This window comes from Oncorhynchus mykiss, chromosome 32 (assembly GCF_013265735.2).
Source record: "Oncorhynchus mykiss isolate Arlee chromosome 32, USDA_OmykA_1.1, whole genome shotgun sequence".
Classification (NCBI taxonomy): domain Eukaryota; kingdom Metazoa; phylum Chordata; class Actinopteri; order Salmoniformes; family Salmonidae; genus Oncorhynchus; species Oncorhynchus mykiss.
The window spans coordinates 22,176,438-22,237,533 of NC_050572.1; the positions used below are offsets into that span (position 1 = coordinate 22,176,438).

General features: G+C 43.1%; 5 protein-coding genes across 10 annotated transcripts in view; 3 read left to right on the forward strand and 2 right to left on the reverse strand.

The window, feature by feature from the left end:
* Window positions 1–1,519: 1,519 nt before the first annotated feature.
* Window positions 1,520–3,775, reverse strand: LOC118946544 (major histocompatibility complex class I-related gene protein-like). Its single transcript, XM_036971852.1, has 4 exons — window positions 3,635–3,775; window positions 2,767–3,009; window positions 2,270–2,645; window positions 1,520–2,036 (listed from the first exon to the last, which is right to left on the reverse strand). Exons 1-4 carry the CDS (start codon window positions 3,773–3,775, stop codon window positions 1,810–1,812), a joined length of 987 nt encoding a protein of 328 aa, XP_036827747.1. The 3' UTR covers window positions 1,520–1,809.
* An 11,483-nt stretch (window positions 3,776–15,258) lies between these two features.
* On the forward strand, window positions 15,259–45,665 carry LOC110488101. Of its 2 annotated transcripts, XM_036971813.1 has the most exons (6): window positions 15,259–15,335; window positions 15,849–15,868; window positions 15,999–16,113; window positions 16,301–16,471; window positions 17,038–17,657; window positions 45,018–45,665. In XM_036971813.1, exons 1-6 carry the CDS (start codon window positions 15,333–15,335, stop codon window positions 45,031–45,033), a joined length of 945 nt encoding a protein of 314 aa, XP_036827708.1. In that variant the 5' UTR covers window positions 15,259–15,332; the 3' UTR covers window positions 45,034–45,665. The 2 variants fall into 2 exon arrangements, with proteins under 2 accessions (XP_036827708.1, XP_021415794.2); XM_021560119.2 differs by lacking the exon at window positions 45,018–45,665 and having other exon boundaries at window positions 15,260–15,335; window positions 17,038–18,040.
* On the forward strand, window positions 30,487–34,032 carry LOC110488103. The gene is made up of 6 exons (XM_021560123.2): window positions 30,487–30,648; window positions 31,001–31,047; window positions 31,229–31,284; window positions 31,637–32,022; window positions 32,243–32,384; window positions 32,560–34,032. The coding sequence occupies exons 2-6, from the start codon at window positions 31,043–31,045 to the stop codon at window positions 32,631–32,633; spliced, it is 663 nt and encodes a 220-aa protein (XP_021415798.2). The 5' UTR covers window positions 30,487–30,648; window positions 31,001–31,042; the 3' UTR covers window positions 32,634–34,032.
* LOC110488102 lies at window positions 38,117–45,665 on the forward strand. Of its 5 annotated transcripts, none has more exons than XM_036971812.1 (5): window positions 38,117–38,210; window positions 39,070–39,089; window positions 39,170–39,272; window positions 42,238–42,405; window positions 44,257–45,665. In XM_036971812.1, the coding sequence occupies exons 3-5, from the start codon at window positions 39,234–39,236 to the stop codon at window positions 44,947–44,949; spliced, it is 900 nt and encodes a 299-aa protein (XP_036827707.1). In that variant the 5' UTR covers window positions 38,117–38,210; window positions 39,070–39,089; window positions 39,170–39,233; the 3' UTR covers window positions 44,950–45,665. The 5 variants fall into 5 exon arrangements, with proteins under 5 accessions (XP_036827707.1, XP_021415796.2, XP_021415795.2 ...); XM_021560121.2 differs by lacking the exon at window positions 38,117–38,210 and adding an exon at window positions 38,465–38,528 and having other exon boundaries at window positions 39,170–39,300; XM_021560120.2 differs by lacking the exon at window positions 38,117–38,210 and adding an exon at window positions 38,465–38,528.
* A 5,373-nt stretch (window positions 45,666–51,038) lies between these two features.
* The window catches only part of LOC110488100 (growth factor receptor-bound protein 10), a 14,983-nt gene continuing 4,925 nt past the window's right edge, over window positions 51,039–61,096 (reverse strand). Inside the window, exons 4-14 of the mRNA XM_021560118.2 lie at window positions 57,279–57,394; window positions 56,592–56,666; window positions 56,130–56,267; window positions 55,883–55,993; window positions 55,355–55,453; window positions 55,043–55,120; window positions 54,785–54,901; window positions 54,597–54,663; window positions 54,012–54,099; window positions 53,779–53,872; window positions 51,039–53,594 (exon numbers count right to left, since the gene is read on the reverse strand). Coding sequence (XP_021415793.1) covers window positions 53,448–53,594; window positions 53,779–53,872; window positions 54,012–54,099; window positions 54,597–54,663; window positions 54,785–54,901; window positions 55,043–55,120; window positions 55,355–55,453; window positions 55,883–55,993; window positions 56,130–56,267; window positions 56,592–56,666; window positions 57,279–57,394 — 1,130 coding nt within the window. The 3' untranslated portion in view covers window positions 51,039–53,447. The remainder of the gene's footprint in view (window positions 53,595–53,778; window positions 53,873–54,011; window positions 54,100–54,596; window positions 54,664–54,784; window positions 54,902–55,042; window positions 55,121–55,354; window positions 55,454–55,882; window positions 55,994–56,129; window positions 56,268–56,591; window positions 56,667–57,278; window positions 57,395–61,096) is intronic.

The following is a 61,096-nucleotide window of genomic DNA, read 5'->3' on the forward strand; positions in this document are numbered from 1 at the left end:
GGCTATGCAATTTGAAGTCAACCGTGCAGACATTAATTGCAAGTGATGTAATTATGATCTGTGGTATTCCAACTAGTTTTGGATTAAAACTCAACTGTGCCGTTGATGAGTAAAAAATGGTCCCCAAAATTGGACTTCATTGGCCAGGAAAGAGGACACCTTTCCACACAGTAAATGCTTTATCATTGAGGTAATTTGTTTTTATTTTGAACGTTTGGTATGCTAAGTTTGGGAATTTGTGGTTTATGAGGTAAAAATAAATTAATAGCCTATGACTATATGCATAGAGTTAAATGTTTTACCAATATTCAAAGGCAAAAATTATCAATTAACATGACAGAGGTTATTTTTGTAGACTGTAGCCTCTCTACAAGTATGCAGTAACATTCACAATTTCTCTGTATGATCATAATTGCTAACTCCAGTTGGTCTTGACCACCTGAGTGTTCCAGTCTGATGGTGACTTCATCCTCAGGGTATAACAACACAGGGCAAGACCCAGATGGTGACTTCATCCTCAGGGTATAACGACACAGGGCAAGACCCAGATGGTGACTTCATCCTCAGGGTATAACGACACAGGGCAAGACCCAGATGCAGACATAGGAGGCAGATGGTTCGAATCTCTGATATTTATTGAACAACCAAGGGGCAGGCTAGAGGCAAGTCGAGGACAGGCAAAAGTTCATACACCAGGTCAGAGTCCAAACGGTACAGGGTGGCAGGCAGGCTGAATGGTCAGGCAGGCTCAGTGTCAGGGCAGGCTGAATGGTCAGGCAGGCTCAGTGTCAGGGCAGGCTGAATGGTCAGGCAGGCTCAGTGTCAGGGCAGGCTGAATGGTCAGGCAGGCTCAGTGTCAGGGCAGGCTGAATGGTCAGGCAGGCTCAGTGTCAGGGCAGGCTGAATGGTCAGGCAGGCTCAGTGTCAGGGCAGGCTGAATGGTCAGGCAGGCTCAGTGTCAGGGCAGGCTGAATGGTCAGGCAGGCTCAGTGTCAGGGCAGGCTGAATGGTCAGGCAGGCTCAGTGTCAGGGCAGGCTGAATGGTCAGGCAGGCAGGCTCAGTGTCAGGGCAGGCTGAATGGTCAGGCAGGCAGGCTCAGTGTCAGGGCAGGCTGAATGGTCAGGCAGGCTCAGTGTCAGGGCAGGCTGAATGGTCAGGCAGGCTCGAGGTCAGGGCAGGCTGAATGGTCAGGCAGGCAGGCTCAGTGTCAGGGCAGGCTGAATGGTCAGGCAGGCAGGCTCGAGGTCAGGGCAGGCTGAATGGTTAGGCAGGCAGGCTCAGTGTCAGGGCAGGCTGAATGGTCAGGTAGGCAGGCTCGAGGTCAGGGCAGGCTGAATGGTTAGGCAGGCAGGCTCAGTGTCAGGGCAGGCTGAATGGTCAGGCAGGCTCGAGGTCAGGGCAGGCTGAATGGTCAGGCAGGCTCGAGGTCAGGGCAGGCTGAATGGTCAGGCAGGCAGGCTCAGTGTCAGGGCAGGCTGAATGGTCAGGCAGGCAGGCTCAGTGTCAGGGCAGGCTGAATGGTCAGGCAGGCAGGCTCGAGGTCAGGGCAGGCTGAATGGTCAGGCAGGCAGGCTCAGTGTCAGGGCAGGCAAGAGGTCAAATCAGAGTTTAGTAGAAAACAGGAACTCAGAAAATACGCTGGTAAGCTTGACAAGACGAATTGGCAACAGATAAACAGAGAACACAAGTATAAATACACTGGGGGTAATGGGGAAGACGGGCAACACCTGGATTGGGGTGGAGATGAGCACAAAGACTGGTGGAACAGATCAGGGTGTAATACAGGGTTCTTGTTGGATCACACAGCTTTAGGTGTTGTTGTTGTCCCACTCCTTAGGGTCCACCGTCAGTGGAGACCTCATCTGGAAGATCCCGTCGTGGTTGGGGAGGGTCTCTCCATACTTCACATCCTCATGGATATCCTTTTCTCCTCTCATCCGCATCACCATCACTCCTCTGGGGTAGAAACCTGTAGCATGACATGTCACAACTGGAGAGGAGGGGGTCTTCTGGAGGATAGACACTGGGCGAGAGAAATGGGTGTGGAAAGAAAGGATGGAAGAGAGAGAAGGGTGGGGTAAAGAGACAGAGATGGGAGAGAAAGAATGACAGGGAAAAGATGTAGAGCAGAATAAGGAAGTTGCTATTAACAATGCACAGTGTTAACAGTATTGTGACTTATGTACAATTCAATGCACACATTTAAAAACTCAACAGTATTAAATAAGAATTGTGTATGTAGAAGAAATTGTCCCAGTGTTTCTGTACCTATCCTCTGCAGAGTACTCTTCCCATTCTGCAGATACTTCTTGAGACATGTTATACACCTCTGGGTGAGGTAATGCTTATACCCCTCATTGACAGCTATGTTACTGTCATACTTGTGTTTGGTGATGACAGCCTGTGGCTTTGGAGTGACCCATGTCATTGTCTTTAGGTCAAATGAGATGAAATCCTCTCTATCATGACCATTCTGAAACAACACATCAGTGATACCAGTCTCTTCATCCCACTCACAACCATACATTACCTGGTATATGTGCACACCAGAGAGAGAGAGAGGCAACGAGAGAGACCGAGTGAGGTTCAGAGTTGTCGAGATATCATCACAGTGCACTGCTTTCTCTGTTCGTTGCTTTCTCTCTTATCAGAGACTCACACAGGGAGGAGGCTCTGCTGTTGGTTACAGAGGAGGGTAATACACACACACATGCTTAGTTAAGTTGATATTTAATACCGATGTTAATAAGGGTGGTTTATCATCACTCACCTGCAGTCTGATTGAAGAGCTGCTGGGAAACAACCAGGTTGGTTTTGGTGAGCAGCTCATTACCAATGTACAGCTGAATGTTTCTCTCCCAGTAGTCAGGCCCCTCTGACTTGGCTATCCACTCCTGTTTATGAGTCATTCTGCTGATGTTACTGTCATAGTAGGAGAAGGGATTTCCATTCACCAGCACCAAAGTCACGAACTCTGGCAAGTCTGGTATTCCTGATGTCCCAGAGTACTAACAAACCGCAGGGAATGCACAGCTGGAAAGTAGAAATATTCTACAATTACCACATATACAGTAACTCTATGTACTAACTCAACAATAGTATGTAATAAATGACACAGAAGATAGACATACTGACAGATACTGTAGGTTAGTACCTATTGAGAGATGGTGTGGCTGTTCAGTTAAACAGCTTTTTAGGTACACCCATTTAGTACCGTATTGGACACCCTTTTTCCTCCAGAAGAGCCTGAATTCTTTGGAGCATAGAAAAGTTACTCAATTGGTATCATGGGACCTAATGTGTGCAAGGAAAACATTACCCACACCATTATACCACCACCACCAGCCTGTTCCGTTGACACTGAGAGCCACTTCTTCTTGTTTTTTGCTGATAGGCGTGAAACCCGGTGGGGCCGTCTGCTGCAATAGTCCATCCGTGACACGGACCGACGAGATGTGTGTTACGAGATGCCATTCTGCGAACAACTGTTGTACTGTACTTTTATTTGCCTGTTCGGGGCCGCCTGTTATCTTGCATGATTCTTGCCATTCACCTTCGACCTCTCACCGTCCTTTTGGTAGGCCGTTTTTGCCCACAGGACTGCCTCTGACTGGATGTTTTTTTTTGTCACACCCTTCTCTGGAGGCATTCCTTCTCAACCCTAGACACAGTCTTGCGTGAAAAGTCCAGGAGGCCGACCGTTTCTAAAATTCTGGAACCGGCGCACCTGGCACTGACGATCACATCACTCTCAAAGTCGCTTAGGTCACACATTTTGCCCATTTTAACATTCAACTGAACACTAACCCAATGCCTGTGTGCCTGCATTATATAACAAGCCATGGCCACATGAATAATTGGTGGTGTACCTAATAAACTGGCCACTCACTGAGCGTACTTTTGAATGTTATTCTCTGAATGATGAGATGGGGATAATGTGCACTATTTCTGAAAACCAACTTTGAAATTCTAGTAAAGTGGAATATTAATAAATTCCCCATTAAAGTAGTTTGCCAGTTCTCCTGGCAGCACACACATTAACTTCAGCATGTTGTTATTTTTTTACTGTATGATTTTATGTTTTACTATGTCCCGGTCAGTAAACTTGTCAAGAAATAATGAAAAATAGTCATTTTTACCAATCCAACAAAAGGCCTGAGGAATGCCACATTCAAAACAACTGGGAACTCAAAAATATAATCAGTAATCTTCTGGTGGGAAAGTCAGAGCTCTAGAAAGCAGTGACCATGTTGTGCTGCTGCCATGTCATGTGTTGCTAACATGCTGTGTTGGTGTCTTAGGTCTCTCTCTGTGGTGTGGTGTGGTGTGGTGGTGTCTCCCTTGTTGTGATGTGCATTTTTGTCCTATATTTGATTTTTTTAATCCAAGCCCCTGTCCCCGCAGGGGGCCTTTTGCCTTTTGGTAGGCCGTCATTGCAAATAAGAATTTGTTCTTAACTGACTAGTTAAATAAAGGTGAAATCAAATAAAAGGCTCCCGAGCGGGAATTCCCGATTTGGATGAGATTTCAACAAAAAAAATCCCAGTCTGTGCTCGTTCTTTTCCCCGGAGTTCCCAGATGTTTTGAATGCACTGAAGTCGAATGTTGGAGATTTTCCAGGTTCCCAGTTCTGAGTTCCTAGTTGCTTTGAATGCGGCATAAGCCAGGGGTAGACAGCCCTGGGCCTCTACGCATCAGTGCTGATCTAGGATCAGGTCCCCTATGTCAATGTCGATTCATTATGATCTAAAAGGCCAAGCTGATCCTTAATCAGCACTCTGACTCTGAGTAGTTTGATACAGGCTTTCGAATGCTGGTGCCTGTACATGTGTCAGTGCCTATCAATGATTTATGTACAGAAGAGAATAGACATTTTACAATGATGGCATTATACCGCCTGCTACGGCAACTGCTCCGCCCACAACCGTAAGGCTCTCCAGAGGGTAGTGAGGTCTGCACAACGCATCACCGGGGGCAAACTACCTGCCCTCCAGGACACCTACACCACCCGATGTCACAGGAAGGCCATAAAGATCATCAAGGACAACAACCACCCGAGCCACTGCCTGTTCACCCCGCTATCATCCAGAAGGCGAGGTCAGTACAGGTGCATCAAAGCTGGGACCGAGAGACTGAAAAACAGCTTCTATCTCAAGGCCATCAAACTGTTAAACAGCCACCACTAACATTGAGTGGCTGCTGCCAACACACTGACTCAACTCCAGCCACTTTAATAATGGGAATTGATGGAAATTTATGTAAAATATATCACTAGCCACTTTAAACAATGCTACTTAATATGTTTACATACCCTACATTATTCATCTCATATGTATATACATCTCATATGTATATACTGTACTCGATACCATCTACTGCATCTTGCCTATGCCGTTCTGTACCATCACTCATTCATATATCTTTATGTACATATTCTTTATCCCTTTACACTTGTGTGTATAAGGTAGTAGTTGTGGAATTGTTAGGTTAGATTACTCGCTGGTTATTACTGCATTGTCGGAACTAGAAGCACAAGCATTTCGCTACACTCGCATTAACATCTGCTAACCATGTGTATGTGATAAATACATTTGATTTGATTTGATAAGAGTGAGGCAGGGCAAAGTTGACAAACGAAACAACCTTATTTCAAACAGATTAAAAAACGCCATTATTTGTTATTATTTGCTGATGCAGCGTGAACGCAGAGGAGCAAAGTAATAAGACACTAACTTGGTTGGTTCGGTTGTTAAAACACTTTGAAAGAACATTCCCATCAATTATAGATGCTCGCTCACATATCTATGGATCAAAAACAGACTCCATCTAAGCGGAGTAAATTAAAGTATTAAGGGTCTGTAACGATCGTCGTCCTCCTCGGATGAGGAATAGGAAGGATCAGACCAAAACGCAGCGTGGTAAGTGTCCATGTTCATTTTAATAAATAAACTGAACACTGCAATAACCAAAAAAACAACAACGAGAGAGCGAGAGAGTAAACGAAACAGTTCTGTAAGGTGCAGACACACAAAACAGAAAACAACTACCCACAAACACAGGTGGGAAAAGGCTACCTAAGTATGGTTCTCAATCAGAGACAACGATTGACAGCTGCCTCTGATTGGGAACCATACCCGGCCAAACACATAGAAATACACCACTAGGAACAAAACATAAAATGAACAACATAGAATGCCCACCCCAACTCACGCCAAGACCAAACCAAAATAGAGACATAAAAAAGGAACTAAGGTCAGGACGTGACAGGGTCGGCCATGCATGAAAATTATTTTGCGAAGCAGGAATTTGAGCCAATTTAAAATTTGTTACAATCGGCCACAACACAGAAAAACTAGGCAGGGTAAAGCTCCTATGTTTACAAAGTGAATGTATCAGCTTGTATTGCTCACAAACATAACTTTTAGTTTATCTGACAGTTTGTGCATTCATCAACAAAAACATAGTAAAAATAAATTATGCAATAGTACAACGACCGGTAAAGTTGTCTGTTGATTGCCAAAGTTGTCTTTTTGGTTTAGGGACCGAGGAGAAAACGCAATAACTTGTGGAAAGATTGGTCCTGTGCAAAATGTCAAAATGTCATCAGATGGACAGGTTTATAAGTAAATGAAAAGCTGAGAAAATGATGAAACACGTTCCTGATAAGATAACAAGTTACACAGGCATTAAAATTCTCAACATATGCTGAAAGAAATAAAACATTTTTCTATTCCTGTTCCCAGACAAAATTAACATTTGTTGTATAGTTTTACTGCAAGAATGCGTCATTTTGCATGAGTTAATAAAAGTGGTGTAAAAATTCATTTAAAATACTTTAAAAACCTCTCTGGGATATATGGGACTCTAGCATCCCAACTGGCCAACATCCAGTGAAAATGCAGAGCGCCAAATTCAAATAAATTCCTATAAAAATTCAACTTTCATGAAATCACACATTCAATATACCAAATTAAAGCTACACTTTAATCCAGCCAACGTGTCAGATTTCAAAAATGCTTTACGGCGAAAGCAAACGATGCTATTATCTAAGGATAGCACCCAAGCAAACAAACCCAGACCATCATATTTCAACCCGCCAGGCGCGACACAAAACGCAGAAATAAATATATAATTCATGCCTTACCTTTGACGAGTTTCTTCTGTTGGCACTCCAATATGTCCCATAAACATCACAAATTATCCTTTTGTTCTATTAATTCCGTCGATATATATCCAAAATGTCCATTTATTTGGCGCGTTTGATCCAGAAAAACACCGGTTCCAACTTGCGCAAAGTGACTAAAAAATATCGCAAAAGTTATCTGTAAGCTTTGTTCAAACATTTCAAAGTACTTTTGTATTACAACTTTAGGTATTTTTAATGTAAATAATTGATAAAATTGAAGACGGGATGATCTGTGTTCAATACAGGAGGAAAACAAAGTCTAGCTAGCCTCTGTGTAACGCGCCTCTAACAAAGAGTACACTTCCCTCCAGCCTCATTCTGAACAGTGTTACTTCTTAGTGTCACGAATCCCGTTTCCTGAGTCAGTTTTTGCCTATGTTCTGTCCTGGAGTGTTTTTTCCGGCGTCCTGGAACGCACCCTGTCTGGTTGCCGGGCAATGTAGCCAGTTGGGAGTTCTGATTACCCGCACCTGTATCACATCAGCTATCTGCACACCTGGTCCTGATCATCATCTCTCCTCTTCATAAGCCCGGACCTGACATCCATTCCCTGCCGGATCGTTAGCCATGAACAGTATGTTGTGCCAGAGTATCAGCCTCAAGTTGAATAATGTTTTTTTACGTATTGCTTGCCTTAAACTTACCTCCGTTTGTTTTGTCTTCAGTTACTCACCCGGATCATTTACCCCATTCCCGCCTGGTCGTCGGAGGATTCCGCTTCCCCATTGGATCCACCTATTTACTCCTATCAACTCACCACCGCTGCCCGCTACGCCACCTGGATATATCTAACCATTCACTTTCACTTGTAAATAAATACTCACCTTCTTCCTACTCTCCTTGTCCTGGTCTGCTTCTGGGTTCGATTTTGAAGAAACGTGACACTTAGTTTCTCAAAGGAAAATCCTCAACCAATTTCTAAAGACTGTTGACATACAGTGGAAAAAATAGGAACTGCAAGAAGGTCCCTTAGAAATCTGGATTCCCAATGAAAACCTGTTGAAAAGAGTGACCTAAAAAAAAAAAAAACTGAATGGTTTGTCCTCAGGGTTTCGCCTGCCAAATAAGTTATGTTATTGTCACAGACATGATTCAAACAGTTCTAGATACTTCGGAGTGTTTTCTATCCAAATCTACTAATAATATGCATATCTTAGCATCTGGGCATGAGTAGCAGGCAGTTTAATTTGGGCACGCTTTTCATCCAAAATTCTGAATGCTGCCCCCTATCCTAGAGAAGTTCAGTATTTCTCTGTTGTCTGTACTTTACTTTACTATTTACATTTTTGACTAATTTTTGTTTTACTTCTACATTCCTACAGAAAATAATGTACTTTTTACGTTTTCTGTGACACTCAAAAGTAGCGGGACAACTTCCGGTGAAACTGAAGGGCGCGCAATTCAAATAAATAATCATAGAAATTATGGATATTAAACATTTAGGAACATACAAGTGTCTTATATCGGTTAAAAGCTTAAATTCTTATTACTCTAACTGCACTGTCTGATTTACAATAGGCTTTACAGTGAAAGCATGCCATGCGATTATTTGAGGACGGTGCTCCACATCAAAATATTGTTCCACCAGCACAGGTTTCATAAATTCACAAATAGCAATAAAATATTCACTTACTTTTTGAAAATCTTCCTCTGATTTGTCATCCAAAGGGTCCCAGCTACAACATGTAGTGTTGTTTTGTTAGATAAAATCCTTCTTTATATCCCAAAAAGTCTGTTTAGTTGGTGCCATCGATTTGAGTAATCCACTCAATCAACATACAGAGCAAGGAATCCAAAAGCTACCGCTAAACTTTGTTAAAACAAGTCAAAATACGTTTCTATTTAATCCTCAGGTACCCTAAATTGTAAATAAACTATAATATTTCATACAGAAAGAAGTATGTTCAATAGGAAAATTATATTAGCAGGTGTGCGTCCTCTTCATCGTGCGCGCATAGACTGATTTCTAAGTCTGTATCCCAGTACTAAAACTCACAATTCTTCCTCGTTTGGGAAGAAACAAGCCTGAAACCTTGAACAAGGACTACTGACATCCAGTGGAAGCCATAGGAATTGCATACTGGGAGCTGGATTTAATTTTTTCCCTATACGTTCTAATGGAGGAACATGGGCTCTCAAAACAAAAAATATGTCCGGTTTGGTTTTTCTTTGAATTTTCTCCTACCATATCTATTGTGTTATAGTCTCTTACATTATTTGAACATTTCTACAAACTTCAGAGTTTTCTTTCCAATGGTATCAATTATATGCATATCTGGATTTCGTTTAGTTTAGTTTACTTTGGGCACGTCAGTCAGGCGGAAATGGAGAAAAATAGACCCTAGCCTGTAGAAGTTTTGAATGCTTAGCCGGACAGCACAAGGGTCCAATTCACACACTTGACCAGGGAGAACATCCCTGGTCATCCCTGCTGCTTATGATCTAGCAGACTCACTAAACACAAATGCTTTAGTGAGTGTGCCCCTGGCTATCCGTACATTTTAAAAACAAGAAAATGCTGCTGTCTGCTTAATATAAGGAATTTGAAATTGTTTGTACTTTTACTTATGATGTTTAATATAGGGAATTTGAATTATTTGTACTTTTACTTATGATGTTTAACTGTTCATTAATCACGTTACTCCATTTTGTTTATTTTGTTTATTTTGTTTATTTTGCCTTTCTAATCAACCTGACCCGGGTATTCTGGAAGGATATTGACCTCATCCCTTCAGTAGAGGATGCCTGGTTGTTCTTTAAAAGTAATTTCCTCATCTTAAATAAGCATGCCCCTTTCAAAAAATGTAGAACTAAGAACAGATATAACCCTTGGTTCACTCCAGACCTGATTGCCCTCGATCAGCACAAAAACATCCTGTGGCGTACTGCGCTAGCATCGAATAGTCCCTGCGATATGCAACTTTTCAGGGAAGTCAGGAACCAATACACACAGTCAGTTAGGAAAGCAAAGGCTAGCTTTTTCAAACATAAATTTGCATTCTGTAGCTTTAACTCCAAAAAGTATTGGGACACTGTAAAGTCCATGGAGAATAAGAGCACCTATTTTTAGCTGCCTACTGCACTGAGGCTAGGAAACACTGTCACCACCAATAAATCCACGATAATCAAGTATTTCAATAAGCATTTCTCTATGGCTGGCCATGCTTTCCTCCTGGATACCTCAACCCTGGCCAACAGCTCCACACCCCCCACAGCTACTTGCCCAAGCCTCCCAGCTTCTCCTTTACCCAAATCCAGATAGCAGATGTTCTGAAAGAGCTACAAAACCTGGACCCGTACAAATCAGCTGGGCTAGACAATCTGGACCCTCTCTTTCTAAAATTATCCGCCGCCATTGTTGCAACCCCTATTACTAGTCTGTTCAACCTCTTTCATATTGTCCGAGATTCCTAAAGATTGGAAAGCTGCCGCAGTCATCCCACTCTTCAAAGGGGGTGACACTCTAGACCCAAACTGTTATAGACCTATATCCATCCTGCCCTGTCTTTCTAAAGTCTTCGAAAGCCAAGTTAACAAACAGATCACTGACCATTTCGAATCCCAATGTACCTTCTCCGCTGTGCAATCCGGTTTTCGAGCTGGTCACGGGTGCACGTCAGCCACGCTTAAGGTACTAAACGATATCATAACCCCCATCGATAAAAGACAGTACTGTGCAGCCATCTTCATTGACCTGGCCAAGGCTTTCGACTCTGTCCATCACCGTATTCTTATTGGCAGACTCAACAGCCTTGGTTTCTCCAATGACTGCCTTGTCTGTTTCACCAACTACTTCTCAGACAGAGTTCAGTGTCAGTCAAATTGGAGGGCCTGTTGTTCAGACTTCTGGCAGTCTCTATGGGGGTACCACAGGGTTAAATTCTCGGGCTGGCTCTTTTCTCTCTATATATCAATGATGTTGCTCTTGCTGTTGGTGATTCCTTGATCCACCTCTACGCAGATGACACCATTCTGTATACATCTGGCCCTTCTTTGGACACTGTGTCAACAAACCTCCAGACGAGCTTCAATGCCATACAACTCTCCTTCCATGGCCTCCAACTGCTCTTAAACGTTAGTAAAACTAAATGCATGCTCTTCAACCAATTGCTGCCCGTACCCGCCCGCCCGACTAGCATCACTACTCTGGACGGTTCTGACTTAGAATATGTGGACAACTACAAATACCTAGGTGTCTGGCTAGACTGTAAACTCTCCTTCCAGACTCATATTAAACATTTCCAATCCAAAATGAAATCTAGAATCAGCTTCCTATTTCGCAACAAAGCCTCCTTCACTCACGCCGCCAAACATACCCTCGTAAAACTGACTAGCCTACCGATCCTCGACTTTGGCGATGTCATTTACAAAATAGCCTCCAACACTCAGCAAATTGGATGTAGTCTATCACAGTGCCATCCGTTTTGTCACCAAAGCCCCATATACCACCCACCACTGTGACCTGTATGCTCTCGTCAGCTGGCCCTCGCTACATATTCGTCTCCAGACCCAATGACTCCAGGTTATCAAAAAGTATTTTCTAGATAAAGCTCCACCTTATCTCAGCTCACTGGTCACCATAACAACACCCACCCATAGCACGCGCTCCACAAAGTATATCTCACTGGTCATCCCCAATGCCAACACCTCCTTTGGCCGCCATTCCTTCCAGTTCTCTGCTGCCAATGACTGGAACGAATTGCAAAAATCGCTGAAGTTCGAGACTGATATCTCCCCCACTAACTTTAAGCATCAGCTATCTGCGCAGTTTACCGATTGCTGCAGCTGTACACAGCCCATCTGTAAATAGCCCATCCAACTACCTACCTCATCCCCATATTGTTTTTATTTACTTTTTTTGTTGCTATTTTGCACACCAGTATTTCTACTTGCACATCATCATCTGCACATCTATCACTCCAGTGTTCATTTGCTAAATTGTAATTATTTTGCTACAATGGCCTATGTATTGCCTTACCTCCTTACTCCATTTACACATATTGTATATAGATTTTTCTATTGTGTTATTGACTGTACTTTTGTTTATCCCATGTGTAACTCTGTGTTGTTTATTGTCGCACAGCTTTGCTTTATCTTGGCCAGGTCGCAATTGTAAATGAGAACTTGTTCTCAACTGGCCTACCTGGTTAAATAAAGGTAAAATGAATACAAATAAAAAGTATATTTTAGCAATTCAATTGACTCATGATACTTAAGTATATGTAAAACCCAATCGTTTTAGACTTTTACTCAAGTATTTTACTGGGTGACTTTCATTTTTACTTGAGTCATGTTCTATTAAGGTATCTTTAATTTTACTCAAGTATGATAATTGGGTACTTTTCCCACCACTGGTTATTATTATATTAAGCTTCATGTGAGAGGTTATAGGCCTACATTCGTGTCCATATTTCAGTTACTATTCCATTTAACCCGTATGAATTTAAATGAGGAATATTTAGTTCATTCATGTATACAGGGATACTCGTGAGCGGTATATCAAAGGTGCATGTTAAAAGCTTATCCCGAAAATGGTGCCGAAGAGGATGGCTGACGTTTTACATGCCTATAATCAATTGTACTTTTTTGTTCATTTTTTGCGTTGTTTTTGTAACTTATTTTGTAACTTATTTTGTACATAATGTTGCTGCGTCCGTCTCTTATGACCGAAAATAATTTATGGACATCAGAACTGGGATTACTCACCACGGACTGGAAGAAGCTTTTTCCTTTAATCAGTCTGAAACAACTCTGGTGGGAAAATGTGCATATTGTTTTTATGCAGATTTCAGAATATTTGCATGACAATCTGTCATCAATTGGATGAAAACCTAGATACTGAAAGTATGAAACAGTCCGCAAAGCATGAAGAAATTACTATGCAAAGCAGGATTTTGAGCCAATGAAAATTTGCTACAGTTCCTCACATTACTAAAAACTAGGCAGGACAAAGACATGGCTGTGAAGTGAAAGTAGCTTTCCTTGCTAACTCACACACACAACTACTGAAATCTGACACGTTGGGAGTCTATTTATTTTAGAGTATTTTAATTGCACACTTGAATCCATTCAATAACAAAAGAGAATAAAAATACATTATATGCAAAAAGAAAAACCCACACATGGTTTATTCCCTTTCTCATTGTATTGATAACACATTTTAAAGAATTGACACAAGTACATGTTTTGCATTATCAAATGCATGTCAGAATGTGATTCCATCAAAATAATTTATAGTAGGACTAACATAATTATGTTAGTAACCAAATATCAACAGTCTGATAAAGCTCCTTTGACATGATGCTCTACAATACGTCTTCTTGTTTGTCTCCCTACCATCAGACTCTGTTTCCCCCCTCTCAGCCTCTCTGACGTTCTGTCTCCACCTTCCACCAGCATGTGCCAAATACTCAGACTGTTCACAGCCAGAAACGTATGTTACACAACAGGGGACAAGCACCAATGGCAAGCAAACACAGAAAAGATTGGTGCTGAGAGGTCATTTTGTGTTGTTGTTTTTTTAATGCATATTTACAAGTAGATTTAAACTAAAATGTTATCCAATATAGTTAGGGGTTCAACAGCAAAGCTGGGAAAGGTGATGAGGAGAGAAAGCATGAAGCTACTGTAGACTATTGAGGTGCACCCTAGCAGCTCTGTGAGAATCAGCCTGAATTAACTAGAATAATTAATTGTTGTTCTCCTGTTTGAAGTCTTCACTGTTGCATTAAAATCATCCGCTGCATTTCACACAACTGTATATATTTATTAATTCATGTATTTAGCTACTTTATTACCTGTACATAAGCAGGGAGAGTCTATTTTAGACCCTGCCTATGGGGAGCAGACAGCAGAAAATATGTTAACATAGACACTGAGTGTACAAAACATAATGTACACCTGCTCTTTCCATGACATAGACTGACCAGATTAATCAAATCAAATCAAATTGCATTTGTCACATGCGCCAAATACACCAGGTGTAGACCTTACAGTGAAAGGTCTGGGTAGCCATTTGATTAGATGTTCAGTAGTCTTATGGCTTAGGGGTAGAAGCTGTTTAGAAGCTTGGACCTAGACTTGGTGCTCCGGTACCGCTTGCCGTGCGGTAGCAGAGAGAACAGTCTATGACTAGGGTGGCTGGAGTCTTTGACCATTTTTAGGGTCTTCTTCTGACACCGCCTGGTGCAGAGGTCCTGGATGGCAGGAAGCTTGGCCCCAGTGATGTACTGGGCCGTACGCACTACCCTCTGTAGTGCCTTGCGGTCGGAGGCTGAGCAGTTGCCATACCAGGCAGTGATGCAACCAGTCATGCTCTCGATGGTGCAGATGAAGAACCTTTTGAGGATCTGAGGACCCATGCCAAATCTTTTCAGTCTCCTAAGGGGGAATAGGTTTTGTCGTGCCCTCTTCACGACTGTCTTGGTGTGCTTGGACCATGTTAGTTTGTTGGTGATGTGGATACCAAGGAACTTGAAGCTCTCAACCTGCTCCACTACAGCCCCGTCGATGAGAATGGGCGCATGCTCGGTCCTCCTTTTCCTGTAGTCCAGGTGAAAGCTATGATCCCTTAAATGATGTCACTTGTTAAATCCACTTCAATCAGTGTAGATGAAGGAGAGGAGACAAATGAAACAATTATTTTCAAGCCTTGAGAGGATTGTGTATGTGTGCCATTCAGAGTGTGAATGGGCGAGATATAATGTTTCAATGCTGTTGAACGGCGTATTTTAGTAGGTGCCAGGTGCACCAGTTTGTGTCAAGAACTATAACACTGCTGTTTTTTTTTATGCTCAAAATGTATCTTGTGTCTCAAGAATGGTGCACCACCCAAATGAGATCCAGACAATTTGACTCATGGTTAATTAAGGTGTCCTTAATTTTTTGTACACTCAGTGTTGTTATTCAATAAAGCTGTATCTCAAACAACATTAACTTACTTATAAGAATTTGTTGTAAGAACTGAACAATCAATTCTAGATTAGGCTATAGGACGAAAGGAGTAACCATCAATCAAAAATGAAAAATTGGAATTTATAGTCGGCACACATCTAATCCTTGAATTCTTACTGTAAATCACGTGATGGTGACTAAACGACTGTTTGGCTGTTGACTTTCATTTTCATCTTTGCAACTTCCTCAAAAATGGTGAGTAGCTTTTTTTGCACCGTCTGTTGAGAAGAAATTAAAATAGGCCTACACGGCAAAAATGAACAATTGAACACACTATCTTGTATACATCTATCGATTTTGCCAAAACACCTCGAAATTCATTCAAGAGTTTTGACGCGCAGGAACGCGCGCACGTAAAAGGCTATAAGGATGACCTGCAAAACCATATTTCATTTCAGAATTGGTTCAAATGATGTTAGGATCAGGGTTTAGATAAGGTAAGGGTCAGTATTATGTTTTGTTAAGTCGTTTTGCAGGTCAGAAGTGTCCTAATAGCCTCTCCCCGTGCGCAGACACGTCTATGCAAATATTAGGTGTAGTCTACTATATTTGCTCAGTCCTCTTAAAAACGTAGCTATTTCAGTAAATAATTTGGCTAATTTGAAATTAATATGAACCTTCTAATGAGTTTTCATATCAGCAGTATCAGTTTATTGTATAGGCCAAGTGATCTATTTAATGGTTATGACGTCATCTTTCTCATGACAGGACGCCAAAAAGCAGAAGAAGTAAGCCTTAACCTATTCACCATTAACATGAACTCTTCTTTTGATATTTCAATATATTAAATAATTGCACACTTATTTATTTAATAAAAATCTTGTTCTGTCATAACTGACAAAAATATCTATATTTTAGGGCAGAAGAACTTCTATTGGCTGAAGAAAGTTTTAGGACAAATGCCTTCAGAATCATCAATATAATGATTGAACTATGCAAAGACAAGCCTGGCTGTAGGGTGCATGTGGATGAGGTATGTATGCATTTGAAGGTGTCATTGGATAGTTTATCTTCTTTTCCTGCATAAAACGACCTCAAAAAATATGAATGAATGGATGGATGGATGGATGGATAGAGTCATCCAGAAATTAGGGTTATGCATCCAAAGAGACAATCATTTAATTTGTACATCTCATAGCAAACCTGTGTTTGTCTCTAAGATTCTCCACAGCATCTTCTTCTTAGGTTTCATTCATAGACCCCAACAATGCACCCCCAACGATATCCTTGGTGAACTTAGGCCTAAAGTGGAGGAGATTTTCCCGAGACCATTTGTGAATTACACAAGTAAACTGCCAAAACGGACTCCGTTCTCCTCTGTGCTGGATATGGTAAGTGTTGTGTTGATGAATGCTTTTTATTATTATACCGTATTAATTCAACTGAGAAGGGACAAACCTTCAATGACTTCAATGCTATATGCAGCAACAATGTCATACTCGTTTGGACCAGACAGCATCAGATAGATGGCATACCAGTAGAGAGACAGAGGGGTGCTGTTTTACTCGCTTGGATGCTTTCTCCTGTGCGATACTGTACATTCAGCGTCTTTCAAATTGACGGAAAATTCTGAAACACAGAGAGAAGTCTGGCTTCCTTTGGTATCCATGAATACACGCCACGGCCCACAAGGGGCATTCCTATCCTACGATGTCTACCGTTTGTAGAAAAAAGGTGGACGGTATATTGCGGAGAAACTTTTGTAAAGTATTCACAAAAACATGTGTGTGACCTGCTCTAACATAATATATTGATCTGCTCCTATCTGTATATATTTGTGTAAATCATGCTGTGAATAGTTCAATAACGTTTCTCTGCATTATACAGGCCACCATTTTTTTCTTTTTTGGGATTTTACCTGACCTGTCTTTTGACGTCTGCTGTCATCTACTCCCAGGTGGTCTCCTTGCTTGGACCAGACAGAGAGATCAATATACTGGAGAGACTGAAGGAAATCGCCAATGTCATGTCAGAATCCAAGAGTACATACCAGTTTACCTCCTCAACCATCTGTGTCTCTCGAAGGAATGATGTTGAAAGAAGTTACTATGGAGTGTCCATGTCCTGCAAAGGGAAGCAAGAAGGACAGATCATGGTTGCTGTGTCCTGTCTGAGTACCTGGCACAGCGGTGTATCCAATGCCGTGATGACATACGACCCAATCAGCAAGATGAAGAGAGTGAACTTCGACCACACCTTCAATCTACCAAAGAATTTCAGGTGCCAGGCTTTCAATGTGAAGTCTGGGGCCAAGATGTATCCTTGCAAATCATGTCATAATCTGTTTGGCCTTGAGACAAGAGAAACAGAAACGCAGATATGGCCCTACGGGAACTGCGCCGAGGCAGAGAGCTTGAGCAAACTGTTCGATGGAGAGGGATTTGATGCTAGTAGAGTAGTAGATCACAAGGTGCGAAGGCAGGTGGAAGAGTTGGTAAACGCTGACCTGCAAACAAAACTCGAGTCTATTGGATATGAATGGGATGGTGACTATTACATTCCACTGTACATTGAAACATTGCCAAAGCAGTGAACCACTCTGTGCATGTAGTATACAGTATAACTGCTAGGCTATAGCTATCGGCTCTTATCAATGACATCTGTGAGGTAGATTGTTCTTTTAGAAGGGGACCGTTGTTTAGAGTACCTCATGGAGATACCTGAAATTGAATTTAATATTCTAGTCTAGACAAAGCATTTAACATATATATATTTTTAAAGATGATTTTAATTGGGATTTTAAACTTTATTTCTGTATACTCTAGTTATTAATGCACATTTTTACTCATCTGTAACAAATTACTAATACTGTAAACGTTGGTGTGAATTCATGTCTGGGTTGATTTCTAGCTATGTGAGGAATTCATCTAATAAAGGAACTTACATTGTAACCATTGTAATGTAGCCTATGTTGTCATTTGTGTGTGTGACAGAGAGATTTTCAGTGCTTACTGTTCTTAGTTTGCAAACGGAAGGGTGAAGAGAGTTGAAATAGCAGAACAAAAAAACAGGATGCTGAAAAGTGAAGTGCAAGTATTCATGGTATTGTGTATTGGTATATTGAAGTGAATATACTGTATGTGTGTGGGAAGAGAAATGTCCTAGGATTAATAAAAACATAAGGTTAACAACCTGCACAAATAAATTGCAGTTACTTATATGACACATGGATATGGAAAGACCAAGGGCTTTATTTTCGGCTGCCGCTGAGGTGCAAGTGTCAAACGCACTTTAGTTTGCTATTTTATCAAGTAAAAACTGGCGCACTGGCATTTTCCACCCTTTTCGCCAGGTTTGGCAATTTTCCTCCCTCAGTCTCCCCCTATTCTGCTCCTCCATCTCTGTACCTCTCCCTCTTTTCTTCTTCCCTCTCTACCCTCATACTCCCTCCCTCTCTCCCTCTTCCTCCATCTCTCCACCTCTCACTTTCTCCCTCCGTAACTCCTCCCCCTTGTCGAAGAACAGTCAGGAATAATTCTAGTTTGTATAAAGAACTGAAGTTGAGGGTCTGTTAGACTCTTTTTACTTTCTCTATTTGTGTGTTCTCCTTTCCCTCTCTCTTGATTTTGAGGTAGAGATCACATGATGGAACTCCAGCTGATTGGAGAGCCTTAGTCACACGCACACACACACACACGCATACACACGGTGCTCAAACTCAGTTTCTATTAAAAAAAAAGGATTGAGCCCATACCATGCCTCAGTGGTGGCAAACACAAAGCTCAATGTGTCTGTGTCTGCCTCTCTGTTGTGGCATCCTAGGAAAGGGAATTTCCCGTTGAAGTAGAGGGAGAGTGCTGATTGACTGAGCTATCTGGGGGCTCACCAATGGAGTTATGCCATTGGCCATTTGCTAGATTGGCCTGATACTGACACCCCGCCTCAGCACCCTTCCCCCTCTCTGTCACGTTCTGACCTTTATTTCTGTTGTTTTGTATTTATTTAGTATGGTCAGGGCGTGAGTTGGGTGGGCAGTCTATGTTTGTTTTTCTATGTTTTGGGGCAGTTCTATGTTTTCGGCCTAGTATGGTTCTCAATCAGAGGCAGGTGTCATTAGTTGTCTCTGATTGAGAATCATACTTAGGTAGCCTGGGTTGCACTGTTTGTTTGTGGGTGATTGTCTATGTTGATGGCTTGTTTCAGCACAGGTCTCATTTTGTAGCTTCACGGTCGTATTTGGTTTATTGTTTTGTTACTCGTTTGTATAGTGTTCAGTTTTTCTTGATTAAAGATTTGCCATGGACACTTACCACGCCGCGTATTGGTCCTCAGATCCATCTCGTCTCTCCTCTTCGGATGAAGAGGAGGACGGCCGTGACAGAATCACCCACCAACCAAGGACCAAGCGGCGTGGTAGAAAACAGCGACGGCAGCAGCAGCAACAACAGCGGCCGGTATCACAGGACTCCTGGACATGGGAGGAGATACTGAACGGAGAGGGACCCTGGGCACAGGCTGGGGAATATCGCCGCCCCAAAGCAGAGCTGGAGGCAGCGAAAGCTGAGCGGCGGCGATATGAGGAGGCAGCACGGCAGTGCGACAGGTACGAGAGACAGCCCCAAATTTTTTTGGGGGGGGGGCACACGAGGGGTGGAGCTAAGCCAGGTAGCAGACCTGCGCTCACTCCTCGTGCTTATTATAAGCAGCGAGATACTGGGCAGGCACCGTGTTATGCGGTTAAGCGCACGGTGTCGCCAGTACGTGCCCATAGCCCGGTGCGCTATGGGACAGCCCCCCGAGAGTGTCATGCGAGTGCGGGCATCGAGCCAGGGCGTATGGTGCCTGCTCAGCGGGTCTGGTCGCCGGTACGCAGTTTTGGCCCAGGGTATCCTGCGCCGGCTCTGCGTGCTGTGTCTCCGGGGCGCTGGGAGGGTGCAGTGCGTCCTCTGCCCGCGCTCCGCTCGTGCCGGGCGAATGTGGGAATGGAGCCGAAGGGAGAGGTGCGTGTAGTAAGCACTAGATCTCCCGTGCTTACCCACAGCCCGGTTCAACCTGTGCCTGCACTCTGGACGGTCCGGGCTAGAGTGGTTATCCAGCCTGGGGAAGTGGTGCCAAGGTTGCGCACCAGAGCTCCAGTGCTCCCCCACAGCCCGGTCTTTCAGGTGCCTCCTCTTAACCCCAAGCCTCCTGAAGGTCTTCCCAGCCTGGTGGTTCCTGTGGCAGCCCCACGCACCAGGCTGTCTCTCTGTCTCCTCCCTGCAGGTGGTCCTGTCTGTCCGGCGCCGCTGCCGGAGTCTCCCGCCTGTCCGGCGCCTCTGCCGGAGTCTCCCGCCTGTCCGGCGCCTCTGCCGGAGTCTCCCGCCTGTCCGGCGCCTCTGCCGGAGTCTCCCGCCTGTCCGGCGCCTCTGCCGGAGTCTCCCGCCTGTCCGGCGCCTCTGCCGGAGTCTCCCGCCTGTCCGGCGCCTCTGCCGGAGCCTCCCGCCTGTCCGGCGCCTCTGCCGGAGCCTCCCGCCTGTCCGGCGCCTCTGCCGGAGCCTCCCGCCTGTCCGGCGCCTCTGCCGGAGCCTCCCGCCTGTCCGGCGCCTCTGCCGGAGCCTCCCGCCTGTCCGGCGCCTCTGCCGGAGCCTCCCGCCTGTCCGGCGCCTCTGCCGGAGCCTCCCGCCTGTCCGGCGCCTCTGCCGGAGCCTCCCGCCTGTCCGGCGCCTCTGCCGGAGCCCCTCTGTCCCGAGCAGCTGCCTCTCTGTCCCGAGCAGCTGCCTCTCTGTCCCGAGCAGCTGTCTCTCTGTCCCGAGCAGCTGTCTCTCTGTCCCGAGCAGCTGTCTCTCTGTCCCGAGCAGCTGTCTCTCTGTCCCGAGCAGCTGTCCCTCTGTCCCGAGCTGCCCCTCTGTCCAGTGGGGTCATTGAGAGGGGTGGTCATGCTGAGAAAGCCACGGAGGCGGACAATAAGGCGGACTAAGACAATGATGAGGTGGGGTCCGCGTCCCGCGCCAGAGCCGCCACCGCGGACAGACGCCCACCCAGACCCTCCCCTATAGGTCAAGGTTTTGCGGCCGGAGTCCGCACCTTTGGGGGGGGGTACTGTCACGTTCTGACCTTTTATTTCTGTTTTTTTGTATTTATTTAGTATGGTCAGGGCGTGAGTTGGGTGGGCAGTCTATGTTTGTTTTTCTATGTTTTGGGGCAGTTCTATGTTTTCGGCCTAGTATGGTTCTCAATCAGAGGCAGGTGTCATTAGTTGTCTCTGATTGAGAATCATACTTAGGTAGCCTGGGTTGCACTGTTTGTTTGTGGGTGATTGTCTATGTTGATGGCTTGTTTCAGCACAGGTCTCATTTTGTAGCTTCACGGTCGTATTTGGTTTATTGTTTTGTTACTCGTTTGTATAGTGTTCAGTTTTTCTTGATTAAAGATTTGCCATGGACACTTACCACGCCGCGTATTGGTCCTCAGATCCATCTCGTCTCTCCTCTTCGGATGAAGAGGAGGACGGCCGTGACACTCTCCCTCTCTCTACTTTCTCCACCCTCCTTTTCACTGTTCTCTTCTCACATTCCATCTCTCCCATACAGTTTTTCCAGAAACGACAATGATCTACCAAGTATAAACCAGTCTTCTATCCCAGTAACAGTCAGTAGAAATAGGAACGCTTGGTGAAAACTATACTGTATAGAGAATAAGAGGGAAGAAACAAAACTACACTACCCTAGTAAAAACATCCTATAGGACTAGTGATTTATAGGACGAGTGATTTTTTTTCAATAGGATCCTATATAATTCTCACAATCCTATAGGATTTGTGTCACCTGTATCAGAATCCTATTGGAATTCTACTGGAGTGTGTTTTTTTTCCTATTGGGAATCAAAAGTAATCATATTAAACCATAGGATTTTGTATCAACTCTATCAGAATTGGACTGCTTCTTTTCCTATGTGAAATCAAAAGTAATCCCATTTTAACCTCTAGTGTTTTTTTTACTTTTTATTTTTATTCTTTTTTTTTCAACAGTACAAAACATGAACATCCACAACATTCCCCTTGCCCAGACCCACCTGCTCACATCTCCCATCTCCAGCACCCATCACTCTCCGCCACATGGCCTCAAACTGCACCATTTTATTTCTCTCCATCGACCATGCACTTTCAACATTTAGATAATAAAGCATTTGACCTTTCCATTGTGGAGGATGGAGGATTGGTTGATTTCCAGTTTTTAAGTATGTTTTTCCTGCTGATTGATGAGAAGAGTATCGTCCAGCCCATTGGGTATCTCACTGCACCCTCATATGCCATGTCTTGAAAGATGCAGACAGGCAGACAGACAGATTAAAAGTACATTTATTCTATAGGTCCAAACTCCACTATGGCCAAGACCAAAGAGCTGTCAAAGGACACCAGAAACAAAATTGTAGACCTGCACCAGGCTGAGAAGACTGAATCTGCAATAGGTAAGCAGCTTGGTTTGAAGAAATCAACTGTGGGAGCAATTATTAGGAAATGGAAGACATACAAGACCACTGATAATCTCCCTCGATTTGGGGCTCCACGCAAGATCTCACACCGTGGGGTCAAAATGATCACAAGAATGGTGAGCAAAAATCCCAGAGCCACACGGGGGGACCTAGTGAATGACCTGCAAAGAGCTGGGACCAAAGTAACAAAGCCTACCATCAGTAAACACACTACGCCGCCAGGGACTCAAATCCTGCAGTGCCAGACGTGTCCCCCTGCTTAAGCCAGTACATGTCCAGGCCCGTTTGAAGTTTGCTAGAGAGCATTTGGATGATCCAGAAGAAGATTGCGAGAATGTCATATGGTCAGATGAAACCAAAATATAACTTTTTGGTAAAAACTGAACTCGTCGTGTTTGGAGGACAAAGAATGCTGAGTTGCATCCAAAGAACACCATGCCTACTGTGAAGCATGGGGGTGGAAACATCATGCTTTGGGGCTGTTGTTCTGCAAAGGGATCAGGACGACTGATCCGTGTAAAGGAAAGAATGAATGGGGCCATGTATCGTGAGATTTTGAGTGAAAACCTCCCATCAGCAAGGGCATTGAAGATGAAACGTGGCTGGGTCTTTCAGCATGACAATGATCCCAAACACACCGCCCGGGCAACGAAGGAGTGGCTTCGTAAGAAGCATTTCAAGGTCCTGGAGTGGCCTAGCCAGTCTCCAGATCTCAAACCCATAGAAAATCTTTGGAGGGAGTTGAAAGTCCGTGTTGCCCAGCAACAGCCCCAAAACCTCACTGCTCTAGAGGAGATCTGCATGGAGGAATGGGCCAAAATACCAGCAACAGTGTGTGAAAACCTTGTGAAGACAGAAAACGTTTGACCTCTGTCATTGCCAACAAAGGGTACATAACAAAGTATTGAGATAAACTTTTGTTATTGACCAAATACTTATTTTCCACCATAATTTGCTAATAAATTCATTAAAAATCCTACAATGTGATTTTCTGGATTTTTTATTTCATTTTGTCTGTCATAGTTGAAGTGTACCTATGATGACAATTACAGGCCTCATCTCATCTTTTTAGGTGGGAGAACTTGCACAATTGGTGGCTGACTAAATACTTTTTTGCCCCACTGTAGCTATCATTTGGTAGAGGGTGTAAAAGAGCCTGGCTGATTTTCTTTTGTGGCTGGCAGTTGGCATGAACCAATTTATCTCGTAAATTGCGACCTCTCCTATAAACAATAAGTGGTGGATTTTTACATTCAGCCGGCAAAACTGGGTCCGATGATAAAATATGCCAGTGTTTCTTGACCACACCTCCCACTTTTCGCGAGTTCAAAGTATATGTGGTTGTGAACATTATGGATTGTTCGTTAGCGGGTCTTTTTTGGAACAGTTCATCTCGTGTTTTCCCTAATGCCAAATGAAGAGCTTCATCCACACATTGTGACGAGTAGCCTCTTCTTAGAAACATAATGCTCATCTCCGCTGCTTTTTCTAGATAATCCTCTGTGGAGTGGCATATACGGCACCGTCTGAAAAACTGGCTTCTTGGAAGTCCTCTTTTTAATGGCTCAAGATGGAAGCTGTCCCCCTGTAATAGAGTATTTCTGTCCGTTTCTTTTCTATACAGAGTTGTAAACGGGGTTCCATTTGATTTCTCAATCCACATATCTAGGTAATGAACACGTTGAGTGTCACATTCAATAGTGAATTTGAGATTGGGGTCAATGTCATTGAGTAGTGCCATAAAATCTGACAGCTCTTTTTCAGTTCCTTCCCATATGCAAAAAATGATGTCAATATATCGATACAGCTTCAGGACTTTATTCAAAAATGGATTTTCGTTTTCTTTATTAACAAAACGTTATTCACAAAGACCTGCATAAAAGTTAGCATAACTCGGAGCGAATGTGGAACCCATCGATGTTCCATTCGTTTGGAGGTAGTATTCATCATCAAACCTAAAATAGTTATACGTCAAAACATATTCGGCCAGTTCTAGAATGAAGTTTGTTGGTGGATATTCATTGGTATCTCTGTCTCCCAAATAGTGTGCTAGTGCTGCCAGCCACCCCACATGGGGAATGCTGGTATATACGTAGACTCTCGACATCTAATGTGACCAAAATAGTCTTCTTTTAAACCCGCTATTGGTGAGATCTTGTTTATGAAGTCTATAGAGTCTTTTACATATGATGGCAATGCTTACACATGAGTTTTAATAAAAGAGTACAAAGTTTGACAATGGCTCTAGCATTGAGCCTATTCCTGCAACCACTGGTCTGCCTGGATAATTGCCTTGTTGTTTTTTAGGTTTGTGTAATTTTGGTAAAATGTACAGGCATGAACGTATGGCACATTTGCAGCAAAGATATTCAGGTTTTGAGATCAGGTTGTTTAATAGGGCTTGCTTCATATTAGAGCAAATATCCCTTTGGAACACCTGTGTGGGATCAACACTCCGTTTTCTATAGAAACGTTCATTACTGAGTTGTCTCTGAATTTCTTTATATTTTTCATAGTCTAAACAACCTCTGCACCCCCTTTGTCTGTAGGTTTAATAACCAAAGATTAATCTTTCATTAACTCCTTAAGTGCCTGTTCTTCTGTTCTAGTGAGATTCTTCTGAATATGGTTTGTTTGTCTCATATATACTGACATGGATTCTTGTTCGACTAACCTACAATGGGTATTAATCGAGGAGTTGTTAACCATGGGCCACACAAGCTCACAGAACGGGACGGCTGAAGTGCATAGAAATCATCTGTCCTCACTACCGAGCTCCAAACTGCCTTTGGAAGCAACGTCAGCATAATAACTGTTTGTCGGGAGCTTCATGAACGCTACCTGCCCCAATTAATAGTGCCAACTGTACATTTTGGTGGAGGAGGAATAATGGTCTGGATCTGTTTTCCATGGGTTGGGCTAGGCCCCTTAGTTCCATTAAAGGGGTATCTTAAATCTACAGCATACAATGACATTCTAGACGATTCTGTGCTTCGAACTCTGTGGCAACAGTTTGGGGAAGGCCCTTTCCTGTTTCAGCATGACAATGCCCCCATGCACAAAGCGAGGTCCATGCAAAAATGGAGACCTGACTTCAACCCCATCGAACATCTTTGGAATGAATTGGAATGCTGACTGCGAGCTAGGCCTAATTGGCCAACATCAGTGCCTGACCTCACTAATGCTGTCATGGCTGAATGGAAGCAAGTCCCCACAGCAAGGTTCTGACATCTCGTGGAAAGTCTTTCCAGAAGAGTGGCGGCTGTTATAGCAGCAAAGGTGGGGACCAACTCCCTATTAATGCCAATGATTTTTGAATGAGATGTTTACTTGCAGGTGTCCACTTACTTCTTGTTGTGTAGTGTAGCTATTAGCAAAGTCACTGTCAAGGGGGGCAGAATGGGATTCAATCAAAATAATTTATTGCAGGATTAATTATGTTAGTAACCAAATATCAACAGTCTGCTAAAGCTCCTTTGACATGATGCTCTTGTTTGTCTCCCTGCCAGCCTTCTTGTTTGTCTCCCTGCCAGCAGACTCTGTTTCTCAACCCTCAGCCTCTCTGACAGACTGTCTCCACCATGCGCCAAATACTCAGACTGTTCACATCCAGTAACGTATGTGTGAAACAGTGGACAGGCAAGCCAGCCCTGAAAAGCATGGTGCTGAGGTCGTCATTTTAGGTAGGTTTTTGATGCATATTTACTTGTAAATTTAAATTGAATTGTTATCCAATTTAATTAGGGGTTCAACAGCGAAGCTGGTGAAACCCTATTGTATTTCCTATTGTATTTCCTATTGTATTTGTTGGCATTCATTATGGCTTCAAGCAACAAAGCTGGTGAAACCCTATTGTATTTCTTCTGGTTCATTATTAAAATACTGGTTCTTCTTACGAGCAAAATTAACAGACAAATTCCTGTGAGATGGTAAGGCCGCCAGTAGTTGACACCCTCTCATGCAATGCTTTGCCAATTGGCCACAAGGTGGCACTAATAATAGGCGATTTGAAATGGCAAACTTTGAAAGGTCACGCAGAGACCTAGAGCAGGGATGGGCAACTTTGATGGGGTTGGGGGTCAAAAGAAATCTGAACTCATCATGAGGGTCCACAGTTGCTCGCAGGTCTGCATACACACATCCATACCCACACCCACATAGCAAGCAAAACATTTTAGTGGTCCTCTCTTGATAGTGGATAAAATGGTACGTTTTACAGCTAACTTCCTGCAGTTCTACTCATTTTGCCATGGGGCGGCGAGGAACATTTGCTGTTTTACAGCTAACTTCCTGCAGTTCTACTCATTTTGCCATGGGGCGGCGAGGAACATTTGCTGTTTTACAGCTAACTTCCTGCAGTTCTACTCATTTTGCCATGGGGCGGCGAGGAACATTTGCTGTTTTACAGCTAACTTCCTGCAGTTCTACTCATTTTGCCATGGGGCGGCGAGGAACATTTGCTGTTTTACAGCTAACTTCCTGCAGTTCTACTCATTTTGCCATGGGGCGGCGAGGAACATTTGCTGTTTTACAGCTAACTTCCTGCAGTTCTACACATTTTGCCATAGGGTGGAGAGAAATGTTTACAATTTTTTTATGATATTTGAGTGACACTGAGTAACAAAGTCAAAGGGTGCCTCCCGACCGGTAATTCACCTATGATAACAAGTTTAGATAGCTAGCCGCTAAACTAACTTAGCAATCTAAAAAATGTTAGCTGACATGGGACTAACTATCAGTGGCTAACATAACAAGAAAAAACTTCTGATGCACAGCCAAATTTCAAAATTGCGTCTTGTGTATTCTACTATTTTAACTCGCAACAATAAATTTAGATGCTTTTCCTACACTCTGCGGTCCAACTCATCCCAAACCATCTCAATTGGGTTGAGGTTGGGTGATTGTGGAGGCAAGGTCATCTGATGCAGCACTCCATCACTCTCCTTTGTCAAATAGCCCTTAAACATCCTGGAGGTGTGTTTTGGGTCATTGTCCTGTTGAAAAACAAATGCTAGTCCCATACGGCGAACCAGATGGGATGGCTTATCTCTGCAGATTTCTGTGGTAGCCATGCAGTTTAATTGTGCCTTGAATTCTAAATAAATCACTGACAGTGTCACCAGCAAAGCACCAACATACCTCCTCCATGCTTCATGGTGGGAACCACACATGCAGAGATCATCCGTTCACCTACTCACAAAGACACAGTGGTTAGAACCAAACATCTATAATTTGGACTCATTAGACCAAAGGACAGATTTCCACCGGTATAATGTCCATTGCTCGTGTTTCTTGGCCTAAGAAAGTCTCTTCTTATTATTGGTGTCCTTTAGCAGTGGTTCTTTTTCAGCAATTCGACCATGAAGGCCTGATTCACACAGTCTCCTCTGAACATTTGATGTTGAGATGTCTGTTATTTGAACTCTGTGAAGCATTTATTTGGGCTGCAATTTCTGAAGCTGATAGTTTTTGCGACTGCACTTGAAGAAACTTTAAAAGTTCTTGAAATTTTCCTGATTGACTGAGTTTCATATGTTAAAGTAATGATGGACTGTCGTTTCTCTGCTTATTTGAGCTGTTCTTGCCATAATATTTTTTACCAAATAGGGCTTCTGTATTAACACTTTTTTTTGGTTACTACATGATTCCATATGTTATTTCATAGTTTTGATGTCTTCACGATTATTCTACAATGTAAAAATAAAGTAAAACCTTTGAATGAGTAGGTATGTCCAAACTTTTGACTGGTTCTGTAAATAGTAATTACACTATCAAAGATATGTGGACACTTGATCGTCGAGCATCTCATTCCAAAACCATGGGCATTAATATGGAGTTGGGTCCCCCCTTTGCTGCTATAACAGCCCCCAGTCTTCTGGGATGGCTTTCCACTAGATGTTGGAATATTGCTGTGGGGACTTGCTTCCATTCAGTCACAAGCATTAGTGAGGTCGGACTCTGATGTTGGGCGATTAGGCCTAGCTCGCGGTCGGCGTTCCAATTCATCCCAAAAGTGTTCGATGGGGTTGATGTCACGGCTCTGTGCAGGCCAGTCAAGTTCTTCCACACCGATCTCAACAAACAATTCCTGCATGGACCTCACTTTGTACACAGGGGCATTGTCATGCTGAACCAAGAAGGGGCCTTCCCCAAACTGTTTCCACAAAGTTGGAAGCACAGAATCGTCTAGAATGTCATTATGCTGTAGCTTTAAGATTTCCCTTCACTGGAACTAAGGGTCCTAGCCCGAACCATGAAAAACAGCCCCAGACCATTATTCAAACCACCAAACTTTAGAGTTGGCACTATTCATTGAGGCAGGTAGCGTTCTCCTGGCTTTCCCAAAACCAGATTTGTCCGACGGACTGCCAGATGGTGAAGCGTAATTAATTCACAAGATCAACCATGATGGCTTTTCCACCATTTTGAATTTTGTGAAAAACATCTAAATTACATCTCCTCCGGAACCACAGGGCTGATCTGAATGGCACGACAATGGGCCTCAGGATTTCGTCATAGTATCTCTGTGCATTCAAATTGCATTCATAAAATGCGTTCATTGTCCATAGCTTATGCCTGTCGGCCCATACCATAACCCCACCGCCACCATGGGGGACTCTGTTCACAATGTTGACATCAGCAAACCGCTCGTCCACACAACGCCATACACGTGGTCTGCAGTTGTGAGACCGGTTGGACGTGCTGCCGAATTCTCTAAAACAACGTTGGAGGTGGCTTATGGTAGAGAAATTAACATTAAATAATCAGCATGCCAATTCCACGCTCCTTCAAAACTTGATACATCTGTGGCATTGTGTTGTGACGCAACTGCTCATTTTAGAGGCCTTTTATTGTCTCCAGCACAAGGTGCACCTGTGTAATGATCATGCTGTTTAATCAACTTCTTGATATGCCACACCTGTCAGGTGGATGGATTATCTTGGTAAAGGAGAAATGTTCACACAACTGTTTGTGAGCAAATGTGTGCACAAAATGAGAGAAATAAGCTTTTTGTGCCTATGGAACATTTCTGGGATCTTTTATTTCAGCTCATGAAACATGGGACTAACACTTTGCATGTTGCGTTTTATATATTTTTCAACATATAGCACTTGATCTGTTACTCAGTGTTGAAATTGAAAGCCTCTGTGGTTATTGTGTTGATATTTGAGGTGTCGCTGTCTGTTCTTACCATGATATATTTTGTGTTATATTCATTTGACCCATACACTTAATATGTTGTGCACCTGACTGCCCCCTCTTTTCTTGATTGTGTGCATTAGAATTATCCCCAGGTTATAGGAAATTGTGGCATCTAAACTTTTTGTTATTGTTGTATTTACCACTAGAATGTTTGGGTGGCACTCTCTAGTGACAGAGTTTGTGATATTTATAGTAGGCCTACTGAGCAAATGGTTGACACTAGCCGCTGCTCCCCATATGGACAGCTTAGGATCATTTAGGTGGCAGGTTAGGATCATTAACGTGGCTGGTTAGGATCGTTTACATGGTAGGTTATGAGAATTAGGTTAGGAAAAGGGTTAGGGTTAAATAAAATGCTGGTCGTACAGTAGTTGTACTCTCCCTAGTCACAAACACCCTTCATTGTTCAAACCATAGAGAATGATTATAGGCACAGAGTTTCTAAACCCAGAGTCGCAGCATCGCAAGACTTCTGGAATCTCTTGCGAAGCAGACTAAGTAGACCAGGCCGGGGTTTGAGTTATTCATTTTCTCGAAATCTAAAGTCACAACCTAAATTCGAGCCAATTGAGAATTTGAACATATTATTACTCCAACTTCGTGACAGTGACAAACTGACACGTTTTTGTTTTCGTCAAAAACGACTTCATACTGTAGGAGTGCCTTTGCTTTGACTGCCTCCACTTGCGCAGTTGAGCGGAAACTCAACCGGATGCGTCACACTTGTACATCCTGTGAATCATCTGGCTCATCTGTGACGTTGTGTTTACTTCAAACGCGGAAAAGCAAACAGAAGAAATTGCACAGCGGTCCGTTCTCTCTTCGTATCTACAGAGTGAGGATATAAGCATTTTACATGCCAATTCACGACATTTCTTCACAATAATAGTGGCAGGTAAGCTTAATTAAATTGGTTAAATAAATTATGATTGCGTATGTTGGTTGCATTTCAAGTTGTTTTTGTGCTCAATAGTTTCACTTTCACTTTTGATAGCTTTAAGGTATTTTTATGTCTGAATGTTTTAGAACATTTATTTCAAACCTTTTCTTTTAGTAGATCTAATTATATCAAATATTTTGGACCTTTTATGTTACATGAAATGAGCAGTTGAACAAGCTGTCAGACAATAATAGCAGTTGGAAGCTGCGTTTTGTCTTGTCCAAACGTTATTCAACATGAGAGATGCTCCTCTAATGGTGACTGTCCATGCGTCCTGTCTTTATATTCTGTTTCCTTCCTAATTCAGAAAACGTCAACTGCCCTTGACCAGGCTACAGCACATACAGAGATGGCGTAAGGGATTTCTTAAATTGAGCAGACTCACTAAAATATATCTAGTTAGTGTGTTGTAATGACACTGCAATAAATCATGTGTGGTGGGGTTGACGTCATTAAAGAGCTGTACACACAAATCCAGTGTTAATTTAATAAAAACTCATGACAGTTTGTTTCTGTTGGTCTATATCCCATACAGATCTTCAGGCTATCAGGACATTATGAAATATTTCCTAAAATGTGGAGAAACACAAGGTACCTATTGATTTGTTGACTTGATCATACCTTGGCTTTGGTCACTCAACAGTTTGTGATAATATGGTAGCTGCATAGCAGTTGGTTAGCCTACAGCAGCAACTTTTGTTACCAGTAACATTATTGTAAGCCTCAGCATTTAAAATAGATTTTAAGAAACATGTTTTGGTCAGAGTTTTAACCCTAATGAAGAAATATTGACCAAAACGTTGCCTTTAAGATCTATTTAACGTTGTGGAGCATAGACCTAGCATACAATAATATGTTAGGCTAAAATAAAAACCTGCATATATTCTACACCTGCTCTTCAGTAATTTAGTTTGACACTTTTGTTTAACAATATCTTCAACAGATGCAAGGAAATACCTAAAACAGGTGTCTGATGCAGTGTTCAAACATCGTCATGCTAGTATTGCTCTCAAGAAGCCAGAGGAATCAGAGTGGAAGATTGCGGGCCTGGATGACACGTCCTACAAAGGAGAAGAGGAAATTAAGGAGTGGCAGAACTTCTACCTACCAGACAGTGTGAAGATGGAGGTGTTAGGAGCTGTGGAAAACCTCCTCGTCCCGACAGAGAGTGGCCAGCTGGTCATAATGCTGTGTGAGGACCGTCAGGTGTATGCTTATGACGGAGAAGAGATGCACCTGGTCGCTCTGAGCCTGGGGGAAGTCTTTGTCTCTGGGCTTCATTATCCTGGCATCAAGTCCTTCTACAGAGGGGAGTGCTTTAAGGACATGGTGAGAATCAATCTGTAGTGAATCAAACAGTTGTTATAGCTGGTAAGAATTTAAAATATAGTGAATCAAGTAGAGTAACATTTCTCATTATTTATTTGGTATAGTTTTGTTAATATTGATATTGATAACGGATCAGGTGTATTTACAAATCTTGAGGAGTGATCATGCTTGATATCTAACACTTATGTTGTGCTGTTTTGCGTTCCATTCCGTTGTGTAGACTAAAGAAGACTGGGCCAAGGTAAGACAGGGCAAAGTGGGGAGGAGACTTGAAAAGGAGCACCAGGATTTACTGAGACAAGCCAAACCCAGCTTCCTGAGTTGTCTTGACTCCATCAAAGGAGCAAGCCACACAGTCACAGGTGGGCAGGTTTAATGTGTAGCACACAGACAGCTCATTATTGGTGTGCCCATCCAATGTGATCAATGATGATACAAGTTAACATAGATATACTGTTACAGTAATTGCTGTTTAGATAGAAAAGTTGCAATTTTTGGATTTACTCCTTAACAAGCACCTTTGCCCTTCCCTCACAGGTGCCTGTAGCTATCACAAACCAGTGGAACCTCCAACAGTACTTGATGGACTTCTTACGGCTGAAATCGTGTGAACATCATTCACAAGTGATAATATTCTCACCCCCATCAAACTATTTTCAATTTAATCTAGTCTTTACACATACTAAATAATATGTGTGAAATTGGTTTTGATTTAGAATTGGCCATTATCATGCACCTGTTGGAACAGGGGATGGGGGAAAAAAGACATGTAGTCCTTATGTCCTTGAATAGCAAATGGAGGATGCTTTCCCCTAGATTAATTTTCTTGCCAGCCAGGTAGGCTACTCCAGTTGTAAAGCAAAACAATGTGCTTAATTTTAGGAAAGTTGAGAAATAAATATAGTCTATAGAAATCTGATGGGATCCTCCTCTTTAACTTCTTGGCGCACCCATCCCATTAGCGGGATCATTTTCGTCAACATCCGCTGAATTTCAGAGCGCCAAATTCAAATTAAATTACTAAAAATATTTAATTTTCATGAAATCTCAAGTGCAATATAGCAAAACACAGCTTAGCTTGTTGTTAATCCACCTGGCATGTCAGATGTAAAAAAAGCTTTACAGCAAAGCTATCCAAGCGTTTATGTTAGGACATCTCTCTCAGCAGACAAAACATTACAAACAGCTAGCAGCAAAGTAGATTGGTCACAAAAGTCAGAAAAGCATTGAAATGAATCGCTTACCTTTGATCTTCGGATGTTTGCACTCACGAGACTCCCAGTTACACAATAAATGTTCCTTTTGTTCCATAAAGATTATTTTTATATCCAAAATACCTCCATTTGGTTGGCGCGTTTTGTTCAGAAATCCACAGGCTCCAGCGGTCACGACGGGGCAGACGAAAATTCCAAATAGTATCCGTAAAGTTCGTAGAAACATGTCAAACGTTTTTTATAATCAATCCTCAGGTTGTTTTTACAATAAATAATTGATAATATAACGTGACTAAATGTCACATGGAATTTGACTGCGGTCATGTCTCGCGACTGCCGGTGGGCGGTAATATGGTTAACAGCCCCAGATGCAATGCATGATGCATCCTTTTAGTTGTTAATTCAATGTGTCAAAGTTTTACTTCTATCCTGTCCATATTCAAATAAACTAGGCCTACTAAATGTGTGAATTATGAATCTTCTCTGCATGCAGGACCATGTCATCATTGTCTGAACACTTCAAGTCTTATCTGACTGTATATTTACAGCAGTGGTAGAAAATTCAGTAAACATGTTGATAAAACTTTGAATGTTTAACTTTTTCACCTCCAAAGTACGCATGTTACCTATTTAAACCTCTCCTGCACATTTTTCCTGTCGCATCACTCCTGAACCATACCATACTCTACAGCTCTACAGGAGTCTATACTACCAACCAATCACCTAATCTGCCTCAGAAGCTCTGTGCTGGACCAATCATATATTTTGTGCACTAATAAACAAATATACACAAATTCATTATTATTATTGTATAATTTTTCTTTGTAAGTGTTGATTAGGTCTATGGGTGCATTTTAATAGTGTGAAGTGGTTTCTTCTCCATCTGAGAAAACAGGACACTGACAGGTAGAAACAACATTGGGGATGTCAATAGGGGACTGGCTCTCATGTGCAATGATGTCAGTACAGATTAAGGAAAGGTGATGAGGAGAAGAAGCAGGAAGCCACTTGTGGTGCACCCTAGCAGCTCAGAGTTTGTGGCCAAAATAACAAGAATAATGACTCGTTTTTCTCCTTGATGTCTTCACGTTTGCATCAAGGGAATTCACTGCATTTCACACAACTTTATATATTAATTTATATATGTACTTTATTACCTGTACTAACGCAGTTGGATTATATTCAGGGGTGTTTCTAGGATTTTAAGACATTGGGGGCTAAATCCCTAAGCCAGTAAGGGGTCTCAACAGCTAAATGCAGGAATGAAAGAATTCCACAGTGTACAAACACACACACACACACACTCTCTCACCTACGAATGATTTGTAAACCACATTTTACTTTTTCACTGTATTTCACCTCTTATAATTTGTGCAAATAAATATAACTAATTAGAATCTATAGAACAGCTTGAAGTGATAGTCTACTGTGTACTCAACCCACCTCTTTTCTGTCTCCATCTGCCCTCTTCTGTCACTTTTTCTGTGTCTTGTCTGTTGCTGTTTCAGGTTCTTGTTTATTACTGTCTCCTTTGTCTGTCCTTTTCTGTTCTTCTGGTGTCTATATTATATCCTATTCTTATGTTGCTGTCTCTGTCTTGTCTGATGTGTCTAGTTTTGCAATCCAAAACTATCAAGGGGATACTGGGGTAGCTTAACTTGTTTTGGGCATGTGTCTGGGTCACCTAAAAGGGGGCCCCCCTTTGGTGCACGTTTTGGTTTTTACATTAGCACTACACAGCTGATTCAAATAATCAAAAGCCTAATGATGAGTTGGTATTTGAATCAGCTCTGTAGTGCTAGGGCAAAAACCAAAACGAGCACTCGGGGGTTCCCAGGACCGAGTTTGGGAAACACTGATCTAAATCATCCTCTTCCCTACAATTTGCCCTTGGCCTCACACTCTGATCCAACAGGACCCAGACGTGCTCAATGGGGTTGAGATCCAGGCTCTTCGCTGGCCATGGCAGAACACTGACATTCCTGTCTTGCAGGAAATCACGCACAGAACAAGCAGTATGGCCGGTGATATTGTCATGCTGGAGGGTCATGTCAGAATGAGCTTGCAGGAATGGTACCGCATGAGGGAGGAAGATGTCTTCCCTGTAACGCACAGTAATGAGATTGCCTGCAATGACAAAAGCTCAGTCTGGAGTTACTGCCCCAGACCATGACGGACCCTCCACCTCCAAATCGATCCTGCTCCAGAGTACAGGCCTCGGTGTAACGCTCGTTCCTTCGACGATAAACGCGAATCTGACCATCACCCCTTGTGAGACAAAACCGTGACTTGTCAGTGAAGCGCACTTTTTGCCAGTCCTGTCTGGTCCAGCGATAGTGTGTTTGTGCCCATAGGCGACATTGTTGCCGGTGAGGTCTGATGAGGACCTACCTTACAACAGGCCTACAAGCCCTCAGTCCAGCCTCTCCCAGCCTATTGCGGACAGTCGGAGCACTGATGGAGCGATTGTGCGTTCCTTGTGTCACTCTGGCAGTTGTTGTCGCCATCCTGTACCTGTCTTGCAGGAGTGATGTTCGGGTGTACCGATCCTGTGCAGGTGTTGTTACACGTGGTCGGCCACTGCAAGGACAATCAGCTGTCCGTCCTGGGCATCATTCTATTGGTGTTTTTCCAGTGTCAGTAGAAAGGCCTCTTTAGTGTCCTAAGTTTTCATAACTGTGACCTTAATTGCCTACCGTCTGTAAGCTCTTAGTGTCTTAACGACCATTCCACATGTGCATGTTCATTAATTGTTCATGTTTTTTTTTTACCTTTATTTAACTAGGCAAGTGAGTTAAGAACAAAATTCTTCTTTTCAATGACAGCCTAGGAACAGTGGGTTAACTTCACCTTGTCAGCTCAGGGGTTTGAACTTGCAACCTTCCGGTTACTAATCCACCGCTCTAACCACTAGGCTACCCTGCCGGTTCATTGAACAAGCATGGGAAACCGTGTTTAAACCCTTTACAATGAAGATCTGTGAAGTTATTTGGATTTTACTGAATTATCTTTGAAATTTATTTTTTTGCTGAGTTTACTTTAAAAACAGCTACTCCAGCATTTTTCTAACCGTAACTCGCACATATGCTCATACTTGACTTTTGACTATTTTTATTCACAAATGTAATAGAGCCCCACCGTGTTGGTGTCATGATACCCATAAAACCTAGCGGTCAAACAGGGATATTCCCCGTAGGGGATTTTAGAAAATAAGGGCTGTGTATTGTGTAGGCTTACCCTGGTGTGATGTTTTGGATAACCATGTAAATCTCTCTCACACAAGGTGACTTTTATCAATTTATTCGGCTCTATTTACCCTCATATTAGAAAATGCTCATCAGCATCAAAGAAGACCTCATGCAAGACTACAAATCCCTGCAAGCTCCTGCACTTCATCTCTAGCTGACACCTTTGCTAAACTTGTATTGTCAATTTAAAGCTTGCACAAGACAGTTCACAGAATTGTCAATATAAAGAAATGTAGCCAATTTATTCATTACTACATTTAGCTAACGTTAAATAGATACATTCTTACCTTTGCCTCGATTCGGCAGTCTCATCCAGATCACCATGGTATTTGTAGTTCTTTATGATAGCCACGTTAGCAGCTGATTAGCATACAAATAATGTGGTTAAATACAGGCGAATATGTTGAAAAGTGACCTTGTCCTAGAGAGATTTACACGGTTATTAAAATGTCACGACAGGATAAGCCGACACGAAACACATCATTTATTTGAAGTGTTTCTAAAATCCCCCATGGGAAAAATGATGGAAATATTATTGGAAAAATGTCCATGTTGACTGCAAGGTTTTATGGGTATTATGAGTCTTACTGTGGTATTCTTTGCTCTCACTGTTGAGCCCTGCAAATTGACCACCCCCCAACATAGCTGGTGAAATAGACATTCTTTACCCGCCATTCCTAAATCTACCCGCATTTGCCAAACCATGAATAACAGGCTCAGACCATTATTGTTCCTCCACCGAACTTTACAGTCCGCACTATGCATTGTGGCAGGTAGTGTAATCCTGTAATCCGCCAAACCCAGACTGTTCCAGAGTCCAATGGCAGCGAGTTTTACACCACTCCAGCCGACGCTTGGCATTGCGTAAGGTGATCAGGCTTATGTGCGGCTGTTCGGCCATGGAAACCCATTTCATGAAGCACATGACGAACAGTTATTGTGCTGATATTACTTCTAGATGCAGATTGGAACTTGGTAGTGAGTGTTGAAACCGAGGACAGATGATTTTTATGCGCTACACGTTTCAGCACTAGGCGGTCCTGTTCTGTGAGCTTGTGTGGCCTACCACTTCGCGGCTGAACTGTTGTTGCTCCTAGACATTTCTACTTCACAATAACAGCACTTACAGTTGACCAGGGCAGCTCTAGCAGGGCAGAAATTTGACGAATTGACTTTTTGGAAAGGTGGCATGCTATGATGGTGCCATGGTGAAAGTCACTGAGCTATTCAGTACGGCCATTCTACTGCCAATGTTTGTCTATGGAGATTGCATGGCTGTGTGCTTGATTTTATACACCTGTCAGCAATGGGTGTGGCTGAAATAGCCGAATCTACTAATATTAAGGGGAGTCCACATACTTTTGTATATATAGTGTATAATATTTGACTAAAACATAATAATTTCAAACCTTTACATTTAGGGACATTGCCCTTCGTAGAGTGCCATCTTTCGGATGGGAAGTTGAAATGGGTGTCCTGACTCTTTGTTATCATTCAAAATACCATGGCACTTATTGTAAGAGTACTGGTGTTCATCCCGGTGTCGTTGCTAAATTCCTATCCTGGCCACATTCCATCATGGCCACCTAATCATCCCCCTCATTCCTAATTGGCATACATCACTCCTCACCTCTCCACCTGATAGCTGATGTGTGGTGAGCGTTCTGGCACAAAAATGGTTGCCATGCATCATTGAGGTGGGTGCTACGCATTGTTGGTGGATGTGGTGAGTTACACCTACTATGTAATCTGCGTTGAGTACCTCAGTTGGTATAAAAGTGCTATATAAATCCAATAAATTATTATTGATTATTATTTGTGTACGATCATGTCTCTCTATTATGCGTGGGAATATGTGGGAACAGATTTACTAAATGAAATCACTTGGAGCTGATTTTCTGGTGTTTTTACAGTCTTTTATGTCCAACATTTTATTTTTTATGAAAGAAATATAAACAATAAAAATAATTAGGCTATTATAACTAGGCTATTATGCCTTAGACGATTTACTTTCATTTTCATATTTACAACTACCTAAAAAATGGTGAGTAGCCTTTTTACTTCGTCTGTTGAGAAGAAATGAAGATACACGACAAACATCAACATTTGAACACACATGATATTTTATTAATCTATCGATTTTGCCAAAACATATAAAGATAAATTTGAGAGTTGTGAAGGGCACGCAGGCGCGCACAGACACACCTATGCAAATTTGTATTTATTTTTTCTTTATTTAACGAGGCAAGTCAGTTAAGAACAAATTCTTATTTTCAATGACGGTCTAGGAACAGTGGGTTAACTGCCTGTTCAGGGGCAGAACGACAGATTTGTACCTTGCCTTGTACTTTACCTTGGACTTAGTAACCTTTCGGCTACTAGTCCAACGCTCTAACCACTAGGCTACCCTATTTGGCCTAGTCTACCATCTTTGTCCTATACTCTCAAAAACGTAGTTTTTTCGGAAAGTAAATTTGGCGAAATTCAAAGAAGTATTAAACTTCTTATGACTTTTCATAATAGCAGTAGCAGTTATTGTAGTTTTAGTTTATTAAATGTTTATGACGTTATCTTTCCCATGACAGGAGACCGGACTACGAGAAAGGTGAGCCTCAACATAGTAACCATTCATTCTTCTTTTGATATTTCAATAAATTAATTGATTACACACTTATTTATTTTTAGGGCAGAATTGTTTTTGCTGACTGAAGACAGTTTTAGGAGTAATGCCTACAATATCATCTGTGAAATGGACAAACTACAGGGACCTAAAGAATATGTGGATGAGGTATGCATGTACCCCTTTGAAGACAAAGGTAAAACAAGTTTCAGGTTGGATATTCGATGGATATTCACCTGTAGTTTTCCTTACGTCCACCAACAGCAGTTAGGGACCTCAACATAGTGATAAATCACATTTTTGACATTTCAATAGCTCTTTAACCATTACTCCTAAAACTTTCAAAACTGGTTCTAGCTAACCCGATGACATAGACACACATTGCGCACACTTTTTTTTGTAGGTTTACATCTCGCACTATTTTAAATTCATTATTTACATTTTTGAATTTCAATAGCTCCTTGGTCATGTGACCTACTGACTTCAAACAAGGTTCAGAATGTACACTCAGTGGGCCTACACATTGCACACCCTTTTGCTTGTCCATTTTAATCTCACCAGATTTTACATTAATTTGCCTGCTCTGCCCCCCTGAAGGACAGTGTCACTCACACACCTATTCACTTGGGCCTTCTCCCTGGGGCCTTTCTGACCTCCAGGCAGGCCCCCATTGACCTGGTGACCTCTGACTCCTGGCCTCTAGGCCTACACTCCCTGTCCTCCTGCCTGCCCTGGGCCTGAGAGTGTATAGCTTACTCGTTGGAACTACAGACCTCCACCCCCCCCCCCACCCCCCCCCCCCCCCCCCCCCACCCCCACCCTTGGTCTTAGAGTATAGCTTACTCCCTGGAATTACTAAGACATCTATAGTCCCGCTGTCAGGAACCACGTGCACCTGGTAACCCGTAACAGGCTCTGTGCATCTGGTAACCCGTAACAGGCTCTGTGTACCTGGTAACCCATAACAGGCTCTGTGGTTCTGGTGACCCGCCCGCTTTTTTCTGCTCACAGACTAAGTCCCCACTCCATGCTCCATGGCCTGAGTGCTGCCCCCAGCCCCTGATTAACGTCCGGTGGTATCATCAGAGGCTTTTCTGTCTTACAAACTGGACATCAGTTGCCGCTACAAACCTTCAGCTGATTTTGACTGTTGTTTTTACACCCAATCGACATCAAGTACCAGCGCAATACTTATAAGCTCGAGGACCAAATACCCCTCGCTGTATCTAGCGGCACCATCAACCGTAATCCTCCCCTTTCAATCATTTGCTTTCCCAGTCAGCCCAGAACCATAGGAACCACCTTTACCAGCGCTTCATCGATATTCCTCACTTTGACATGAGGGGGTCACAGTCACCCCACGGGTGATTTGAGTGTGACTGTGACAGGTCGGGACGCTCCTTTGAATTTTAATTTCTAGTTGACATTCATTGATCCATGCCCAGTGGGAACCTAGGCTTCTTCCGTCAATGTTATGGATCCGCAGCAAATCGATGAGTGTGGATGGTACTACCCACATCAGATGTAGGCCCCCTCCCCAGACAAGCTGGAGATGCCTCTCCCCACTTCGTAGGGCATGAGCCAGATCCATGCAATGCCCTATCACTGCGGGCCAATGGGTTTAGTCTCTGCCTCAAGTGTAGTGAGCGTAGAGGAGACCTCCCCACCTACGGTGCTCGCCGGTGTGGGGCCGGCGAGCACCGTAGCTGGGGAGATCCGCGAGAAGGGCCTGGCGCGCGTCCAGATTTGCCGCCACCAACTTCCGGACCCAACTCCCCACCGGTCCGCCTTCAGCCCACCGACGGACACCACCCTGACGAACCCCCATACACAGCCCCTTGCGAGCCCACACACGAGAGACCGCGAGATGGGCCGCACAACGAACTTCCAATGGTGTCGAGAGGAGGGCGACGGAGCGACTGCTCCCCTTGACGCAGCTTGAGCTAAGCCCCACTTCGCACCCCAGCCCGACCGACCCAGCCCTTAGAGCCAATCCTTGTCCCGAAGTAACAGATATTTTTTTTCCTTTACCTACATTGTTCTAACATGCCAGAGGCTGTTCACCTTGGAGACCTGCTGCAGATATGGGTACGGCCCGGCGCGAGATTTACACCCTCTCCCCCGGATTTTCCAGTGCCAGGGAGAGCTCACCGAATGCCGCCGAAACCGTGATGCTTTTCATGGCTTGGGCCCCTCTCTCGGGGCGAACCTATTCCAGGGCGCCCTGTCCTTGAATGGGTTCGAAGAACTCTCCCCAGGGCTCCCGCCAGCTTCTCCGGGATCGGTTGTGTTACCACACTGGATGCCTCGTGGTGCCCATCTCTGCCAGTCCGTGGACATTCTAAAAGTAGTCTGAGGTCAGTAGGTCACATTACCAAGGAGATATTGAAATTCAAAAGTTTAAAATATTAATGTAAAACCGTGTAAGATGAAAATGGACAAACTAAAGGGTGTGCAATATAGAAGGGTAGTCAGTGGACATTCTGAACCTTTTTTGAATCAAGTAGGTCACATGACCAAAGAGCTATTGAAATTCTAATGTAAATAAAGTTTGTACTTTGTTTATGCTCCCTAACTAATTAAACTAGGAATACAAAATGCTGCTCACATTGCCACATGTTTATTAGCTTTGGAAAGCAAATTAATGTCCAAATCGTGAAAATAAGACTTGTGCAATGTTGTGCACAATTTGTCCAACATCATGACACTTAATTGGAGTCTGTGGCTCAAGTGGTTTGAAAGCTATTGAGGTTTGAAAGCACGAATATCCGTCCAATATCCAACTTGAAACTGTCTTTACCTCGGTTCTTTGAAGGTGTCATTGTCCAAAGTTGGATAGATTCTCTTCTTGTCCTGTATAAAAAGCACCTTAAGAAAGACCCATTTCTGGCAGTTTAATTGTGCCATCAAACCCATTGGTCTTCCAGAGGAGCCAATATGGATAAATAGATAGATAAAAGTGTCCAGAAATTAGGGTTAAACCCTGATGAAGACAGCTTGGCTGTTGGATATTACATTTTTGCATCTGAGCTCCCAGTGTGCAGCTCTCCTTTATTTTCAGAAATTAGGGTTACACTTTTAAAGAGAAAATCATTTTTATTTGTCCTTCTCATATCAAACCTGTGTCTATAAGATGCTCCACAGCATCTTCTTCTTAGGCTGGATTCATTCCCCCAAATACACCCCCGAGATGATCCTTGGTAACCATTTATCTACGATGATGAAGATATTCCCACAACCGTTTGAGAGTTACACAAGGAAACTACCAAAACGGACTCCGTTCTCCTGTGTGCTGGATATGGTGAGTGTTGTGTTGCTGATGCTCTTGACTAACTCACTGGGTGCGCGCTAATAGCGTTTGTTTCCCTTGCTCTGAGGGCAGCAGCTTTTGTGGAGCGATAGTTACATGGGCAGAGACATCAGTTCAACGTCTAGTTTTGATGTATATTTTGTTGAGTTGTCAACTAACCATGAATTCAATGTGAAATCAAGAACAAATGTCCAGTGGCATGTATTCATGGAGCCAAGGGAAGCCCGGCTTCCCTCAAAAATGTACCAGTTGGTAGAGCATGGCTCTTGCAATGCCAGGGTTGTGGGTTCGATTCCCACAGGAGACCAGTACAGCTGGTCCCAGCGCCTCTCTGTCTCTCTACGTGTAGGCCATCTATCTGATACTGTCGGGTCCAAACAAGTATGACATTGTTGCCGCCCGTCGCATTGAATGCAAGGGAAGCCAGCGAGCATTTGGTCCCCCTTGACAAAAAAAGTATAACAAATTAGCCAATCAGCATTGAGCTAAACTGAGCGAACTCAACTGTGAATGGTCCTGGTGGGGGGAAAAAAGTGTAAAGGGAAGCCAGGTTGGATTTGGTGCCTCACCTATCAAATTGCTTTGACAGCATACGTCATTAACCGAAACAACTTCAAATGTTGCATATCTTTATTATCGGCGAGTCTGATCCAACCATTAATTTATACATTGTTGTGCTTCTCGCCTGAGAGGATGGAAGTTCAATATGTACAGTAGCTAGATGTAGAAGGCTAATGTTAACTAGATAATGTTGCCCATTAATGGAAGTTAGGCTAGCGAGCAAACATTTTAGCCAGGTAGCCTAGGACAACAAAACATAAGAGTGTGTACTGTATGAATGAAAGAGAGGAGGATGGCATTGGCGTTTCTCTACAAGTAGGGTGATTTTCTACTTGCGCGCACACGCACACACACGCGTAAAACACAAATCAGAACCATGGACAGCCACGTCATATTTAGCTTATGTTGATTGGTCTCAGTTGTTTTTGGTATCTTTTTGTTGAGGTTGAAACGGTGCTGGAATAGTGGAGGCACCTCCTGTTTTCTTTGTGACTTGTGGTAACTCTCTGTGGTTCTAAATCAATAGTTGTTTAGTGGTCCGAAAATGTCGGAAACATTAACTTGCTGTAGGTCATGTAACTCTCATGCAATATGCATAGTGGACTTCACTGGACAAAGGTTGCTATCCGTTTTTGTGATAAAACAAAGATGTGGTTGAATTTATTCTGCCACTGTCTTCTTATTGTCTTGGCCTTTAGGCTTATATATCACAGTCACAAGTCATATGAATTAACAGCAAACAAAGCAATTATCACAACACATACAGTGTAGGTGGTAATATGGCTTCTCTTGGGGGGGGGCTTGACATCCCCAGTGATTTTGCCCACAGCACCGCTATTTGCAAATGCAAATTAAACATAAACACAGGACAACGGGATTCTTATTGCAAGGGAGAACTTTATCTCAGCGAGGACCGGAGCAACACAACATAAAAAGGTTCAACAGCCATAAGCATTCTGTGGGCAACAGCGCCCTCTTATGGGCAGAATGTATACAAACATTATACATTTACTACATAACGAAGAACAAAATGCAGCCAGTACTGTATATTGTAGAGAAACATTAGTGAACTATTCACAAAATGTGTGACCTGCTGTAACCTAATATATTGATCTGCTCCTATCTGTGTATTTAAACAATTTAAAAAATCATGAATAGTTCGCAAAAGTTTCTGCAATATACAGGCTGACATTTTTTGTCTATTTGGATTCTATCTGCCGTTTAAGGGCCTTTTTCTCACTGACCTTATCTTGTTTTACGTCTGTTGTCATCAACTCCCAGGTGGTCTCCATGTTTGGACCAGACAATGAGTTGGAAATATGGCGGAAACTACGGGATATCGCCAATGTCATGTCAGGGAAACACCGGTTCACCTCCTCTACCATCTGCATCTCTGAAAGTGGAGGGAGGTACTATGGAGCGTCCATGTCCTGCACGGGGAAGAAAGAGGGACAGATTATGATCGCTGTGTCCTGTCTGTGTACCTGGCACTACAGTGTATCCAATGCCGTGATGACATACAAGCCAGATAAGAACAAGAGAAAGAACTTTGATGGCACCATGAAACTACAAGAGTATGTAAAGTGCCAGGCTTCCAATGTGAAGAGTGGGGAGGAGATGCCTCCTTGCAGGTCCTGTGGTAATCTTTTTGGTCTGGAGAAACCAAGCAATCAGATGTGGCCCTATGGGAACTGCGCAGAGGCAGAGAGCTTGAGCAAACTGCTCTATGGAGAGGAAGAGATTGTTAAGAAAGTAGTACCATCAGTTGATTGCAAAATGCGAGAGCAAGTGGTGAAGGAGGGTAAAGGCTCACCTGGAAGAGAAGCTCCAAGAGTCAGAATTTCAATGGGATTCTTCCTATTACATTCCACAGTAGATTGTCAGAGAAACGCATGTGCGCACACGCACACACACACTAAGTTTACAGATATACAGATGCACATTCCTACTGTGACACACAGATCCAAAACATGAAACATATAATCATAGCTTGGTGCGGGGCTAGCAACATGTGATTTGTGGCTGACAGTTAGCATTGAAACATTGCCAAAGCAGTGAACCACTCTGTGCATGTAGTATACAGTATAACTGCTAGGCTATAGCTATCGGCTCTTATCAATGACATCTGTGAAGTAGATGGTTATTTTAGTGGGGGACTTTGAGAACTTACAGTCAACAAAATAAAAGTTAGATAGTCAGGCCCCCATTGATCTTGTTATAATGTTTTAGCATAAGAATACAGCTTTAGCCTTGTAAAATGCAGGTATTTGCAGGAAATGTGCTTAAAAACGACAAAAAATTGCTCTCAGTTCCATGGCAAAATGTATAGAATGGCAGGAAATTAGCTTTCAAATAAAATGTTCTCTACACCAACCCATATGGTGGGTTGTGACTCAAAAGTCACCTCCATTTGTGTTTCACAAAGCCAAAAAGTTTGGAAATCCCTGGTTGGAAACCTCGATGGAGATACTGTATTATTCATCATTTGTATGCTGTATTTAATTGAATACTCTAGACAAAGAATTTTACATTAAACGTGTATTTTTTTAAATTGATTTTAAACTTTACTTCTACTGTAAGCATTGATGCACATCTTACTCATCTGTAACAAATTACCAATACTTTAACCGTTGGTGTGAATTAATGTCTGGGTTGACTAACATGTGAGGAATAAAGGAGACTATGATAAAGGAGACTCTGTGTGTGTGTGTGTGTGTGTGTGTGTGTGTGTGTGTTTGTTTGATCTCCTAGTGTACTTAAGTTTCAGTGACTGTTTAGTTTGCAAACGGAAGGGTTGAGAGGATTGAAATAGCAAACAGAAGGGTTGAGAGGATTGAAATAGCAAACAGAAGGGTTGAGAGGATTGAAATAGCAAACAGAAGGGTTGAGAGGATTGAAATAGCAAACAGAAGGGTTGAGAGGATTGAAATAGCAAACAGAAGGGTTGAGAAGTTTGAAATAGCAAACAGAAGGGTTGAGAGGATTGAAATAGCAAACAGAAGGGTTGAGAGGATTGAAATAGCAAACGGGAAAGTGCTAAATAGGGAAGTGCAATCAATGTATTTAACAGCAAACTTTAAACAGGAACCAAAACGCTTGTCTGATTCCAGTCAGTTCCGTCACATGGCCATTACACCAGTAGGGGCCGGTGTCACACCAGGTAATATCCCTACTGAAATTAAGACACGTTTGGGTTTTAGTTAAATAATTAGTTCTTAAACAACTTGTCTTGAGTTTCCTGGTGAAGGTTAGATATTTTATTACAACTGGAAACTAGATTTTGTTCAGTGTTTTGTTTCGTCTTGTCAGCATTTCTGTATTTTGTACTACTGCCTGTCTGTATTATCCTTAACACATTGCATGGACACCTTACCTTTTTCACAAGAGGATGCTTTGAAAGCTACAGTATTTGAATGCAGTTTTAAATCAAATTGATGACTTGTACAGCTGCACGTTACTAGTGGATTCCTAACATGCAATTGGGCAGATAAGGCACTGTTCAAAAGTATAGGGAATAGGGGGGCATTTTGGATGGATGGGCCGTGATCAAAAGATGTGAGTTATGTTAGGGGGGCATTTTGGATGGATGGGCCGTGATCAAAAGTAGTGCGTTATGTTAGGGGGGCATTTTGGATGGATGGGCCGTGATCAAAAGATGTGAGTTATGTTAGGGGGGCATTTTGGATGGATGGGCCGTGATCAAAAGTAGTGCGTTATATTAGGGGGGCATTTTGGATGGATGGGCCGTGATCAAAAGTTGTGAGTTATGTTAGGGGGGCATTTTGTATGGATGGGCCGTGATCAAAAGTAGTGCGTTATGTTAGGGGGGCATTTTGGATGGATGGGCCGTGATCAAAAGTAGTGCGTTATATTAGGGGGGCATTTCGGATGGATGGGCCGTGATCAAAAGTTGTGAGTTATGTTAGGGGGGCATTTTGGATGGATGGGCCGTGATCAAAAGTAGTGCGTTATGTTAGGGGGGCATTTTGGATGGATGGGCCGTGATCAAAAGTTGTGAGTTATGTTAGGGGGCATTTTGGCTCGGGTCAAAAGTAGTTCACTATAAGCCTTAAAGGACTAGACTCTAGGCACTATTATCATGGTCAAGATCCCTCTAGCACAGTCACTGTAACCTGCCACGATGGTAAATTGTGTATTTCAGACACATGAACAGGTCCCAGCACTGAAACCCACACACACAGACAAACACACAGAAATACAATTCCCACATTGGCTACATTTACTGAGTAAACAGTATGTGGTAAGAGTAAGTGGCTTTTAGGATAGAGGCCCCTGCTGAAGTGGCTGAAGCACAGAGAGCAGTGTGAGACTGATTAAACCAGTCTTGGTGTGCGTGCGTGTGTATGGGTGTGTGTGTTAGCATCAGAGTCACTCTGTCATCCCATGGGATAAACGGTGCTCCTGAACCGCCCAGATTATTCCACCTCTCTCTGACAGGCTATAAATAGTGACACACCTCAACACACAGCCAGACACAGAGAGAATGGATACATAGCACCTTCTCAGTGATCACACCCGCACTAGAGCCACCAGATTATTACAGGATGCTATATTGATTACCAGATCATCCATCATAGCAATGTCACCTTTTATTCTAATTTCCAATGAACAGAGAATATATCAGTCCCTTATTTGTATAAAAATACCTGAACAGGAGATACAATGTGATTGATTCAGATGTCTTCCTGACATTCAGCTCTCAGAGAGAAAGGAGCAAGAGTGGACAGATACCTCTGTTAAAAGACAAACCACAATGCATTGCTGACATCGCACTGCACTTTACTTTTAAAGGTAATTTCAATGACGTTGGGGGAGATTGCATTTGGGGTAAATGCAGTGGATGTCGGCTAAAACATGAATTAAGTCAAGTGTAGTGGATGTCGGCTAAAACATGAATTAAGTCAGGTGCAGTGGATGTCGGCTAAAACATGAATTAAGTCAAGTGTAGTGGATGTCGGCTAAAACATTAATTAAGTCAAGTGTAGTGGATGTCGGCTAAAACATTAATTAAGTCAAGTGTAGTGGATGTCGGCTGTTTTGTTTGAATCCCTGCCCATGGGTTTCAGTGGTGCAGATGGGTTTTGTTTGAATCCCTGCCCATGGGTTTCAGTGGTGCAGATGGGTTTTGTTTGAATCCCTGCCCATGGGTTTCAGTGGTGCAGATGGGTTTTGTTTGAATCCCTGCCCATGGGTTTCAGTGGTGCAGATGGGTTTTGTTTGAATCCCTGCCCATGGGTTCAGTGGTGCAGATGGGTTTTGTTTGAATCCCTGCCCATGGGTTTCAGTGGTGCAGATGGGTTTTGTTTGAATCCCTGCCCATGGGTTTCAGTGGTGCAGATAGGTTTTGTTTGAATCCCTGCCCATGGGTTTCAGTGGTGCAGATGGGTTTTGTTTGAATCCCTGCCCATGGGTTTCAGTGGTGCAGATGGGTTTTGTTTGAATCCCTGCCCATGGGTTTCAGTGGTGCAGATGGGTTTTGTTTGAATCCCTGCCCATGGGTTTCAGTGGTGCAGATGGGTTTTGTTTGAATCCCTGCCCATGGGTTTCAGTGGTGCAGATGGGTTTTGTTTGAATCCCTGCCCATGGGTTTCAGTGGTGCAGATGGGTTTTGTTTGAATCCCTGCCCATGGGTTTCAGTGGTGCAGATGGGTTTTGTTTGAATCCCTGCCCATGGGTTTCAGTGGTGCAGACAGGTTTTGTTTGAATCCCTGCCCATGGGTTTCAGTGGTGCAGATGGGTTTTGTTTGAATCCCTGCCCATGGGTTTCAGTGGTGCAGATGGGTTTTGTTTGAATCCCTGCCCATGGGTTTCAGTGGTGCAGATGGGTTTTGTTTGAATCCCTGCCCATGGGTTTCAGTGGTGCAGATGGGTTTTGTTTGAATCCCTGCCCATGGGTTTCAGTGGTGCAGATGGGTTTTGTTTGAATCCCTGCCCATGGGTTTCAGTGGTGCAGATAGGTTTTGTTTGAATCCCTGCCCATGGGTTTCAGTGGTGCAGATGGGTTTTGTTTGAATCCCTGCCCATGGGTTTCAGTGGTGCAGATGGGTTTTGTTTGAATCCCTGCCCATGGGTTTCAGTGGTGCAGATGGGTTTTGTTTGAATCCCTGCCCATGGGTTCAGTGGTGCAGATGGGTTTTGTTTGAATCCCTGCCCATGGGTTTCAGTGGTGCAGATGGGTTTTGTTCGCTAGTGAGAAAACATTTAAAAAACATGTTATAACAAAGTGTAACAAGGAGATACTACCTGAACATATCCAATTGGAACACAAAATATTAGCATTTTATGTTAAAACACGTTCTGCTAGCGTTTGCCACGCTGGCACCACACTGGCAGAAATGCTGGGCCAACCCTGAAATGTTTTCATTTTTTATTTGATAAATCCTATGAGAGAGACACACCTAGCTGGTTCTGTTTCAGTGTCTAGTCCCTAGCCCTTGACAATTTCTTATGCCCTTTTCTGTCGCAGACATAGATCAGAAGAACTGGATAGGTACGTGTAAGCAATATGTTCTCACCATTGAGTGTAAGGAAGGCTGAATGGCCGGTATTCAATCAAAGGCCTGCACTTCACTTTTAAAGGTAATTCACCTTGTGCCAACATCCACAGCATTTACCGTGAATGCGATCTCTGTGAACGTTGGGATATTGCCTTTAAAAGGTGCATTGCTGACTTTGACAACATCTAAAGTCCTTAGATTGTTTCAACATTCTCTGAGCCAGTCAGCTTATACATACTAGAATTCAATGCATGCCAAAAGTTTGATAGCTTAATTTAATACTCTATATGTTCTGGTATATTATTATTTGTATATATAAAAGGTAATTTTGTGATGAAAATAAGAAAAATATACAATTGAGTCAATATACACAATAAATCAAATAATGAAAAAAGGACCAAATTAATCTTAATTTGAGAGTGATGAGCAAATGCATAAAGCCCAATACATAGGCAGTGTCCCAAATGGCACCCAATGCCCTTTATTGTGCACTATATAGGAAATAGCGTGCCATTTGGAATGCACTCATAGTGCCCTGTTACCTAGATACAGTGTTAGATCTACATCTTGTCCATAGTTTCACATTCTGTCTAATAGATATTCAATACTGTCTTTATATTATACACATATGATTGGCCTTCTGTGAAGGATTGCATTATAACACAGTGATTAAGAGGCAAAGATTCAGAAAGCAAGAGACCTACTGTATACAGTGCCTTCCTTATATACAGTGCCTTCAGAAAGCAAGAGACCTACTGTATACAGTGCCTTCAGAAAGCAAGAGACCTACTGTATACAGTGCCTTCAGAAAGCAAGAGACCTACTGTATACAGTGCCTTCAGAAAGCAAGAGACCTACTGTATACAGTGCCTTCAGAAAGCAAGAGACCTACTGTACACAGTGCCTTCAGAAAGCAAGAGACCTACTGTATACAGTGCCTTCAGAAAGCAAGAGACCTACTGTATACAGTGCCTTCAGAAAGCAAGATACCTACTGTATACAGTGCCTTCAGAAAGCAAGATACCTACTGTATACAGTGCCTTCAGAAAGCAAGAGACCTACTGTATACAGTGCCTTCAGAAAGCAAGAGACCTACTGTATACAGTGCCTTCAGAAAGCAAGAGACCTACTGTATACAGTGCCTTCAGAAAGCAAGAGACCTACTGTATACAGTGCCTTCCTGATATACAGTGCCTTCCTGATGTACAGTGCCTTCCTGATATACAGTGCCTTCCTGATGTACAGTGCCTTCAGAAAGTATTCACACCCCTTGACTAATTCCACATATTGTTGTATTACAGCCTGAATTCAAAATGGATTAAATATATTATTTTTCTCACTCATCTACACACAATAACCCATAATTACAAAGTGAAAACATGTTTTTAGAATTTGTTGCTAATTTAAAATGAAATACAGAATTATCTGATTTACATAAAATATTGACTCAAGGGTGTGAATACTTGTAGAAGCACCATTGGCAGAGATTACAGCTTTGAGTAGTCTTGGGTATGTCTGCATCAGCTTTGAGTAGTCTTGGGTATGTCTGCATCAGCTTTGAGTAGTCTTGGGTATGTCTGCATCAGCTTTGAGTAGTCTTGGGTATGTCTGCATCAGCTTTGCAGATCTGGATTTGGGGATTTTCTCCCATTCTTCCTTGATGATTTTTTGCTAGGCCAACATCTCTGCTGTCTCACGCTAGGGCAACTGAGAAGGACAGGACTGGACGGTCTGGGCCGGGATGGGACTAGACAGGATAAGACAGAACTGGACAGGATAAGACAGAACGGGACAGGATAAGACAGAACGGGACAGGATAAGACAGAACGGGACAGGACTGGTCCCAATACTCACAGAAACATTCTTACTGGACCCTTGTTTCCAGGGTTTGGAACATCTATCTGAAATGTATTATGTAAATTATAATAGCATGATTTCATACGCACACACAGCTCACAATGCCCACTTTAAGGTGAGGAGACTGTGGGCTGCTGCACTGCCCACCAATCCTACATCTCAAGTCATTATTTTAATCAAGATAAATACAATACATGTTTGGGGGGTGGTTTAAATGGTTTCCTGTGTTCTGAGAATGAATTCCCTCTTACACCTATTGGTCTGACCTGTGTTAAAAGTACTATTTGAAATCTTTCAAATGCTTTGGGTGTTTGCTCTAGCCAGATGGGTAGGGTTTGCAGTTTTGAGACAGTTCTATTGGTCTATTAAGCAAGGCAAGCCCAATCAAGCACATATAGTATATTTGAAATGATTTCAAATAGTATTTAAACACAGCATCATGCTGACTGTGCAGTGAGAAGCGTACAACTGACTTGGAGAACACTGATTGACATTAATAAAATACAGTCTGGCTGTGATGAGGTTCTGTTCCAATACCCACATACAGTATTAGTGTAACGGCTGTGAAACGGCTAGCTTAGTTAGCGGTGCGCGCTAAATAGCGTTTCAATCGGTGACGTCACTTGCTCTGAGACCTTGAAGTAGTGGTTCCCCTTGCTCTGCAAGGGCCGCGGCTTTTGTGGAGCGATGGGTAACGATGCTTCGAGGGTGACTGTTGTTGATGTTTGCAGAGGGTCCCTGGTTCGCGCCTGGGTATGGGCGAGGGGACGGTCTAAAGTTATACTGTTACACTAGCACACTACTAAGAGTGTAACAAGGTCTTGGACATATGTTCTAAGTGCAATATTAGTGTGGACATTGGAACATAGCCTGAAAGACTCCGGTTTTAACTCTTGGCAGTTTCAAGTGACAGTGCAGGGAGCAGGTTTTCCGGGGACCTATGTGAGACTTCTCCTCCTCTTCCCTCTGTCCCGTTATCAACACTCTGAACTTTCCGCCTGATTCCAGGGAATGGTAAGGGTTTAAGAACATTTATTCTTATGGGATCAGATGGAGCCGAACGGAGTAGGAATGAAAAGGTTGGTGAGGATTTCAGGAGCGGAGCCGCCTAGCTGTCACCTTTCCCAATAGCATGGCAAGGGCACGCTCAGCCATGCCTCTCAGTCCTGTCCAACGCAATGCTAATCCAATCAGTAGGCTGGGATTTTTCACGCAGAAAAGAGGAGTAGGAGTAGAAAGAAAGAGGAGAAGGACAAGAGGAGAAGAAAGAAAGGAGGAAGAGGAGGTTGAGAAGGAGCGTTCAGCTTCATCCAGCTCAGAAGAGAACTGTCGGCTGTCTGTTCAGAAGTGCAAATAGTTCTACAACAGTAATACAATGTCATCAGCTCTGACAGGGAAGTCCCGAACTCAAACATTCATCTGCCCTTTCAAACAAACGTCTTGGCCGTTTGTTTGAAAGGAGTTTTCTTTTTGGAGTTTTCTTTTTCTCCTCCTAGGGCCCTGTATAAAGTCTCGGTGAGTTAGTTGGATGGTTGGTCCAGTAAGTATAGCAGAGGAAGAGTAGGATGCCTCCCAGGCAACATCAGCTCCCCAGGTAGCATGAAGCGTCAGGTGATCAGCTTATAAAGACTGTACTGCACATATTGATTTGAGATATTGTCGATTGTTGTGATCGATTCGATCCATGTCTATCCCTGATGATCATTAAGGAAGTGAGGGGAGCCCAGCCCCCTGTCCGTCTGTCTATCTGAGGTGGATGAAGGAGAAGGAAACGGGCTTGGTTGGATCCATAGATATCCATAGAACACTATAGTTCACCACATATGTTTGTCTGTCCGTCCTTGTGTTTGGCAAGGTTTGAATACCCCACCCCTCTCTCTAAAATGTGGACTTGCTTACTCCCACTCATTTTTAAAAGCTTTGGATTGATGTAACTAAGCATATGCCATCAGCTTCCTTCATTCATTCCCTTTAAATCCATGACAAACGAGAGAACGAGGGGTAGAGAATTTAACTGCAGACAGAGGGTGGTGTAGTGAGACCAGGAGGCAGAGATCATGGTTCAGGGGTCAGAGGTCAGAGGTCAGGGGTGAAGGGTCACAAGGCCACAGCAGTGCAGGGGTGTTTGAGTTTGCAGGGCAGCACCCCTCTGTTGAGCTGGTAGAACTCCACAAGGTGGATCAGGTCTGTGAACTTGGTGGAGCCGTCGTCCAGACTGAAGGACATCTGACCTTCCTCCTCACACTGTGAGAGAGAGGAGACAAGTTAGCTATTATACACATACAATACAGTTGAGAAGGAGGGGAGGAGATAGGATTTGAGGACAACTTGAGACCGAGCCAAAATGGATGAACAAGAAAGAAGAGGAACAGATTAGATGTAGAAATTAGAAATAAAAGTAGATGAGTTGAAAGAATAAATAACTGACCGGTAGGATCTGGAAGTGTCTGATCTTTTGGTGGTGGCAGAGGGTCAGGACAAACGCCTTGGGGTTACTCTGACAGTCTCTCAGCAGGAACAACCTGAAAACACACACACAAACACACATCCAAAACAGTGTCAATTATATGTGTACTAGGGTGGATGGATAGACAGATGGATGGACAGATGGATGTACGACGGACAGAAGGATGGATGGATAATACAGCTTCTAAGTCTTACCCGTCTACTTGTCCTTGTTGCATGATCATCTTGTGGGACTCTTCTCTCCTGATGCGACCACGGAACCATAGCTGTGTTCTGTGGATCACTGAAAGACACAGCAAGATGGGGTAAAAGTAAAGTAGAAGGCATTTTTTAGGTATGAATGTCTAAACCCAACTCATGTCCAGTTTTAGACAGGCAGAGATACATACGGATAAGGAGTGGAATAGGAACTGCTCCTTTTTCCAATGACAAAGGTTCATAAAGATGTCGGGATTCAGATATGTCGTCTTGATTTAGCACTATCTACATTGCCTCAATAAATCAGCACAATGTACTTTTGAGTATACATTGGCAGCGTCTTGGAGCATAAATTGGGATCATGTATACTGTTCTAATGACGATACAAAAAAAAAAGAGTAACAGAGAGCAATGGACAATAAGGTGAACTTAGCAAATGATACATTTGTGGTGCATGGGGGCCGGCATTTTTATGCACCTCCGCTATTGTGTAACAATAAACTAAATTATTAAGCATTAACGAAGTTACTCTGTTGTAATTATTACAGTGTTACTACCTAGATAGTGTAACGTGTAGGGTACCTGAGCTGAGAGAAGAGGGCTGGAGGGGGCTGGGGCTGCCAAGAGCCTTCATACGCTGACCCCGTTTCTGACGGCAGGGAAGATAACAAAGAAACAAAACATTTTAGATTGAAAGTGACAGAATTACACCTTTTTTTCCACAGACTCATTCTCCCAAATCTTCCTCCCCCTTCTACTCCCCTCCTCACCCTCCATGTCTGTCCCTCCTCCACAGCAGCGCTCACTGCTTCCAGAGGGTTCTCTATGACGCGTCCCATCCTGCCAGAGAAGTCCATGGCCACCAGAGAGTTCTCAGACACACTCCGCTACAGAGACGAGGATAGAGAACTTGACTCAGCCATGCTACCATGCTCCAAAAGATCCTAGTCTGCTTGTCAAGGTAGGATACATCAGGATAACGCTAACCAGTTGTCATAGAGTCGGGAATAAACATATAGGAGTCCTACCACAGGAGTAGAGAAATGTGGGCCCGGAGACTTCCTTTGCTGGGGACTCTTGTAGTTCTGATCCAGTAATATTCCATACTGTAAACACAGAACAACAACACAATAGAACAGTTACATTTAGCAGACGTGCTTATCCAGAGCCACTTAGAGACGCAATTTGGGTTAAGTGTCTTGCTCAAGAGCACATCAACATATTTTTCCCCTAGTCAGCTCAGGGATTTGAACCAGCAACGTTTTGGTTACTGACCCAACACTCCTAACTGCTAGGCTACCTGCCGCGTGTGTGTTCATGCATGTGTGTATGTACTGTACCTTTAAGAGTCTGAAGGCAGTCATCCAGCAGGTTCTGCTCTGTTCATCTTCGGCACACAGCATCCTCAGCTCCTTGCACTCACTCCTCACCTTACTGGGCTGTCAATCAAATAATCAGCCAATCACAGCGCCTTACTGGACTGTTCAAACAATATTTAGCTTGATTCTCTCGAATACTCACATTAAATAAGATATCTAAAGGATGATTTTACCAGTCTCCACCCTCCCTTATATCAGTCACTAGGCCACAACGACCACAACCCCCAACACCCAAATCCTGCACAGTCATCCCTGGGGGTGAGAGTAGTGTGTGTGTGTGTGTGTGTGTGTGTGTGTGTGTGTGTGTGTGTGTGTATCAGGCTCAGTGTGTCCTAGCAGACCATGTCCCAGTTTATCACACTAGGCTGATCCAGTATAACCAGGTTACCTCCAGTGAAAACCCCTGCAGAGGAAGTACAGTACAGTACAGTAATGTCTGTCTGTCTGTCTGTCTGTCTGTCTGCAGTGTTATGTGTGTGTGTCCCTCACCTTGATACAGAACTTGTAGTCTGTGGGGGCGTTGTGCTGCTTCCTCCCTGTTGTCACTGTGAACACACTACTGTCCTCCAGGTCTGACAACAACTGGAGGTGTCTGGGCTCCTAGAGAGTGGAGGAGGGAGGAAGGGGAGAGAGAGGGAGAGCAAGAGAGAGAGAGACAGAGTAGTGCTCCCTTAAAGCTTTGTGTCCAAACAACAAGGGCACTACCTAGGGAAAATAACCCCGATCTTCTTCCTACCTTGGAGGATCCTTTAGTGGAGTAGTAAAGTCCAGAGCGTCTGAGGAACATGGAGAGTCTCTTCCAGGATTTCCTCCCTGATGCCTTCAGATAGAGGAACCCATGCACCTCCGGACAGCTGCTGGAGTTTAGGAAGTTCTGTACCCCCCCCCCCCCCACACACACACACACACACACACAAACACAAACACAGGAGTGATTAAGGACTGTGTGCTTGTGCATGTGTGTATGTTGAGGTGGGGATAGAGGTGTGTGTGTGTGTGTGTGTGTGTGTGTGTGTGTGTGTGTGTGTGTGTGTGTGTGTGTGTGTGTGTGTGTGTGTGTGTGTGTGTGTGTGTGTGTGTGTATGTTGAGGTGGGGATAGAGGTGTGTGTGTGTGTGTGTGTGTGTGTGTGTGTGTGTGTGTGTGTGTGTGTGTGTGTGTGCGTGCGTGCGTGTGCGTGTAGTGTAAGAGTACTCCACCTGTAAGAGCTGTGAGTGGGGGATGGAGCCGTTAGATTCCTGACACCACGCCACCATCTGCTCCGGGAAGAAGTTCTGAAGAGAGAGAGAGGATGAAAGAAGAGAGAGGAAAATAAAAGGAGAGAGAAAAACAGAATGAGAGAAGAGAGCAAAATACTTCAGGGACTTCAGTATCACATTAGTGAACCACTAATAGTAGTCGAGAGAGAGGATAGGGGAGAGAGAGAGATAGATAGAGATGGAAAGAGAGGATGGGGGAGAGAGAGAGAGAGAGATGGAGAGAGAGGACAGAGGAGAGAGAGAGAGATGGAGAGAGAGAGAGGACAGCGAGAGAGTGATCCAGAGTAGATGCAGTATGATCTCACCCCCTGACGTAATCCCTTGGTGAGCGCACCCATACAGGCACACGCGCACAAACACACCTCTTAGTGTGATTGACATGGTAATTTTACTGTAGTCATTACCACAGCACTAAGGTGAGGTCACTCCCTCTTACTGAATCACCTCGGGCAGTGTGTGTGTGTGTGTGTGTGTGTGTGTGTGTGTGTGTGTGTGTGTGTGTGTGTGTGTGTGTGTGTGTGTGTGTGTGTGTGTGTGTGTGTGTGTGTGTGTGTGTGTGTGTGTGTGTGTGTGTTTTTGTGTGCAACAGTGTGTATGTGTGTGCGACGGAGTGTGCAGAGGACTCACCAAGGGATTCCTGAAGAACTCATACTTGTCATAGTTCTTCCTGAAGAGGAATTTACTGTCACTGGGCATAGAGGCTTGAACCTGAACCACCAACTCATGGTCCTCCAGACAACGCTCTGCAGAGAGGAGGGGGAGGAAGAGGGAGAATAGAGAGGGAGAGAGAGGGAGAGATCAGACATTAGCCCATTTATTTGCAGTGCTACAGTTAGTTATCATACTTTGTTTCCAGTATTTGAGTGAGGGTACCCTGGAAAAGAGATCAGGGAAGCCCATGGTAGGGATGCTGTGAGACTTGAGGGGAAAGAGAGAGGGGGAGGGGTGGAGTGAGAGAAAGAGAGAGAAAGAAAGAGAAACAGAGATGGAGAGAGAAAGGACAGCAGGACTTGGCATTGCAGTAGAATGATGTCATGTATTTAACTTGATTGCATAGAGAAACCAGCCCAGTTTCCCTGTCCTCTCCCTCTCCTGTTACTCTCCATCCCACCCTCCTTTTTCTCTCTACCTCTCACTTCCTCCCTCCATACCTCCTCCTCCCTGTCAAAAAAACAGTTCTGGCAGGAGAATTTCCCGTTGAAGTAGAGGGAGAGAGCTGATTGGCTGAGCTTTCAGGGGGCTCGACCAACATAGCTCTGTGATTGGCTGTTTGCTGCATTGGCCTGATACTGACATCCTGCCTCAGCACCCTTCCCCCTCTCCCTCTCTCTACTTTCTCCACCCTCCTTTTCACTGTTCTCTTCTCACATTCCATCTCTCCCATACAGTTTTTCCAGAAACGACAATGATCTACCAAGTATAAACCAGTCTTCTATCCCAGTAACAGTCAGTAGAAATAGGAAAGCTAAGTGGAAACTATATAGAGAATAAGAGGGAAGAAACAAAACTACCCTACCCTAGTCTATAGGGTCAGATGTTGTAACCAGTCCTATTGGACTCCTATAGTATTTTCTCCTACAGGATTTTTAAAAATCCTTTAGGATAACTCCTATAGAATTATATTCTATAGCATAAGATTAATCACAATGGATTGTTTCCAAAATCTGATAAGATTTACTATAGGATTTTTTTGGACTAGGGTAAAGAGGTCATAAAAGGTAGAACAGAAGTATGGATTGTATGTGATTGAAACTGTTAGGTAACTATGATCTGTATGCTTCCCCAACCTTAATACACTTCACGCAGAGGCACACACCAGATGCAGGCATGCATGCACAGAGCACGTACACACATACATACACACACTGACCCTCATATCAGCCGCCACCTCCACCACCTTTCCTGCTCCATCGCCACTGTACAACTTGAAGATCTGGACACAGGACTTTTTACTCTCCCTCCCTCCATCCCTCCCTCCCTCTGTCTCCCCCTATTCTGTTCCTCCATCTCTCTACCTCTCACTTTCTCCCTCCGTAACTCCTCCCCCATGTCAAAGAACAGTCAGAAATAATTATAGTTTGTATAAAGAACTGAAGTTGAGGGTCTGTTAGACCCTTTTTACTTTCTCTATTTGTATGTTCTCCTTTCCCTCTCTCTTGATTTTGAGGTAGAGATCACATGATGGGACTCCATCTGATTGGAGACCCTTAGTCACACGCACACACACACACACGCATACACACAGTGCTCAAACTCAGTTTCTATAAAAAAAAAAAAGGATTGCGCCCATACCATGCCTCAGTGCTGGCAAACACAAAGCTCAAGGTGTGTGTGTGTGTGTGTGTGTGTGTGTGTGTGTGTGTGTGTGTGTGTGTGTGTGTGTGTGTGTGTGTGTGTGTGTGTGTGTGTGTGTGTGTGTGTGTGTGTGTGTGTGTGTCTGCGCCTCTCTGTCCTGGCAGGGGAATTTCCTGTTGAAGTAGAGGGAGAGATCTGATTGGCTGAGCTGTCTGGGGGCTCGACCAACGTAATTCTGCGATTGGCCATTTGCTGCATTGGCCTGATACTGACACCCCGCCTCAGCACCCTTCCCCCTCTCCCTCTCTCTACTTTCTCCACTCTCCCTTTCTCTGCTCTCTTCTCACATTCCATCTCTCCCATACAGTTTTTCCAGAAACGACAATCTACCAAGTATAAACCAGTCTTCTATCCCAGTAACAGTCAGTAGAAATAGGAACCCTTGGTGAAAACTATACTGTATAGAGAATAAAAGAGAAGAAACAAAACTACTCTACTCTAGTAAAAACATCCTATAGGACAAGTAATTTTTTTTCAATAGAATCCTATATAATTGTCACCTCTACTGTTTGAATTCTGCTGGTCTACTGTTTTCCTATTGGAAATAAAAAGTAATCATCTTGGATCCTATAGGATTCTTGCAGTTCTATAGGATTCTTGACCCTATATGATTCTCACAATCCTATAGGATTTTGTATCAACTCTATCAGAATTGGACTGCTTCTTTTCCTATGTGAAATCAAAAGTAATCCCATTGGAACCTCTCATATTTTTACTTTTTATTTTTATAAAATTTTTTAACAATACAAAACATGAACATCCACAACATTCCCCTTGCCCAGACCCACCTGCTCACATCTCCCATCTCCAGCACCCATCACTCTCCGCCACATGGCCTCAAACTGCACCATTTTATTTCTCTCCATCGACCATGCACTTTCAACATTTAGATAATAAAGCATTTGACCTTTCCATTGTGGAGGATGGAGGATTGGTTGATTTCCAGTTTTTAAGTAGGTTTTTCCTGCTGATTGATGAGAAGAGTATCATCCAGCCCATTGGATATCTCACTACCCCGTCATATGCCATGTCTTGAAAGATGCAGACAGACAAATTAAAAGTACATTTATTCTATAGGTTTTTGATAACTCTTGAAGGATTTTGTTAGCCCAATCAGAATCTAATTATAACTTTTTTTCTTAATTGAACCCATTCAATTATAATTTGTTGTCCTTAGTTCCAGCACAATACAACAACATTAATTACCACATTTTCGTTGATCGGAAACAACAATTCTATATTAATTTCTGTTTTATTCACCTGTGAGAAAGCATGTCCCTTTAAGAGTGATTGATGATGTCACAACTAGCACGAGCCTGCAGTTTTAATTAGAACTTCTTAAGGCTAGGCGTCCCGCTAGCGGGATACCTGTCGACAGCTTCCGGTGAAATTGGAGGGCCGCAATTCAAATAAAAATGATGGATATTAAACATTTAGGTACATAGAAGAATGTCATATCGGGTAAAAGCTTAAATTCTTGTTAATCTAACTGCATTGTCTGATTTACAATAGGCTTTACAGCGAAAGCATGTCATGTGATTCTTTAAGGACGGTGCCCCACATCAAAATATTTTTTAACCAGCACAAGTTTCATAAATTCACAAATAGCGATTAAATATTCACTTACTTTTTGAAAATCTTCCTCTGATTTGCAATCCAAAGGGTCCCAGCTACAAAATGTATAGTTGTTTTGTGAGATAAATCCTTCTTTATATCCCAAAAAGTCAGTTTAGTTGGTGCCATCGATTTGAGTAATCCACTCGTTCAACATACAGAGAAAGGAATCCAAAAAGCTACGGCTAAACTTTGATAAAACAAGTCAAAATACGTTTATATTTAATCCTCAGGCACCCTAAAATGTAATTAAACTATAATATTTCATACGGAAAGAAGTATGTTCAATAGGAAATCAAAATTAGCAGATGCGCGTCCTCTTTGTCACGCACACACAGACTGATTTCCAACTCTGACTCCCAGTACTAAAACTCAAAATTCTTCCTCGATTGGGAAGAAACAAGCCTGAGACTTTGAACAGAGACTGTTGACATCTAGTGTAAGCCATAGGGATTGCAATCTGGGAGCTGGATTTG

Coding starts and splice junctions, on each gene's coding strand:
- LOC118946544 (XM_036971852.1), bottom strand. CDS start 3,775: ATGTGTGACCTAAGCGACTTTGAGAGTGATGTGATCGTCAGTGCCAGG. Junction 3,010..3,634: donor AGGAATGCCTCCAGAGAAGG/GTGTGACAAAAA, acceptor GCGGTTTGTTAG/TACTCTGGGACATCAGGAAT. Junction 2,037..2,269: donor GAGTACTCTGCAGAGGATAG/GTACAGAAACAC, acceptor TCCACACCCATT/TCTCTCGCCCAGTGTCTATC.
- LOC110488101 (XM_036971813.1), top strand. Junction 16,114..16,300: donor GTAGGGTGCATGTGGATGAG/GTATGTATGCAT, acceptor TTTGTCTCTAAG/ATTCTCCACAGCATCTTCTT. Junction 16,472..17,037: donor TCTCCTCTGTGCTGGATATG/GTAAGTGTTGTG, acceptor ATCTACTCCCAG/GTGGTCTCCTTGCTTGGACC.
- LOC110488103 (XM_021560123.2), top strand. Junction 32,023..32,242: donor GGGAGTGCTTTAAGGACATG/GTGAGAATCAAT, acceptor TCCGTTGTGTAG/ACTAAAGAAGACTGGGCCAA. Junction 32,385..32,559: donor AGCAAGCCACACAGTCACAG/GTGGGCAGGTTT, acceptor CTTCCCTCACAG/GTGCCTGTAGCTATCACAAA.
- LOC110488102 (XM_021560120.2), top strand. Junction 39,090..39,169: donor GAGACCGGACTACGAGAAAG/GTGAGCCTCAAC, acceptor ATTTATTTTTAG/GGCAGAATTGTTTTTGCTGA. Junction 39,273..42,237: donor CTAAAGAATATGTGGATGAG/GTATGCATGTAC, acceptor TGTGTCTATAAG/ATGCTCCACAGCATCTTCTT.